We start from the raw sequence: 72,089 nt of genomic DNA, 5'->3' as shown, positions 1-72,089 counted from the left end.
CCCCCAGAAAACCAACCAGGAAGGGAAAAAAAAAAAAAAAAAAAAGACTACAAGAGAACAACCACCACTACTTCATAGGACAACTTTTATTTTTAACTCGTTCCCACTATTCTCGTTCTTTTTTTTTTTTATATATAGATAATTTTTTAACTTATTTACCATCACAGTGAGATTTCCAGTACATCAAATTCCATAATAACCTTCTAACCTGAACTTTTTGATACATACACCTGTGTTTTTCTTTTGCATTTCTATTTTTTAAATTTCTTTTTTTTTTTAAGATTTTATTTTTTTATTTATTTGACAGAGAGATCACAAGCAGGCAGAGAGGCAGGCAGAGAGAGAGGAGGAAGCAGGCTCCCTGCTGAGCAGAGAGCCCGATGCGGGGCTCGATCCCAGGACTCTGAGATCATGACCTGAGCCGAAGGCAGCGGCTTAACCCACTGAGCCACCCAGGCGCCCCTAAATTTCTTTTTTTAAAATTTTAGTTTAGTTTAGTCTAGTTTATTCCTTTTTTATTTTTATTTTCTAATATTCATTTAGAGTTAAACTTCAAGGTAACCCCCTTTCCCCAATCAATGCTACCACTATAGGTAAGCCAATTTTTTTTTAAAGATTTTATTTATTTGACAGAGAGAGAGAGATCACAAATAGGCAGAGAGGCAGGCAGAGAGAGAGAGGGAAGCAAGCTCCCCGCTGAGCAGAGAGCCCGATGTGGGGCTTGATCCCAGGACCCTGAGATCACGACCTGAGCCGAAGGCAGAGGGTTTAACCCATTGAGCCACCCAGGCACCCTGGTAAACCAATTTTTAACCCCCCTTTATCTTAGGAAAGTTAAGTCCTTTAACAAAGATATCAAGATACATCCAAGAAGAATCAAAACAACCTTCCTCGCCCACACTGAGAATTTATTACCACCCTCCCATCTTTTTCTTCCACCAGTGTTTCTGTGTTTGTCCTGATAGTATATAAATCTTATACATGGGGTTCTTTTTGACGAGGTTCTTCCTTTATTTGCTTATATATATATTTTTTTCTCTTTTCATATACTTTTATCAGTCTTTTGTTTGTCTGTTTTTGTTTGTATACTTCATAAATCTTACCTTGGGGCCCATTTGGGCTGAACCTTCTCTTTTATCGTCCCTTTTTTTCCTGTCTGTCTCTCTCTTTCTTTTTTTTCTTTTTTCTCTCATTTGGGTGGGGAATCCTGATTGCTCAGAAGCGTTCCAGGATGCACCTTGACTGCACCACAGTCGATACATCCAGCTACATCCGTTCAGTCATCTCTCACCAAAATGACTAGGATGAGGAATGCCCAACAGAAGAAAAATACAGAGGATGGGCCTTCTGCAACAGAGCTAACAGCTATCAACATAGACAATATGTTGGAAAGAGAATTCAGGCTAACAATTATCCAGGCAATAGCTAGGTTGGAGAAAGCCATGGATGACTAAACAGAATTGATTAGGGCAGAACTGAAAGCGACCAGGGATGATGTTCACAATGTTAGGGCAGAGCTGAAAGCTACCAGGGATGAGGTTCAAAATGCTCTCAATGGGTTCCAATCTAATCTAAATTCTCTCAAAGCTAGGGTAACTGAGACAGAAGATAGAATTAGTGATCTGGAGGACAAACAGATAGAGAGAAAGGATCAGGAGGAAGCCTGGAACAAACAGCTTAGCAGCCACAAAAACAGAATCAGGGAAATAAATAATGCCATGAAATGTTCCAACATCAGAATTATTGGAATCCCTGAAGGGGAGGAGAAAGAAAGAAGTCTAGAAGATATAGTGGAACAAGTTCTTCAGGAAAATTTTCCTAATCTTGCAAATGGAACCAGCGTTCATGTACTAGAGGCTGAACAGTCTCCACCCAAGATTATAGATTCCAAAAAAAATCAAGGCACCTGATGGTCAAATTGAGGAATCATAATTGTAGATATAATCTCTTGAAAGCCACTAGGACAAAGAGGCTCCTTACTTACAGAGGAAAGCCCATTGGAATAATGTCAGACCTATCCACAGAGACCTGGCAAGCCAGAAAGGGCTGGCAAGATATATTCAGGGCACTAAATGAGAAGAACATGCAGCCAAGAATACTTTATCCAGCAAGACTGACATTCAAAATGGATGGAGAGATAAAGAGTTTCCAAGACCGGCAAGGCTTAAAAGACTATGCAACCACCAAGCCAACACTGCAGAAAATATTAAGGGGGGTTCTATAAAGGAGAAAAAATCCTAAGAATAGCATTGAACAGAAATATAGAGATAATCTACAGGAAGAAAGACTTCAAAGGTAACATGATGTCAATAAAAACGTATCTATCAATAATCACTCTCAATGTGAATGGCCTAAATGCACCCATAAAATGACACACGGTTGCAGATTGGATAAAACAACAGGACCCATCCATATGTTGTCTTCAAGAGACCCATTTTGAACCTAAAGATACACCCAGACTGAAAGTGAAGGGATGGAGAAGCATCTTTCATGCCAATAGGCCACAAAAGAAGGCCAGGGTAGTGATTCTCATATCAGATAAATTAGATTTTAACTAAAGACTCTAGTCAGAGATACAGAAGGACACTACATAATTCTTAAAGGGACTATCCACCAAGATGATCTAACAATTGTAAATATCTATGCCCCCAATATGGGAGCAGCCAATTACATAAGAAAACTGTTAATCAAGATAAAGAGTCATATTGATATGAATACATTAATAGTAGGAGATCTTAACATGCCTCTCTCAGAAATAGATCATCGAAGCAGAAAATCAATAAAGAAACAAGAGCATTGAATGACACATTGGACCAGATGGACCTCATAGATATATACAGAACATTCCACCCTAAAACAACAGGATACTCATTCTTCTCAAGTGCACATGGAACCTTCTCAAGAATAGACCACATAATGGGTCACAAATCAGGACTCAACTGATACCAAAAGACTGAGATTATTCCCTGAACATTCTCAGATCACAATGCATTGAAACTGGAGCTCAAACATAAGGAAAAGTTCGGAAGGAACTCAAACACCTGGAAGCTAAAGACCACCTTGCTTAAGAATGCTTGGATCAACCAGGAGATCAAAGAAGAACTGAAACAATTCATGGAAACCAATGAGAATGAAGACACTTCTGTCCAAAACCTATGGGATACAGCATAGGCGGTCCTAGGGGAAAATACATAGCCATCCAAGCCTCCCTCAAAAAAATTGAAAAATCCAGAACACACCAGCTGTCTCTACACCTTAAAGAACTAGAGAATCAACAACAAATCAAATCAACTCCACACATAAGAAGGGAAATAATCAAGATTAGAGCAGAGATCAATGAGGTAGAAACCAGAGATACAGTAGAAAGTATCAATGAAACTAGAAGCTGGTTTTTTGAAAGAATCAATAAGATCAATAAACCATTGGCCACACTAATCCAAAAGAAAAGGGAGAAAGCCCAAATTAATAAAATTATGAATGAAAAGGGAGTGATCACAACTAACACCAAGGAAGTAGAAACAATCATCAGAAGTTATTATCAACAGTTATATGCCAATAAGCTAAGCAACCTAGATGAAATGGATGCACTCCTGGAAAACTATAGACTCCCAAAATTGAACCAGGAAGAAATTGACAACCTGAATAGACTGATACCTAGTAACAAGATTGAAGCAGTGATCAAAAACCTCCCAAAAAACAAAAGCCCAGGACCTGACAGATTCCTTGGAGAATTCTACCAAACTTTCAAAGAAGAAATAACACCTATACTCCTGAAGCTGTTTCAAAAAATTGAAGCAGAAGGAAAACTTCCAGACTCTTTCTATGAAGCCAGCATTACCCTGATCCCCAAACCAGGCAAAGACCTACCAAAAAGAATTTCAGACCAATATCGCTGATGAATATGGATGCTAAGATTCTCAACAAGATCCTAGCAAACAGGATCCAACAGCACATTAAAAAGATTATCCACCATGACCAGGTGGGATTCATCCCTGGGCTACAAGGATGGTTCAACATTCGCAAATCAATCAATGTGATAGAACAAATCAGTAAGAGAAGAGAGAAGAACCACATGCTCCTCTCAATTGATGCAGAAAAAACATTGACAAAATCCAGCATCCGTTCCTGATTAAAACACTTCAAAGTATAGGGATAGAGGGAACATTCCTGAACTTCATCAAATCTATCTATGAAAGACCCACAGCAAATATCATCTTCAATGGGAAAAAAGTCTCAGCCTTCCCGTTGAGATCAGGAACACGACAAGGATGCCCACTCTCACCACTCTTGTTCAACATAGTAGTACAACTCCTAGCAACAGCAATCAGACAACAAAGAGAAATAAAAGGTATCCAAATTGGCAATGAAGAAGTCAAACTCTCTCTCTTCACAGATGACATGATTCTTTATATAGAAAACCCAAAAGACTCCACCCCCAAAATACTAGAACTCATACAGCAATTCAGCAATGTGGCAGGATACAAAGTCAATGTACAGAAATCAGTGGCTTTCTTATACACTAACAATGAAAATACAGAAAGGGAAATGAGAGAATCGAATCCATTTACTCTAGCACCAAGAACCATAAGATACCTGGGAATAAACCTAACCAAAGAGGTAAAGGAACCGTACTCGAGGAACTACAGAACACTCATGAAAGACAATGAAGAAGACACAAAAAGATGGAAGACCATTCCCTGCTCTTGGATCAGAAGAATAAACATTGTTAAAATGTCTATACTGCCTAGAGCAATCTATACTTTTAATGCCATTGTGATCAAAATTCCACCGGTATTTTTCAAAGAGCTGGAGCAAATAATCCTAAAATTTGTATGGAATCAGAAGAGACCCCGAATCACTAAGGAAATGTTGAAAAACAAAAATAAAACTGAGGGCATCATGTTACCTGATTTCAAGCTTTACAACAAAGCTGTGATCACCAAGACAGCATAGTACTGGCATAAAAACAGACACATAGACCAGTGGAACAGAGTAGATAGCCCAGAGATGGACCCTCAACTCTATGGTCAAATAATCTTTGACAAAACAGGAAAAAATATACAGTGGAAAAAAAGACAGTCTCTTCAATAAACGGTGCTGGGAAAACTGGACAGCTATATGTAAGAATGAAACTCAACCATTCTCTTACACTGTACACAAAGATAAACTCAAAATGGGTAAAAGACCTGAACGTGAGATAGGAATCCATCAGAATCCTAGAGAAGAACATAGGCAGTAACCTCTTCAATGTCAGCCACAGCAACTTCTTTCAAGATATGTCTCCAAAGGCAAAGGAAACAAAAGTGAAGATGAACTTTTGGGACTTCATCAAGATCAAAAGCTTCTGCACAGCAAAGGAAACAGTCAAGAAAACAAAGAGGCAACCCACGGAATGAGAGAAGATATTTGCAAATGACAGTATAGACAAAAGATTGATATCCAGGATCTATAAAGAACTCCTCAAACTCAACACACACAAACAGATAATCATGTCAAAAAATGGGCAGAAGATATGAACAGACACTTCTCCAATGAAGACATACAAATCGCTATCAGACACATGAAAAAATGTTCATCATCACTAGCCATCAGGGAGATTCAAATTAAAACCACATTGAGATACCACCTTACACCAGTTAGAATGGCCAAAATTAGCAAGACAGGAAACAACATGTGTTGGAGGGGATGTGGAGAAAGGGGAACCCTCTTACACTGTTGGTGGGAATGCAAGTTGGTGCAGCCACTTTGGAGAACAGTGTGGAGATCCCTCAAGAAATTAAAAATAGAGCTTCCCTATGACCCTGCCATTGCACTACTGGGTTATTTACCCCAAAGATACAGATGTAGTGAAAAGAAGGGCCTCTGTACCCCAATGTTTATAGCAGCAATGGCCACGGTCGCCAAACTGTGGAAAGAACCGAGATGCCCTTCAACGGACGAATGGATAAGGAAGATGTGGTCCATATACACTATGGAGTATTATGCCTCCATCAGAAAGGATTAATACCCAAGTTTTGTAGCAACATGGACAGGACTGGAAGAGATTATGCTGAGTGAAATAAGTCAAGCAGAGAGAGTCAATTATCATATGGTTTCACTTATTTGTGGAGCATAACAAATAGCATGGTGGACAAGGGGAGATGGAGAGGAGAAGGGAGTTGAGGGAAATTGGAAGGGGAGGTGAACCATGAAAGACTATGGACTCTGAAAAACAATCTGAGGGTTTTGAAGGGGTGGGGGTGGGTGGTTGGGGGAACCAGGTGGTGGGTATTAGAGAGGTCACGGATTGCATGGAGCACTGGGTGCGGTGCAAAAACAATGAATACTGTTACTCTGAGAAGAAATAAAAGATTAAATAATTTAAGAAAAAGATTAGAGTGGAGGTAAATAAAATATAGAATAGAAAAATAATAGAGAAAATCAATAGAAAAGAATGACAAGAAGGTCATTCTTTTAAAACACCAACAAAATTGTCAAGCTTTTAGCTAGACTGACAAAGAAAAGAGAGATCCAAATAATTGAAGTCAGAAATGTTTATTTTCATTGTTTTGACTCATCTTTCATTTAAATATAGGGGTAATATGGCCAACTGTTCAAGGTTCTTTTAAATTCTTTACACTAGAAAAAACCGAACAAAATAATTCTTATTAGCCAGAATAGGGAGAGTTCAATGAAGACCCAGGACACTCAGTGGGGACCCCAAAAGTTATGCCTTATTTTAGTAGGGTTAAATAAATCATAAACCAAAGTCATCTAGATCTTACCTAACAAAGCTTAAAAGCAAGTCATGAAAGGATTATGATGATAACTTAATTGCTTGCCAAAATAAAATTTGACAATATGTAGGATAATAACAAAATGCAGAAAAGTAGACATTGTAATACTTACAATATTCCACATCCAATCAACAAATTTGAGATATGCAAAAGAAATAAGAAAACATGACTCATGATCAGGAAAAAATCTGATCAATGGAAGCAAACCCAGGAATGACTGCAATAATGGAACTAGCTGGTAAGGATTTTAAAGCAGATGTTATAAATACATAAAAAGAGAGGATAACTAGAATGGAATAAATATTTTTGCCTCTTGTATGCATTGTCTTTACACCTTCTTGGTAATATCCTTTGGTGGAAAAAAGTTTTTCATTTTGATGAAATAAAATTTATCTATTTTTTTTTCTTTTGTTATTCCTGTTTTGCTGTCATAGCTAGGAATCCCTTGCCAAACCCCAGTTTGGGAAGACTTATTTCAATGTTTTCTTCTAAGAATGTTATGGTTTAGCTCTTATATTTAAGTCATTGATTATTTTGAGTTCATTTTCGTGTTTGATGTGAGGTGGAGACCAAACTGTTGGAAGGGGAAATCTAGTTGTCCCAGAAATATCCATTGAAGAGACCATTCTTTCCCTACTGAATGGACTTGGCATGCTGGTCAAAATCAATTACCCATATACTTAGGGGTTTATTTCTAGATCTTTCATTCTATTCTATCTTAAGTGGTATCCTTTGGTCTGTATGTCTACTTTTATGCCATTTGCACAAGGTTTCGATTACTCTAGTTTTGACGAAACATGTGAAATCAGAACTTGTGAGTCCTCCAGCTTTGTTCTTCTTTGTCAAGATTGTTTTGATTATTCAGGGCCCTTTCCAATACCATATGAATTTAAGATTGGCTTTTCTATTTCTGAAAAAAAAAAAAAAGCCATTGGAATTTTGATAGAGAGTGCATGGAATCTGTCATTCTCTGGGAGTTGTTTAGTTTACTGCTCTGTCCCCAGAGTTGTGAAGCTTTAGTTTGGGTGCAGCTTGGTATTTAGACAAAGATTCAAGATAAACCCTCTGGGATTTTGATCCCTTTTGGAATTCTTATCCTGTATACATATATCTATCTTCAAGTATTTTGCCTCACAATCATCAGGTGGAGCCACATCCCTGAACTCTGATATTTTTTCAATTCAGTTTGACTGCCAGTGAGCCTTTGTTCTGCATCTTTGGGCCTCAGTGTAGAAAGTGCCTCCTGGCAGAAAACTGGAGCCATCATAGAGCTCACCTCCTTTGTTTCCTTTGTCTCAGGGACCATAGCCCTGTATGATCTGTTGTCTGATATTTAAAAAAAAAAAAGTATATTTCATACATTCTGTCCAGTTTCCTGGGTTTTTTTGTTGTGTTGTTTTTGTGTGTGTGTGTGTGTTGTTTGTCTTTGTTGTTGTTATTTTGTTTTTGTTTTCTTTTTGTTTGTTTGCTTTTTTAATGACCAGAGGGTAAATCTGGTACTGGTTCCTTTATTAAGGCTACAAGTATAAGTGTTCAATTTTTTTGAAATGTAGCTAGGAAATTTCTGTCATGTTTTCTGATTTTTGGTTTATTCTTATACTTTTATAATGGTAACAGCCTATAATTGACAATAGGGGTACCTGGGTGGCTCAGTCAGTTAGGTGTCTGCCTTCAGCTCAGGTCATGATCCCAGGGTCCTGGGATTGAGCCCCATGCCAGACTCTCGGCTTGGCAGGGAATCTGCTTCTTCCTCTTCCACTCCCTCTGCTCCCCTTGCTTGCTCTCTCTCTCTCTCTCTCTCTCTGTCAACTAAATAAATTTTAAAAATTTTTAAAAAGATTTCTGACAGTAAAGATGACGTCTTATACATCATTTTATTCCCATTGCCTAGTAGAGGGCCTGGCATATATTATGTTCCCAATGAATGTTTGCTAAATCATTAAATCAGATACTTTATCCACCACATATATGCAATATTTTATTCTCCTTAATAGTATTATTATGTGCTTGTCTCCTTGACCCCACGTTTGGTAGCATACGGTTTTAATCTGATGTGTAAGAAAGATTTCTGCTTTTGGTAGGGCCTTGTATTTTAATGCTGATTTTTCCACAGATTTGCAGTGATTTGGCAAAGTCAATAATCATCTGGGTCGGATGTGTGTGTGTGTGTGTGTGTGTGTGTTTTAAATATCTATGAAAAGAGAGTATCCCTGCACTGCTTACCACCTGAGGTTGCTGGAAGGACCAAAAGTGATGATAGATATGACTTCCCTTTGTGGAATAATATGTAGAAAATTATAACCTCACTAAAACTTGAACCCTATCCATTAATTTTGTTATCTTCCATATCCATTCTATTCCAGAATATTGATGAATTCCTTACACATATTAAATGCTCAATGAATGTTGAATGAATTTGAATGCATGCACGGACACTGATGAAATTCAAACAAGTTTACTGTCTTTCATGTTATTAGTGAGGATAATGCAGAAACTAATACTTCCCTCAATTTCCAGGGCTATCTCGAGGAACTGTAGAAATGGAGGTACCTACTCAGATTCAGTTCCTGAAACAATCTCCACAGCAGTGTATACCTAATGAACTTGGCACATGTCGTGATTGTTTTATTTGTTTTATTTTGGTGGGAAGTATTGTTAATTAGAGCATTGCACAATTGGCCATACTATCTCTATCCCTAAATGAAAGATGAGTCAAACAATAAAAATCAACACTGTGAAAGTAGACAAGACTTTACAATCAAGATTTTTCAGCCAAGTCAGAGGAGGTAAGAGTATCCAAAGGGAAGAGTAATTAGATCCAACGTGGGAGGCATGTACTTGAGAGACAAAGCTGAAATGGCAAAGACTGTCAAGGTGAACTGCTCAGAAATGTCTGGTGGAGTATAATTGTTTCTTATTTTACCCAAAAGGGTATTTCCAAATTGCTGACTTGACACCTTTCTCTTCTTCATTGGAACATTTCAATGACTCTTACTTTTCAAACTATGCACAGTTCCCTGGAAACTTTGTACCCTATTGACTTTTATCAACCTTCCAGCTGGTACTATGGGGACATTTATCAAATGCCTGCTGTTGCAGAAACTGCTTTCAAATTGTAGCAGGTCAACAGTAGGAGGGGTCTCAGAGAAGAAATAGTCCTGCCTGCATATTTTCCATTAAGGAAACAAATACCTAGGAAAGGGTTATGACCTCCACAGTGTCTTTGAGGTAGTTACTGGCACAAAGAAGACTTTGTTTTTCCACCATAGTACCCTACCGTTTTTGTGATATAGGATGACACGGGGTCAGCTCTGCAAACACAGACATTACTTTCTTCACTGTCTCTTTTCCTCTTTCCTTCCTTCCCTCTCTTTTCTCTTTCTTTCCAGTATTTATTTATGTCCATATCACTTACCAGTTTTCAAGCCTATGAGAATATTTTACTGGTGTGTGTGTTAAACCCATTACTGAATTTTTGTGATTTTTTTTTATAGAACAGTGTTTTTAAAATGGAAAGGTAAAAACTGGCATCCAATTTAGTGTCTACTTTTTTCTTTTCTCTCTCTCTCTCCCCGTTTTTTTTTTTTTTTTTTTTTTTTTTTTTTTTTTTTTTTTTTGGACGGAGCAAGGTTGTGAATTGAAATCTCATAATAGATGTCTAAAGGACCAGTTCACTCGAAAACTGAAGTGCCCTTTTCTATTTTCAAATTCATTTCACTTTGATATCAAATGAAGCCCATTTGGTATAGAAAATTAAAGTAGCTGCATTTTTCCTCAGCACAGAGAAATCTTTCATTTGCCTCTAACCCTTTCCATTTTTCATGACAGCCACAGCATTTTCTTCTCTAAAACACAAACAAGTCAATGTAAGCATGACTGCCAGGCTAAAATGATTATGGGATAATTTGTGTTTGCCAGACCAAACAAAATCAATCACAATTGTTTAGAGACCCACAGCATTACATGGCTAGGAGAGGGTATTTTGGACTTTCACAAAATAGGTTTTTCAAACACAGATAAGGGAGGAGACCATTGAACGCTCTCAGGTGTAGTTTGTAATTTTCAAATTTGCACCAAAAGTATCAACTATGCATATGGTGGCTCAATTCCACTAGGTTAATGCAAACTAAAGACAGCCCGGCACTGTGATGTCTCAGTGATAGGTTCCCAATGGGCAAGAGTATATAACGAATGTTTATCTAAAGTTTGAAATGAGCACTCCAGTGACATAACTTGCAGGCCTGCAAGGATGGATGAAGATGACTTCATAATGAAATGGAAATCAGAATTGATGGAAACAAGTATGTGCTGTATCTCTAGCCATTTGTATCCAAGTATACTCAATACATATTGTTTCAAGGGTGAGGGTCTGTGTTGGTTTCCCTTTTTGGGACTGTTTTCCACATCTGTCCCAGTTGTGTGCTCTCTTACAGATCCTAGAAGCCCTAGCTCTTCTCTCTCTGAGAGGTTCTAGGGATTTACTTTCCCCCAGAGCTGGTGTTATCCTGCCAGTTTGGTCATAGTCTTGAGCAAGGAGAGATTAACTGATTTGGGGATGTAAGGATTAAGATAGATTATTCAGCTCGAAGAATAAGCTGAGTTGTTTTTGAAACTCTTCTGGAAAAGCAGACAAAATTTTCTAGGCCAGCTGTCCACAACTCAAACCATTTTCCTGTCTTTCTCAATTACTTTTCATCTTCCTGTGAAATGTGGTTTTATATATTTTGTGGCTTGGAAGATCTTAAAAGCAAAAAAGGAAAAAAAAAAGTGCCTCTTAATTCAGGTTACCTCAAGGCAGATCTCAAGATGGGGAAAAAGAAAAGTGCCTCTTAATTCAGGTTACCTCAAGGCAGATCTCAAGATGGATATTTTTGTTTTAGTGAGTTATTGAGTGTGTGCTTTCAGGTGGGAAACCTGTAAGAGAAGGAAGGCGGAGGGCAGGAGAAGATGAGTAGCAATGTAGATTCCCCTGAAGTCAGGTGTTTCCACATGAACTTCTGAATAGTAATTATACTACATATTGTTGTGCTCAAAGAAAGGGGGCTGACTGTTATTCCCCAGTACGAGACAGATGTTGACTACAGACAGCCATCCTTAGACCACTGGAGGATTTATAGTCTCCCTCGCATCTCTCCTTGAGGTGGACGCTCTCATTGGCTGAAGGTTAATTCTGTGGGACGGGTGCAGCTGTGATTGGTTGGCAGCTAGCATTCACTGTAGCTGGAAAGTAGGTTCACCAGCCCAGCAGGAAGGCTCTGGGAAGGACCTCAGTACTGTCCACTAAAAAGAAAACAACTGATTGCTACATATAACACTCCTACATTTCTTTTTATAACCACATGATGCTTTTTATTATGGTATTTCTTTGGATGGATGTATTTTTTTTTAAAGGTTGTATTTATTTACTTTAGAGAGAAAGAGAGAAAGTGCAAGTGGTGGAAAGGGCAGAGGAGAGGGAGAGGGTGGATCCCAAACAGACTCCATGTTGAGTGGGGAGCCTCATCTGGGGTTCCATCTCAGGATCGTGAGATCATAACCTGAGCTAAAACCGAGTCAGTTGCTCAAGGGACTGAGCCACTCAGGTGCTCTGTAACCGAGTGCATTTTTCATTGAAACACACTGTGTCTTCCTGCCTTAAACAGTTAACATATAATCCAGGATCATGTTATGCTGTATAAATTGTCAGGTAAACAAAGTCCTGCACAGACAGGTGTTGGAAGTAATGGCTGGTATAACTTCATTCGCTTTCTAGCATGTGAAGCATCAGGCTGGGTCCAGGTACTTAGGAATTTATTTCAATTTACTGTCCACAGTGTATGAGTTTTGTTGTTCCTTGATCTTCCCCATCATACAAGTCTTCAAATTTTCATTGTTAGCCCTTATTAGGATGTTGGATCAGTTCTGGGAGATTCACCCTTATGGGTCCCAGCCCCCTGTGGACATTGTACCCTGACCTGGAGTGCCTGGGAGCTGTATCCTTGAGGTTCATGGTCTGTTATAGATGGCATCAAGTATGGCTGAATAGCCTTCCTTCCTCATTTCTCACTTTTTTTTTTTTAAGGTTTCATTTATTCATTTGAGAGAGACAGAGAGACAGAGACAACACAAGCAGGGGGAGGGACAGAGGGAGAAGCAGACTTCCTGCGGAGCAGGGAGCCTGACTTGAGGCTCTATGGCAGGACCCCAGGATCATGACCTGAGCTGAATGCAGATGCTCAACAGACTGAGCCACCTAGGTGCCCCCATTTCTCACTTTCTTTTATCCTCTCCTTTATCTCCCCTTTCGTCCATGCTATTTCCTCTCATTGTAGTGTCCCACTTTGTATTGAGTGGTATAGAACCCCTATGTTCAAGGTCACTTTCTGGTTGCATCACTGCTAAAGTATCTTTGTACCATTTCATATGCTTTATTTCTTTCATAGCAATAATTACAATATTGATTTTATTGTTTGTGTGTTTTCTTGGTCTCTCTTACTCTTGAGTTTGGTGAGGTTGTCAACTTCACTGATGTATCTCTGGCACTTATCATGGGCCTGGCATAGAGTAGTACTGTATAAATATTGGCTGAATGAGTGAATTTTCAAATTTCATTAGTTCCTGCTCCTCTCTTTTGCCCATTGTTGGGGCTTATGCATCATTTCTGGTAATCGCTCCTCTCTAAACCTTCTTCTAATCAGTCAAATATTCTTATGGTACCCAGACTATAAAATTAGCTGCTTGTGTCTGATATTTCTGGGATCTTGGCATGGACTGCAGGTCGTGGGGAAAAATTAACTAATCTGCTTAACTGATTGTCAGTTATTTGTCTGTTAGAGCTCTTTGGTTGCTCTGCTAATTTTAGCAAAAAGGAAAGATGTTGTAAGTCTATTGAGTCATCCCTAGGATCTATGTATGGAAACACAGAGCTAAGATAGAGTAGATGTTCATGCAGGTGTTAGAATTGCTCCTGTTGTAGAGACTGACTGAAACTTCCTTGCTTTGGGTTCCTTAACCAAAGAGAGGGTTCTTAATACACAAACATGAAGTCAGAAAAAGAATGGATCAAGCCACACCAGGCCATGAGAAGTGATAGTTTCGGGTAGAGGTCAGGTAGCATCCTTTAAATCATGATATATTAACAGTCATTACCTCTGTCTACACATAGGATCGATCCAGGCAGCAGCTCTTAGTAACTCCATGTTCTAAATCATCCAAGTTACACAAAGTGACTTGCATACAGATGGTGCTCAATAAGCTTGTTGAATGCATGACGAAAAGCTGTAACACACAGTTCTGGGCCTCTTGCTCTGTAAGTAGACACATCTCCAGAAATAGGTTCACAAGAGGCTTGTTACACATCCGTCATGTGGCAGAGTCTTCCTTCCTTAGACACGCAGGAGATTTATGAGCCCCTGTCCTGCCCCGGTGCCCGGTGTGTGGACTACAGCACTTAGACTCTCTTTCTTTAAATAGAGTGCAGTTGGCTTTGTACCTCCATGCCTAGAAGTTCTTAAATTACTCTTTGTAAAAAGATTTAGCCAGTATGAGAAGTACTAAAAGGGGGACAGAATGAAGGAGAACAGCTTTGCATTAACATGGCTTCCCTTCTGCTCTTTTTGTGGCTCTTCCAAGAGTTCTATGAAAATATTCTTGAGCCTATGATATGCCAGCCAATTAGAAATACTGGTAAATCCTACTTAGTAGTTGCAATTACTGAAATATTATGTGCCTAGGCAAGTCCTTATTGTACTGTACACAAGCTATGAAAATGTTATATGGCTTTGCTGAAGATTTCGCTTTTTCTGAGGTTGTTTAAATGATTTAAGAGCACGTGATTACAAAGTTTAAAGTAGACATTTCACAGGCTGGGCGGGGTCCGAGGTCTTCATACTGTTTTGGAGGGAGGGACAAGGTTTTTTTTTTTTTTTTTTTTTATAAACACATAATGTATTTTTATCCCCAGGGGTACAGGTCTGTGAATCGCCAGGTTTACACACTTCACAGTGCTCACCACAGCACACCCCCTCCAATGTCCATAACCCCACTACCCTTTCCCAACCCCCCTCCCCACCAGCAACCCTCAGTTTGCTCTGCGAGATTAAGAGACTCTTATGGTTTGTCTCCCTCCCAGTCCCATCTTGTTTCATTTATTCTTTTCCTACTCCCAACACCCCCACGTTGCATCTCCACTTCCTCATATCAGGCAAGTTTTGGTTTGGGTCATGGTTCTGGTCATAAAATTGGTCCAGTTTGTGAGTGGTCATGGGCTGATTGACAAAAACCTCTCTGACTGCCTGGTTTCTTAGTGAGAAATTCTGGTTATTAGTTGTAGCAGAGGAACCACTATATCAAGGCAGAAGGGAGAAAATGGCTTAGAAGAATATCAAATTTAAGTGCTACCACAAAGATATAATTAGTCCACATGATTTTCCCATTTGGTAGAAAGTGTTTTTTTTTGGGTTAATCAGTTAGGAGTAATTACTCAGAAAATATCAAACTCCCCTGGTGCTAACAGCAATAGTTCTTCTATAGAAGGGTTCTAGGCAACAGGAGATCCCCAGAAATCATGCACAAACAACTATATATACATAGCTGCAGATTTCATTAGATTCTGAAATATCTCTTGTCCAATAAGTTTAATATAAACCGGCCTACAAGAAAGCTAGGTTATCAAGGATGGCAATGACTGTCTTACCCAGGCCTGAATTCAGTCCTTTGACAAACATTTACTGAACCCCAATGATGGTGGAAAGATACTAGTCAACAAGCAACAGGTGAACGCTGTACTTGAAAAAGGAATAGACTAGTAATAACAAATTGCATATTGATTCATGTCATTATTTGTACATATCACATACACACCCACACACACACACACCCGTCGAACTAGGCAATTAGTACCTAAAATGAACTTCAGGTTTTTTCTATTGTTCTTCCTATATGTTTTGAATTTTTTTTCCCACTCTGTATTGGAACTCATTCTCCAAATATATTGGTTCCCAGAACTGTCAGTATCTTGATTCCACTAGTAGAACTCATCTGAGCACTTTGGATCTGATGGTCAATGCTGCTTCTACCTAGTGCTCTTGATACGCAGCAGTTTCAGCTAGGATTTTATTTTATTCACTCCTGTGACAATAACTATTTCTGTCCTTTTGAGGAAAGTGAACCAACCCAATACCTTGAGAACTAAAGTTTTGGATCCTACCTTGTCCTCACCCTTGCACCTGGTTTTTGTGTTAGAAGAGCTCTGGCCAGTGCAATTGGGAAGTGGGCAGGGATCTTGCTGGGAAGCCCTTTTTTCTTCGGCATTAAGTTTTCCCAGTCCTATTCTCCTTTCAGTTCCCAGATCTACAAGGTCTTTCATGGGACCCTTACTCTTTTCAATCTACCCTGATGTTTCCCAACTTTTTTCCCTTAGGCTCTCATAAGGAGATTTTTTTGGACATTAACTCACCCCTTCCCCATGAAATTAAATACTAAGGAATACGATTTTGTTATGGAGGGCAAAGCTCTGGCATAAGCACTATAATGCCTAAGGTTTGTCAACACCCAAGAAACAATTTTCACATCCTCCTTGGCAGTGTTGTCCTGCTGAGAATGAATGACATAGCCTAGCATGTGACAGAATCACCCAGAGGGTTTGTTAAATTCAGATTGTTGTGGCTCACCTCCAGCCACTAGCAAGTAGATGTTTATATATTTTTAAAGTCTGTATTTAGATGTAATGTGAAAAAAGTGAAAGAGGAATTTTAGTCAGGACTTTAAAAATTGTGGATAATTTCTAATTTCTTACTTACATAATATCTTGTCTACATACCAGGTTTCCTTCAAGAAAGCTCCTAGGAAGGTTGAGACTTACTTTCTTTTCAAATTACTAGTATTGGATTAAAATATTAAGAAAGAGAGAATCATATGGATTAATATATCATAAATCTAAATGCAACATTTTGGTCCAAAAAAAAAAATAGATGCCTCGTTTTCCCACAACCACAAGCAAGTTTTATGTATTTAATCAGTTTATCATCGTAAATATGTTTGTTCTCCCTAAAGCCCTGATTCAAGTGATTTGTATCATATGGCTTAAATATGGTGAGTGCTATCTTAGGATTTATTTAGATACAATTTAGTTATTCTTTTATTTTCTAAACCTTTAACAATATAACATTTAAATAAGGAGTTGGCTTAAAATAAACAATGATGTCTTAAATTTAATATGAGTAATTAGTAAATGATAGTTAAGCAAAAGGTAGATTGTTAAAGAGACAGAAAGAAATTTAAATAAAACATGCCAGAGTAAATGGAGAAACCAAATAGAAAGAACAGATAATGAGCTTTGAAAATATTTGACCATAGAAGTTTGACTAAGAAAAATGTGGTGATTAGAATGCAGAACAGAATAAAAGTGTAATTTGATCTGACAATGAAGAAATGATATAATAATACAAATTGGGAGAAGAAGGGCAAAAGAAATATCTTGGAGCTATTTCAGGCAAAAATCCAATAAAATAAGAAACTATAGTGTACAAAGACATAGAGGGCTATGTGTTGCTTTCATCTTTGATATGTCATTTTCTGTGGTGAAGAGGGTAGGTTTCATCAATCAGTTATGGGGAGAAGTGTAGATTTGCCAGTTTTTTTCTGGTAAACCCATTCAGCTTTGCTTTATATATTTGAAATGATAATTTATATATTTAAATGATACTTCTTTATACATTTGATCTAATTAAAGACATTTGTTTTATACTTTGTAATTGCAAACACTTTAACAAAACTTTCCCTTTTCTGCTTAAAATGGCTTGTTTATTTTATAGTGCTGGTAGTTGCTTGGAAACACTTAGACTGAGGGGAAAAAAAAACTTACTGGGGCACACAAATCTGTAGTTGAGCTAAAAATCCACAAAATATGAATATTATTTAAATTCATGTATAACAAAACTATTTTGAATAAACATTGAAGCCGTAAATGAAAAGCCTGTTTAGTAAGTATCTTTGTTATGTTCAATTATTATTTTTATAAAATGTTTTTAATTCTTAAAAGCAAACAATAATAGTGCTCCTTGGTATTTGCTCAAATGAATTGAAAACATACATCCACACAAATACCTGTACACAGATGCTGATAGCACTTTTATTCATAACTGCCCAGACTGGGAAACAACCAATATGTCCCTAGTAGCTGAATGGATAAATGAATATGATACATCCAGAATATAGAATATTATACAGCACTAAAGAGCAATGGGTTATCAAGCCATGAAAGGACATGAAGGAATCTTAAATGCATGTTACTTAGTGAAAGAAACCAATCTGAAAAAGCTACATGCTGTATGATTCCAATGACATGACATTCTGCAAAAGGCAAAACTATGTCAACACTATAAAGATCGTTGGTTTTCTGGGGTTAGGGAGCGGGGAGGGATGAACAGGCAGAGCACAGAAAATTTTTATCAAACTATTCTGTATGATACTATGATGGTGGATACATGTTATTATACACTTATCAAAACCCATAGACCTGAGCCAAAACCACAAGTCAGATGCTTAACTTACTGTGCCACCCAGGTACCCATATTCTCTTTTAGAACTCCAAATAGGTAAATATTTGACCTCCTCTTTTCGTTTTCTATGTCTCTCAACACATCTTGGAGATTTTTTTCATCCACCTGCCTGAGCTGCAGTCTGGGTCATTTTATTTATTCAGCAAATATTTATTGACCAACTATCATATGCCAGGAAGTGCTTATGGTGTGGGAATAGAAAAGTGAATGTGATAGACGTAGATAATGACTTTATGTATCTATGTTCTAGTTGTCTATTTTCCCATAGAAAGAAATACACAAATTGTGATTGATTGCATAGCATTTGAGTTTGTGTGAAGTGCCATGCAAAACAATAAAGCATAGTAAAGGGACATGGAGTTTTAGAAGCTGGCAACTTTATCTAGGGTAGACATGGAAAGCCCATTAAAGCAACATTTGGATAGAGCCCTGAATGATTAAAGAATGGGAGGAGAATGGTTGGAACAGACAGAGAGGCAAGTCCTTGTCCATGCAGGAATATGCACATCATGTCTGAGGACCTAATAGGAGAGTAGATTGGAGTGGGCAGAAAGAGAGTGTAAGAACTTGCATTAGGGAGGTGATCAGGAATAAGTCTTAACTTAGAAAGGATATTGACTTTATTAGGATCTGGACTAAGGTTTGGCATGATCTCAATTACAATTTAAATTTGATCTCATATACAATTCATTTGCTGCATGGAGAAAAGCAAGAAGAGCCTCTAGGAGACCACAGAATGCAATGCCAACCAGAGCAACTAAATCCAACTTTCTTTTTATTGGAAAAACAAGGAAAAATTTGAATTGCTGCTTACTAAGATAAGGAACACTGCGGGACAGGCAGGTGAAGGGGAGATGAATAAGTTCATTTAAATGTTGTAAATCTATTAGACATCGAAGTGGAAATGTTGAGGAAAACAGGAGGATATATAAATTGGGAGTTCACTGAGGAGGTCTAGCCTGGGGGTATAAGATTATGAGTTTTAGTATAAGCTTCTGTTTGGCTAGTGGACCCACTCAGGGAATAAAGTGTAGATAGCAAAATAGCTCAAGGACTGAGCCTCAATTCACTTTAATATTTAAAGTTTAGAAGATGAGGGAACACAAGAGAAATTGAAGGTCATGGCCACTAAAATTAGGGGGAAAAATCAAGCGAGTATGTTCTAGAATCCAAGTTAAGAAAATATTTCAGAAAGAGAAGGCACTCATCTGTGGCAAAGGCTTCTGATAGCTCAAGTAAGATGAACAATAGAAATACTTGGTTGTCTTGGGCACCTGGGTCACTCAGTCAGTTGGGCATCTGACTCTTTCTTGGTTTTGACTCAGGTCATGATCCTAGGGTCCTGAGATTGGCCCTTTATGCGGCTCCATGCTGGGCATTGTCTCTCTCCCTCTGCCCTTACCACTCCCCCCTCTTGGGGTTCATGCATGTGCACTCTCTCTCAAGTGAGGAAAGAAAAAAAAAAAAAAGAAATGATCCTTGGTTGTCTTTCTTTGTCTGTTTCTTTTGTTTTGTTTTGTCTTTTTAATGTGTGGTCACAATAACCTGGGCAGGAGCTCTGTGGGCGGAGGGGTGGGGATTAAGTCTTGTTGGCACCTGATCTCTCAGTTCCCCAGTTCACACTTCACTGATTCTCAGTGGGTGTTCTCTGGATCTGGGCAACTATGTGATACAGATCACCAGGGAGCTCATTAGAAATGCACATTTCTGGGCCCCAGCCCAGAGCTGGTGAGTTAGAAACTGGTGGTGGAAAACTCACAGCCAAGTATGTTTTCACAAGTTCTCCAGGTGGTTCTCATACACAATGGTGTTTTAGAACCACTATTCTCGATGATAGATATCAGCAAATTCTCTCAGAAAAGCTTGACATCAGTGACCTTCATGCTTACTGTTCTGGCTTTCAGCTTTTTCTTTTAGAATAGGCTATTATATCTTACCTAGATTTTCCACATGATTTGTAGCAGAAGTGTTTTCAGGATGCAGTGTGTGTGTGAGTGAGAGGGAGAGAGAAAAAGAGAGGGAGAGAGAATAAATATATATTATATCATATTACCTATTTTTAAGTTTTTTATTTTGGATTAATTTTAGACTTCTAGAAAAGATGCAAATTAATCCAGAAAATTCTTGTATACCTGTTACCCAGCTTCTCCCAATGTTAACCCTTATACGGCAATAGTCCAATGATCAAAATCAGGAAACTAACTTTTGTGCAACACTGCTCACTCAACTACATTCTGAACTCAGATTTTACCACTTTTCCACAAACGACCCTCTCAGTTCTCAGATCCAATCCAGGATCCCACACTGCGTTTATTTGTGGGTCTCTTTGACCACCTCAAATCCAAGAGACTTCCTCAGTCTTTCCTTACCTTTCATAACCTTGGCACTTCTGAAAAATGCTGCTGAGTTACTCTGTAGAATGTCCCTCAATTTGGGTTGATCTGATATTTTCCCATGATTAGAATGAAGTTATGCATTTTTTGGCAAAAACACACAGAAGTAACATTGTGTGCCATTCTCTGTGCATTTGAATTATAGTACCTTCCAGAGTTGTATTTTGGGTGTGACTTATTTCCTGATATCTGTCTCTGGAGTTTTATTTTTTACTACATAAACCCTCTCTAAGATGAATCCTTATCACCTTCTATCCAACATCTATTTTAATATTGTTAACATAAAGTAGTTTCTAGAAGATCAGAAGAAAACACAAAACAAAGTCTAGAGACTTTGACATTTAGGCATAAAAGAGTTCCAATAAATTAAGAATGGTCCTTCAGGAATCTCCTCCATGCAAGTGGTGGGAGAGTTCAGTGCTAATTCTGCTAGAAAAAATGTTTCACCCTATTTTGAGCATTAAAGGCAGATATTGATTTCTCTTACACTATCTTAGCATGGTCTTTGTGGAGTAGACATTTCCCATCATCAGACTCAAAGGCAGAAGCATGTTCTCGAGACAAGGCAAAGGAAGTTCATGCATGCTTTAACAGGATTTATGAAGTCTACGTGAGGCTTAAGCAAATAGAATTTCTCCACAAAATTCAGGCTACCTCACCAATTGATGACTCTGGTTTTGTAAGAAACACATCAAATTAATATTTTTAACTTTCTTGGCCTCTCTTTTGTGCAATTTTCTTTTAGGAACCCCCCATGGGGAATTGAGATGGGCGGGGCTAAATAGACTTTGAAGACTTGGACTTAGGTTCCATGCCAGATATTACCCAGTCCTTGACAGAACAGAATTTTTTTTTAAGATTTATTTATTAATTTTTTTGACAGAGAGAGAGAGAGAGATCACAAGCAGACAAAGAGGCAGGGGGAAACAGGCTCTCTGCTCAGCAGGGAGCCTGACTTGGGGCTCGATCCCAGCACCCTGAGACCAGGGCCTGAGGTGAAGGCAGAGGTCCAACCCACTGAGCCACCCAGGCACCCCCACAGAGCAGAGTTTGAAGAGAGAAACCATATCCCTATTATTGCAAGGCCATGACTTGCCTTGAAATCAACCAGCCTTTCAATATCACTGTTCAGTGCTGCCAGGGAGAGCTGGATGGAAACATGGCACTCTGCTTCATAGCCATCAGTACTCACCCGACTCTGGTTTACAGGGGAATTGTAGGATAAATATGCACGTGTTCTAGGGAGAAGACTATTAATCCAATTTTAAATTTGCTCAGTTGGAGATGCTTATGAGACAGAGGAGCTTTTATATATAAAACTAAGCCTAATGTTTGAGGAAGGACATAGATTTTTGTGGAAAAATTTTGTTAAACAAGCAGAATTTGGTAGGATATAAACTTGATTTTTTTTTTAAATTATTGCCTATAATCATGCTTTGTCAAATCTGAAATAATATATGGTAGATACTATAGATTTTTGGTAATTTATAGGTATTAAAAAGTTTAGGTTAGAAAATGTTATATATCCACTTCATGAAATATTATACAAACAAAAAAGAATGAGAATATGCTTTATATTAGGAAATGAAAGGACTTGCATAATTAATCACAAGAATTTGGTAAAATTTGTTACCCACAGGAGATGGAAAAGATGAGATGGGATAGTATGTTGTCATTGTTCAGATCATTGCAACACATAAAGAGATTATTGTTTTAAATTAAAAAATAAATAAAATTTTAAAAATGACTTAGTACTTAACCATAAAAAAGAATGAGATCTTGCCATTTGTGACAACATGGATGGACCCAGAGGGTATTATGTGAAATGGAGTATCTGAGGCAGAGAAAGACAACATATGACTTCACTCACCTGTGGAACCTAAAAGACAAAAGAAATGAAAACAAGAAAAGTGGAAACAGACCCATAAATAAACAGTTGCCAGGGGGAAGGGTTAGAGAGGGGGCAAGATGGGTGAAGGAGAGTGGGAGACAGAGGTATCCAGTTAGAAAATGAACAAGTCATGGGGATACAACATACAGCATAGGGAGTATAGTCAATGGTATTGTAATAGCATTGTATGGTGACAGATAGTAGTTCCCCTTGAGGTGAGTATAACATATAGATTTGTCAAATCACTATGTTGTATACCTGAAACTAAGGTAACATTGTGTGTCAACTACATTCAAATAAAAAATAATAATAAAATAAAAAAATAGGGCTTCGCATTATAAAATCAAAGTCCAGTCCAGTGTAACTTTAATTCCAGTCTCTTCTCCTTTCCCCCTGCAGTGGCATTCCAGATGCCTTGTAGGCTGGGAGATCTCACTGGGAATGGGGACATGAACTGTTCACCCATGATTCTTCCCACTCTACCCTTTGGAATGAGGGAATTATGGTCTGTTTTCACCTTCGCTTCGTTTTCACTTCTCATCTCTCTTCTTTGAAGTTCAGAATCTGGAAGAGGAAAGAAGAAATGGAAGAATGTGACTTTCAAAATCAGCTGTCAGGTCCTTTACCTTAGAGGTTACTATGTCTCTGGCTAAACCTAACTGGCCAGAGATGCCGGTTTTGTATCCAAATTCTAGCTCTCTGGAGGGGCATATGTATCCTCTCTCCATTGTCTGACATGGGAGATTCTGGTTTGACATTCATAACCCTGCTCTACTCCTGAAGAATGCCTCACCTCCTCTTGATGATGAAGTCCTCCTGCCTTTCTTCTCGGGTAGGATCCTTGCAATCCAGCTCAGGCTGTACTCTTTCATGCACACTTTCCTTGGCATACTGCACACTCACACGTCTCTGCTAGACTTAAGTGTCACATCTCATCTCTGTCCTGACAGCATTTTTTCTGTTTCTGCTTCTGCTTATATAGCTTTAAAAGGCAAGTCAGCAAGTCTGCTGCATAGACAAACACCAAATCATGGAATAGATGTCAGTCACCCACCCTGAAGACAGCTCCAATCTCTACAAATGAAATTTCCTGGAGCTTCTCCATCTACCTTGTTTTCAAGGAAGAATCTTTCCTTTCTTTCCCAGAGAGGGCAGAGCAAAGCTCCAGGAGCTACACAGAGCCAGTAACTCAGAACTGCTGTCCTCCTATTCTTTTTCTGGTCCTCCTAGTCTTCAAATACAGAATGGGATGGAAGATGGGCTGTGACTGAGATGGAATAGCAAATTTTGTTGTTGTTGTTGTTGTTTGTTTTTGTCGTTTGTTTTGTTTTGTTTTTAAGAGATGGGGAGGGGAGGAGTAAAGGGAGAGGGAGAGAATCTTAAGCAGGCTCCATGCCCAGCACAGAGCCCAAGGCAGGGCTCTATATCACAACCCTGACATCATGACCTCAGCTGAAATCAAGAGTTGGACACTTAACCAACTGAACCACACAAGTGCCCTCAGAAATTGTTTAGTGACCTTTCCAAATATCCTAAAGATGGTGTCTCCCACTGGTTAGTTGGGTTTCTTTCTGGAATAATGACTGTTCATGCCTCTGTGTTCTCCATTGGTTTCTAGTCACCTATTGTGGAGCAATAGGAAATATTTCAATTAATACCTCAGTAAGATTGAGCCAAAAAGTGTATATGTGTTTACCTTGCCTTTCAGGACAAATACTAGTGCTGTTGTGCACAAGAGGAGATGCTATAAGTGCCCACTGAATAAGGATGAGAGGTAAGAAAGAGGGACAAGTAAATAAAAGCATGAAATAGCAGGTCTGTGTATAGCTAGCCCATTTAAAAAAAAATAAAGCAAAAACATTTTCTTCAAAAGGGTCACTTGACATTAAATAGGTAGAAGTACAAAATACATCTTATGGTCAATTACAAGTTAAGTAACAGAGGATATGATGGAGAGAAGGAAAGGAGACCTAAGTTAATGTTGACTTGCTCTAGTGCTCTATTGCTTGTCTACCAACTACGCCAAAATCTAGTTACTGCAATCACATTGCACAAGGAAGTCTCCCAAATTCTGAGTGTTTTTCCTATTATGTTGGAAATACAGAGTAAAATATAAAATAGCGTGCTAGGGAAAAGGATTCAAGTGCTGAGTTTGAAGCCAGTTTAAGTGTTTCTAATATCAAAATCTAATGCCTGCAAAATGTGCTAAATTTGCATAAATAGTTCACCTGGTTTCATAGGCTTTTTTGTTTTGTTTTGTTATAAAACAAAGTAATCTACCATTTCATCATTCCTAATTCATCTCCTACCAGGTCACTGTGAAGTCTCACCTGATGGGATCCATGTCACAATGACATTTGCAGCTGTTGGGCTGCCAGCCTGTCATCCAGTGTGAATTCATCCATCCGAGGACAGTAGAACCACCAGAGTAAAGAGGAGGCAGTGACCACTCAGGCAGATCCCTCTTACATAGGCATTTCTTTAGAAAATGGTAACTTTTCACCCAGCAATTACACTGCTGGGTATTTACCCTAAAGATACAAACGTAGTGATCCAAAGGGGCACGTGCACCCGAATGTTTATAGCAGCAATGTCTACAATAGCCAAACTATGGAAAGAACCTAGATGTCCATCAACAGACGAATGGATAAAGAAGATGTGGTATATATACACAATGGAATACTATGCAGCCATCAAAAGAAATGAAATCTTGCCATTTGTGACAACGTGGATGGAACTAGAGGGTATCATGCTTAGCGAAATAAGTCAATCAGAGAAAGACAACTATCATATGATCTCCCTGATGTGAGGGAGAGGAGATGCAACATGTGGGGTAAAGGGGGTAGGAGAAGAGTAAATGAAACAAGATGGAATTGGGAGGGAGACAAACCATAAGTGACTCTTAATCTCACAAAACAAACTGAGGGTTGATGGGGGGAGGGGGATTGGGAGGGGGTGGGATTATGGACACTGGGGAGGGTATGTGCTATGGTGAGTGCTGTGAAGTGTGTAAACCTGGCGATTCACAGACCTGTACCCCTGGGGATAAAAATATATTATATGTTTATAAAAAATAAAATTAAAAAAAAAAAAAAAGAAAATGGTAACTTTTCAAAAGCCAATGCTAATGAGTTGCCAACCCGTGAATTCACTAGCTGAAGATGGAATTAATTAACCATGTTAGATAATGGCTTCTGCCTTTGACATTGCAAGGAAGTTGACAAGTTGAAGTGAATTATTTTTTTTTCTTTTTTTTTTTAGATTTTTTTATTTATTTATTTGACAGAGAGAGATCACAAGCAGGCAGAGAGGCAGGTAGAGAGAGAGGAGGAAGCAGGCTCCCTGCTGAGCAGAGAGCCCGATGCGGGGCTCGATCCCAGGACCCTGAGATCATGATCTGAGCTGAAGGCAGCGGCTTAACCCACTGAGCCACCCAGGCGCCCCTTTTTCATTTTTTATTTCTTTTCAGCGTAACAGTATTCATTGTTTTTGCACCGCACCCAGTGCTCCATGCAATCCGTGACTTCTCTAATACCCACCACCTGGTTCCCCCAACCTCCCACCCCCGTCCCTTCAAAACCCTCAGGTTGTTTTTCAGAGTCCATAGTCTCTCATGGTTCACCTCCCCTTCCAATTTCCCTCAACTCCCTTCTCCTCTCCATCTCCCTTTGTCCTCCATGCTATTTGTTATGCTCCACAAATAAGTGAAACCATATGATAATTGACTCTCTCTGCTTGACTTATTTCACTCAGCATAATCTCTTCCAGTCCTGTCCATGTTGCTACAAAACTTGGGTATTTATCCTTTCTGATGGAGGCATAATACTCCATAGTGTATATGGACCACATCTTCCTTATCCATTCGTCTGTTGAAGGGCATCCTGTTTCTTTCCATGGTTTGGTGACCGTGGCCATTGCTGCTATGAACATTGGGGTACAGATGGCCCTTCTTTTCACTACATCTGTATCTTTGGGGTAAATACCCAGTAGTGCAATGGCAGGGTCATAGGGAAGCTCTATTTTTAATTTCTTGAGGGATCTCCACACTGTTCTCCAAAGTGGCTGCACCAACTTGCATTCCCTCCAACAGTGTAAGAGGGTTCCCCTTTCTCCACATCCTCTCCAACACATGCTGTTTCCTGTCTTGCTAATTTTGGCTATTCTAACTGGTATAAGGTGGCATCTCAATGTGGTTTTAATTTGAATCTCCCTGATGGCTAGTGATGATGAACATTTTTTCATGTGTCTGACAGTCATTTGTGTGTCTTCATTGCAGAAGTGTCTGTTCATATCTTCTGCCCATTTTTTTTAATTTTTTTTAATTTTTTATTTTTTCAGCATAACAGTATTCATTATTTTTGCACCACACCCAGTGCTCCATGCAATCCGTGCCCTCTACAATACCCACCACCTGGTGCCCCCAACCTCCCACCCCCCACCCCTTCAAAATTCTCAGATCGTTTTTCAGAGTCCATAGTCTCTCATGGTTCACCTCCCCTTCCAATTTCCCTCAACTCCCTTCTCCTCTCCATCTCCCCTTGTCCTCCATGCTATTTGTTATGCTCCACAAATAAGTGAAACCATATGATAATTGACTCTCTCTGCTTGACTTATTTCACTCAGCATAGTCTCTTCCAGTCCCGTCCATGTTGCTACAAAACTTGGGGATTCATCCTTTCTTTTTTTTTTTTTTTTTTTTTTTTTTTACAGCTTTATAAACATATATTTTTATCCCCAGGGGTACAGGTCTGCGAATCAGCAGGTTTACTTCTGCCCATTTTTTTTATATGATTGTCTGTTTTGTGTGTGTTGAGTTTGAGGAGATCTTTATAGATCCTGGATATCAACCTTTTGTCTGTACTGTCATTTGCAAATATCTTCGTCCATTCCATGGGTTGCCTCTTTGTTTTGTTAACTGCTTCCTTTGTTGTGCAGAAGCTTTTGATCTTGATGAAGTCCCAAAGGTTCATTTTTGCTTTTGTTTCCTTTGCCTTTGGAGACATATCTTGAAAGAAGTTGCTGTGGCTGACGTTGAAGAGGTTACTGCCTATGTTCTCCTCTAGGATTCTGATGGATTCCTGTCTCACGTTGAGGTCTTTTACCCATTTTGAGTTTATCTTTGTGTACGGTGTAAGAGAATGGTCGAGTTTCAATCTTCTACATATAGCTGTCCAGTTTTTCCAGCACCATTTATTGAAGAGACTGTCTTTTTTCCACTGTATATTTTTTCCTGTTTTGTCGAAGATTATTTGCCCATAGAGTTGAGGGTCCATATGTGGGCTCTCTACTCTGTTCCACTGGTCTATGTGTCTGTTTTTATGCCAGTACCATGCTGTCTTGGTGATCACAGCTTTGTGGTAAAGCTTGAAATCAGGTAACGTGATGCCCTCAGTTTTATTTTTGTTTTTCAACATTTCCTTAGTGATTCGGGGTCTCTTCTGATTCCATACAAATTTTAGGATTATTTGCTCCAGCTCTTTGAAAAATACTTGTGGAATTTTGATCGGAATTAAATCCAATCTGCATTAAAGTATAGATTGCTCTAGGCAGTATAGACATTTTAACAATGTTTATTCTTCCAATCCAAGAAAGAGCATGGAATGGTCTTCCATCTTTTTGTGTCTTCTTCAATTTCTTTTATGAGTGTTCTGTAGTTTCTCTAGTATAGTTCCTTTATCTCTTTGGTTAGGTTTATTCCCAGGTATCTTATGGTTCTTGGTGCTATAGTAAATGGAATCGATTCTCTCATTTCCCTTTCTGTATTTTCATTGTTAGTGTATAAGAAAGCCACTGATTTCTGTACATTGACTTTGTATCCTGCCACGTTGCTGAATTGCTGTATGAGTTCTAGTATTTTGGGGGTGGAGTCTTTTGGGTTTTTCATATAAAGAATCATGTCATCTGCGAAGAGAGAGAGTTTGACTTCTTCATTGCCAATTTGGATACCTTTTATTTCTCTTTGTTGTCTGATTGCTGTTGCTAGGATTTCTAATGCTATGTTGAACAAGAGTGGTGAGAGTGGGCATCCTTGTCGTGTTCCTGATCTCAACAGGAAAGCTGTGAGCTTTTTCCCATTGAGGATGATATTTGCTGTGGGTCTTTCATAGATAGATTTTATGAAGTCAGGAATGTTCCCTCTATCCCTATACTTTGAAGCGTTTTAATCAGGAACAGATGTTGGATTTTGTCAAATGCTTTTTCTGCATCAATTGAGAGGACCATGTGGTTCTTCTCTCTTCTCTTACTGATTTGTTCTATCACATTGATTGATTTGCGAATGTTGAACCATCCTTGTAGCCCAGGGATGAATCCCACCTGGTCATGGTGGATAATCTTTTTAATGTGCTGTTGGATCCTGTTTGCTAGGATCTTGTTGAGAATCTTAGCATCCATATTCATCAGCGATATTGGTCTGAAATTCTTTTTGGTAGGTCTTTGCCTGGTTTGGGGATCAGGGTAATGCTGGCTTCATAGAAAGAGTCTGGAAGTTTTCCTTCTGCTTCAATTTTTTGAAACAGCTTCAGGAGTATAGGTGTTATTTCTTCTTTGAAAGTTTGGTAGAATTCTCCAAGGAATCTGTCAGGTCCTGGGCTTTTGTTTTTTGGGAGGTTTTTGATCACTGCTTCAATCTTGTTACTAGGTATCAGTCTATTCAGGTTGTCAATTTCTTCCTGGTTCAATTTTGGGAGTCTATAGTTTTCCAGGAGTGCATCCATTTCATCTAGGTTGCTTAGCTTATTGGCATATAACTGTTGATAATAACTTCTGATGACTGTTTCTACTTCCTTAGTGTTAGTTGTGATCTCTCCTTTTTCATTCATAATTTTATTAATTTGGGCTTTCTCTCTTTTCTTTTGGATTAGTGTGGCCAATGGTTTATCGATCTTATTGATTCTTTCAAAAAACCAGCTTCTTGTTTCATTGATATGTTCTAGAGTAGTAGTAATGGTTCCTTGCGAGAAAGGGCCAATGCCTTTGTTTGGTTAAAGATTCCCATTACTTTTATCTTGAAGCCTTCATGGTTTCTCTGATTTACATTATTGTCTCTTGCAATAATTTTCAGTGTATGTGCCCACTATTTACATTTTGTTTAATTAAAGAAAATAAAAACAAAATTTAATTGTGATTTTTAAAATCTTTATTTACCTAACTAACCTCGGTTGAGTGCTGAATACACAGTATTGAGAGGGGTCTAAGATAATCCTTCTATTCGATAGCTTCAAAGGAAGAAGAGGGTAGGAAAGGGAACCAGCACTGTGATTCTGAGTGGAATGTACCATGAGAGTGTCATGGGTACACTCCTATGTGAGTGAGGAGGAAGGATGCCAACCTCAGACTGGGCTGTTAGGAAGTATGTTCTACATGGAGATCTTAGAGCCTTACTTCTCAGAGATTTACTTCTACCTCTCATTTGGTCCCAAATTTTGGCCCCCAAATTTGATACAATATCCTTGTTTGTGTGTGTGTGTGTGTGTGTGTGTGTGTGTGTGTTTTAAGAGAAAGAGAGAGACAGAGAATGTGCATGTGGGGAGGGGACAGACAGAGGGAGAGAGAGAATCTCAAGTGGACTCCACGCTCAGTGTGAAGTCCCCAACTGAGGCTTGATCTCATGACCCTGAGATCATGACCAGAGCCGAAATCAAGAGTTGGTAGCTTAACTGACTGAGCTACCCAGGTTCCCCTCCTTGAGCATTTAGAACAATGTCTGACACTCCCTGAAAACTTCCTGTATTAATATATAAATAAATGAGGGTTTTTTTTCCCCCTAGATACATAGTTTCCTAAGCATCAGAAACTTAAATGAAATTATTCATTATAAATCTGAAACTAAAACTTAGTTTAACCTCTTATTAGGAATAATATAAACTGTTCTGGCAATTCCTTGAATGTAACCTTTCAGTGCCTGATCTGACTTGTAAACAAAAAGTCCACATAGGTTGTGATTGACCAGCAAACTTCTTTAACAACCATCTGTCATGTAACGTATTTCCTATTCCATCTGCTATGAAATGAGCATGATATATACACAGAACATTCCTACAGTTTTCCTGGATAACCAGCTTAGAAAGAAAGTCTGTAAGCACAGCAGACATGATGAATTAATGTCAGAAAGCAGCAGGATACAACTCCAGAATAAAAAAAAAATACTAATAATCACATTACACACGGAAGTGCTGTCAGAAATAAGACAAAGAGATCAAACCCCTAGTTCCCTGTTTGAATAAAAATACCAGGAAAGTTACATTTAATTTTAATGCCTGCAGTTTAGTTGCATTTAGGTTGTGCTATTAAATAATTGTCCTCTTTCTCGTCTAGACAGGGAGCTAGTGATAGCACTTAAATCAATTCCGAAGGAGGATTGGGAGAGGAAAGAGAACTCATTTTTATTGAAGATCTACTAGGAGCCAGGCAGTTTATGTTAATATTTTTCATTTTTCTTTTGCCCTTCTGCCTTCCTTCACTCCACTCTCTCCTTTCCAAACCTTCTCATTCTTCCTGTAGTTGGGGCTGCCCATTGGTTCCTCATATCTTCTCCCCCTTTTTACTTCAGTAATAGAATAGTTATGTTAGCTGGACAGAGAGCTGCCCCAAATGAAGACTGCTAGGTTCTGGCCCATGGTAGGACGTAGAAACGGGTGGGAACTGGGATACATGGTAGGACGTAGAAACGGGTGGGAACTTGGATGCCAGGAACACTTCCTGATTCCTTTTCTTCTTCCTAGGGACCAATGTGAGGATGATGGCCAGAGTTGAAACAACTAAGGACTTGGAAGCAGAAGCTGCACTTTTAGGTTAGTAAAACAAGGAGGTGGAAGAAGGCGGGATCTTATAATAAATCAATTCTGCCTCCCATGCTTGGATTTCTATGAGAAAAGAAAAATCTAGCTTGAAACACTTCTGTTTTGGGTTTTGGTCTCCAACGGCAAGCCCAACATTAATACACTTCATCATTTCATTCATATAGTGTTGTGTGATTAGTTAATTTGTTAAACACAGTGGCTCACAGGTGACACAAGGCATGGACACACAAGGAGCATAGTTGAAGATCGTTATGCATGGATTTCTATTCCTTCTACAAGTCTATTAGCCATGTGATCTTGAGAAATCATTTCATCCTCGGATTCTAAATTTATATGCTTAAAACATGAGAAGTGTAGAGTACTTCTCAACCGGGGCGATTTTCCCCCTCAGAGGACTTTTAGCAATTTTTGACAAAATTTGTGATTGCTACCATTGAGAGGTGGGGTGCTACTGGCATTTAGAGGGTAGAAGCCAGGGAATCTGGGGAGCAGCCTAAATGACACAGTACCACCACACTACAAATGATTAGTTCATTCAAAAAGCCAATGGTGTTAGAAGTTGAGAAATCCTGATTTAGACAAAATTTCTTGATTCCTTTCTTAACCTCAGTAATTTCTATAAGATTGGAAGTATTCATTCCTCAAGAGAATTATTGTTATGTTCCTTGTGGTGACTTTGGCAGTAAGAAAAACCCTTAGATAATGGAACAAAAACAGGGAAATTCATTTCCCTTGATGAGGATCATTGTCACAGTTGGTTGAATCCACAGGGTTTATTCTCTCTTTCTGCTCTTCTCTGCTCTCCTCAACATGGTGGCCATGTGTCCACACTGGATCTTTTCAGGATTATAAAATGGCAGCCATCGTTCTGGATGTCACATTTGAAGAAGAAAATATATAGCAGAGGAGACTGACTTTTTTCTTTCTGTGTCTATTTTTATTGGCAAGAAAAAAAATCTTTCAAGATAATGCCAAGAGACATTTCCTAAGAACTCATTAGCTAAAATAAGGTCTGTGTTATCTTGTTTGTGAGTGACCCACAACCTTTCACACAGAAGGAGATCCGGTCTGAGGATGAAGCCAACCTGCTGAGGATGATAGAGGGAAAAGATGGAAAAAATCTGGGTCTTGGATGACATAATTTCATTGCTGAGCTACCTAACCTTAGAAATATTATGCCCCACCTCTGCCTTCAGCTCGGGTCATGATCCCATGGTCCTGGGATTGAGCCCCACATTGGACTCTCTGCTCAGTATAGAGCCTGCTTCCCCCTCTCTCTCTGCCTGCCTCTCTGCCTACTTGTGATCTCTATCTGTCAAATAAATAAATAAAATCTTGAAAAAAAAAAGAAATATCATGTCCCAGATCTTTTTGTTGTGTGAAATAAACTTCCCTTCCCAAGTACTACTGGACCTCAATCACTGGCAAAAGGAATGAGACCACTGTTCTCTTGAGAATGTGACTTACTGATAGGACTGGCGTGAGGGTTCCCCTCTGTTCCAGGACACAGCTACGTGGAAAAGTACTTGAATGGAATCCAGGTTCTGTTAAAAATTACAAAAGGGGAAGGATGGTTGTTAAATAGGAATCCAACAGCGGCTATTATTAATATTTACCATATGATAAACACAGTACAGGAGCTGTTTTTTAAAATAATTTAATTTAATTTAATTTTTTTTCAGTGTTCCAAAATTCATTGTTTATGCACCACACCCAGTGCTCCATGCTAGGGTTTAAAGGTAAATATGGCAGAATCCTTGTGCTCACAGAGGTCCCAGCATCCTGGGAAGGAACATGGATAAGCAATGAATTGTACCAGGTGATTCGGTGAGCTGTGGCCTCTAAGAGTGCCAGACAAAGCTTACTTTGGTAGCAAGCATAAGGAACAGTTGCATAAAAGCAAGTCAGAAGTACAAATGGACTTAGGACTTGAAAATAGACAATGATTGTATTTTTGTTGTGATTCATGTGAAGTAACACGAAAATTAATGGGGACATTTTTGAAAAGAAATAAATTAAAAAGGTAGTGAGTGCATCCTCAGATTCTAGGGTATAAATCACAATGGCCTAAAAAACATGGAAGAAGAAAAGTTATAAGAAGTGCCTCTTCTTACACTGAAAAGACTCATTTGCCTCTTTGCTGTCCACCCTGTACTTTTGTAATCTTTCACACTATATAAGGGTCCAATTTTATGTAAATATAATACACATAGTTTGTTTTACAATATACAAAAAATGTATGAAATTCCCAAGCATGCCATAATAAGCCACAGTTATTTTTCATTTCCTAGACTAGCCAGGTATTGTGATGCAGGTGTGTAATTCCACACATTTTGTCTACTATATTCTAATTTGTTTGTCTACTTCTAACATATGTTTAGATTCTGCTTCACCAGCTAGGCTGAAAGATTTTGAGGGCAAGCACTGGAAGATAATGGTGATCTGTGTTCCACCTATAATAGCAGGAAATATGGCAGGAACTGAAGGCAATCAGAAGAAATGGAATCAAGTAGAAAAATCTCTTCCAGTGGCTGTGATAATGCTGCTAATGAATCAGATTTTTGTCACTGAACTCTTGTCTATCTTCGGTATAGCACATTTTAGTAGAATTAAAACTAGTGCTCTAGTTTTGGGCTCTTAATTTTATTAATAATGAATATGGTAACTAAAGGAACAAAGTGAGATGCTCCATATCCCTTAGCTAATTGGATTGGGAGTGGAGACAAGATCCCACAATGCAAATATCTAGCTCTAGATCAACTAAGATGCCTGACATGAGGACAAGCAAAGCTGAAGGTAGGATTTAGAACTGTTAATAGGACTGTTTCTGTCTTTCTACTTATTTCCTTGTGAGTGGTGAGAGATTACCTTTTTGGTCAGGTCTTGTGACTTGGAAGTCTGTCATATACCGTTTTGTTCAGTATTTATATTAAGCATTACTGATCTAGAAATGGAATATCTCCAACAGAGCTGAAAGGACTCTTCTGCTAAATATCTCTCCAGTGTCTCAGCTAGCAGTAAAATTTCAGAACATTCAATTTGGCCAAGTTAGAAGTTCTTAGCTGTTGTCTTTTCTTTCCTTTCTTTTTTTCCTCTCAGTTTTGTAGAGGGAGGCTTGAGATCTATTTTAACATAATTATTTTTGACAGGCCAACTGTACCAAACAGGATGAAATTATAACCTTTTCAGTTAATTGTTGTGATTATCTACTTAGCATAATGTGCTTGCCTGTCACATTAAGGTGATGCCTGCTGTGGGGGCTGCAGCTGGTAGTTAGGTATGAGGGGTAAGTCTTAAGGCTTCATTAAAACACACACACACACACACACACACACACACACACACACACACCCCAAACCAAAGCAAAGCAGGTATGCCTTTGGGGATACACTAGAAGAGGATCAACACCTGGGTAACTGGTCAACAAATCAAAGTTTTCTGCAGATGAATGAATGATTGGACAGTCTCCCAGTCTGACTTTTTTCTATCTTAAAAACTAGAAGGACAAGAGTGAATTAGGGATTTGGTGGCCCATGAAGGGCCATTTTCCAACACCATAGGGAGGCAGCTGCCTAGGTAGGTCAGGGTTGGGGGTGAGGAGAGATGGAGCAGTTCCTGAGGAAATGCGATGGAGCCTAATAGAAAAAGGAAGTAACCTCAGTAACATCTTCCTGATGGTGGGAGAGAAGTGGTCTTGAGGTTCATGGGGGTAAGAGCGTAAAGGAAAAAAGGAGCTGTGGAAAAGAAGAGGATAAGCAGAGAAAGCAAATTTGGAGAAAAAATCCTTTGGGATATTGTTCCCATCACATCAATTTCATCTGAGCACTCCTTTGTCTTTTATTTTGGTCCAGATACATTACTGGGATGAAGGACAATTAGGACATTCATTATTAATTTTTTTTCATGAAGGGATAATAATGTCCACATTACAATTTCAATTTCTATTAGCTAAGGACAAGGAGAATCAGGACTCATGATTATATATAGGTCCAGGACCAGGAAATCTCATGTCTAAGGACTCTCTTGGTGTTTGCTGTGAGAACCAGAACCTTCTTTTTATGGGTCCACCCTTGAAACTATAACCTTATTCTAATTGGCTTCAATATTATTCATAACTCGAAGATAATTAAAGTGTGTTCAAGACTTTAGAGAGGGCACCAAAAGTCAAATCCTTACTTAGGGATCCCTCATATATTGCTTCTATGGTGTCTGACCTCAGAAAATATCAGTATAATATATTTTGGGCTTTGTAATCCAATAACCTGGTCTAGTTTCCTTGAAAAAGTTGGTAAATTTTGCCTTTCTCTCTTCTAAAATACAGATGTGGGACTCAGGTAGCTCTCCTTCATTTGGTACAGAGCAGAAGGGCAAGTTAAATAATTTACAAATGTCTAATATTTCCCATTTGAAGAAATTTCCTAAACTCCATATTGGAAAAAGTGGGTTTATTTTATATGAAACATGGTGGGTACCTTTTGTACCTTTGCAGAGAAATGTGATTAATCCATTCATTAATACGTATTTGTTATTTTCTTGTATATGCCAGGAATTATGCCCTGATTGTATCCATTTGTTAGGCTCCTGTTCACATAAAATGAAATTGGGCTGAGGGTGTGGACTTTATGTATCTAGTACATATGTTCATTTAACTCAAGAATTCATTTGGGAGAATTAATGGTAAAAAAGCTCAATGGGACAATGATCTGAAGTTAGTCCTGGCAAACTGCTTAAAAAAAAAAAAAAGTCTACTTGGTTATAAGAGGCACTAGAAGGGAAAGGGAGATGTGGTTGGAGGCGGAGCAGTCCTGGTGTTTGAGAATGTGAGCTATGGAGCTTGATAGGCTGGGTTTCTATCCATGCCCTGCCATATGCTACCTGGGTGACCTTGAACAAATTGTTTAACTCTTCATACCTCAGGTTCCTCGTTGTTGTGATTAGGGCCACCATAATGTTTATCCAAGGGATTGCTTAACTTCAGTGATACAACATAAGTAAATTGCCTAGCAAAGCATGTGGTCTGTATTAAGGGCTCAGTAATTTTTAAATTACTAATCACAGTAGTCTCATTTTGTATTTTCCAAGACTATTTTGCCCTTGAAAAAAAAAATTAGACATTTCCTTCTCTTTGGTGAGGGCCAGGGCTCAAGATCAGGAAAGAATTGGATTAAATAGTTAATAGTAATTTTGACATCAGGAGAAGTGAATAATATCATGACTCCCTGACTTTGTCATCCTAATGTTTTTTGAGGACTGCTCTTGTGTTGGATGGTGTTCATTTTTCCTCAGCTCCATACTTGTCTTGCTATAGACTGTTCTCTAGCAATGGAGCTAGAAGGCTGCTTAGTACATTTATGTCATATTTCTGCCAGCAGGAAGTACCAACAGGAGATTGGCCGGTAGGACAAGGAGAAAAGAAGGTGCCTCTGGTCAGTGACGGCAATAGGAACAGTGGCAGCATTGGCATTTTAGCATCAAACATCAGCACTCTAGATGAAGCAGGGCTTGATCAGATTTTCAATACTGAAATGAATTGCATGAGAAGGTAAGACACATTCCCTGGAAATCCTGCTGTGTGGAAGTCACTGGTTATAACATCTACCATATCTTTCTGAAGCAGTTGGTTATAAAGAATAATATGCTGCTTTTGACACCCCTTAGAAGACAACACCTTGGGAGGTTGGGCTGTTTCCTCACTGGGTATGATAGATGCCTTTTTTTTTTTTTTTTTTAAAGATCTATGTATTCATTTGAGAGAGAGAGAGAGCATGAGGGCAGGGGTTGTAGAGAGAGGGAGACAAGCAGACTGCCCACTGAGCAGGGAGCCGGACATGAGGCTAGATCCCAGGTCCCTGAGATCATGACCTGAGCTGAACATTTAACCCACTGAGTCACCCAGGTGACTCTGATTTTTGCTTTGGACCTATGATGAATATATCATGCTGTTTTCCTCACAGCAAGAATACTGAGGTCTAAAAATCAAGAGTGGGAACAAGAATGACTCATTCACTAATGCGCTTAATAAGACTCACAAATATTTGCTTCCCATCCCCACAGTTTTGGACTTTACTGATTTAGGGATTTTTGTCCCCAGGAGGGAAATTTCTAAGGATCACAATACTATTTTCGATAAAATCCAAGTTGAGACTGCTACCTGGTTATTTTGAGCTCGTCATGCTGTTGAGCCTAGAGGCAAATAATGGGATTACTGTACAGGCTGGGGTTTATTTATTCTGTTATCCAATGGAAATAAAATGTTGCTATTAGAGGCAGGGGAAACTAAGAAACCCAAGGAATTCTCTGGAGTGCTTCTTAGTACTTCCATGCACAGTAAGTAAGCATTAATGGAAGATTACAGAAATCCAATAAAAGCAGAGCCTATAAATAACCAGAATCTTCAAAAATAAATATTTAGGGGCGCCTGGGTGGCTCAGTGGGTTAAAGCCTCTGCCTTCGACTCAGTTCATGATCTCAGGGTCCTGGGATCGAGCCCCGCATCGGGCTCTCTGCTCAGCAGAGAGCCTGCTTCCCTCTCTCTCTCTCTCTCTCTCTGCCTGCCTCTCTGCCTACTTGTGACCTCTGTCTATCAAATAAATAAAAAAAAAATCTTTAAAAAAAAATAAATAAATATTTAGGTCAAACACCAGACAAAGAACACCAAACTACAAGTTGGAATATTGGCTGGGGCAAAGAGAATATGACATAAGTCTATTGATTAAAGGAAATTATAAATATCAACTATGTTCTCATAGATAGTTACAGAAATGAGGTCTGTAGTGACTACTCATATTTTCCTATATGCATATTTTATATATTTTTCATTTTTTCCTCTCCCCCTTTGCTACTGTATTATGCGGGAAGTGTTTCCATTTGTTCTTTAGGTAACAGTATATCTAGTGGGCTTATAACTAACTTAGAAATAGAATTAATAGTATCCACTTATTTGACCTCATGTGTGGTCTTTTTGGGGGGAGCAATTATACTGATGAGGGTTAACTGCTTTTTGCTGTGCAGAAAACTGATGTCATTAAGGTTGTTGTTAAGAAGTGCAATTACGGGAGGCATGGTGGGTATGGAAACGAATTGCCAGGAATGGACTGTGCCAAATGGTATCTGTATTCTCTCAGCTCTGTATGAACACTTTTATAATTTTCCCTTGCCTACCAGGGCTGGAAGACTATAAAATATGTCTCTCCAAACCCCCTTGCCAGCTGGATTCCTGTCATGTTCAGCCAATGGGACGTACTGGAGCAAGATTACAAGGCAAGAGAGTGGGAGAGCCATCTTTTCCTACTTCCTGGCAGTGCTTTCTAACATGGCAGTGGTACCACTGGCAGAAACCGTGGAGATGCTAGCATTGGTTACTGGCAGGTGTGTGCCTTGGTTCAGGATGAGGCAGCTCAGATCTGACCACGGCCTTTTCTAGGGGGCAGCAGTCATATGTTCTGGGTGGTGACATACCTTTGTTTCTTCAGCCCTGAGGGAGGTAGCAGCCACCTTCAGTTATGAATTTAGTGATAAATCTACCTTCCTTTGTTGCTCTTCTGACTCTTTCATCTCCATTAAGCCAAAGTCTTACATTAAACTCAATTTTTAAAAGTACCTAGAATTTTCCTTATTGTTGTGGACTTATATAGTCTCACCAAGATGGCGTTTTCTGTTGCCCACCATTCCTTTATCCTCTGTTTGAGTTGACTAAGACTATTGCAGAACAAGGTCAAAATGATAGAATGGAGGGCTGGCAGGGGAGAGAGGGCATAGATTCAGTACCTCCCACTTCAGTTTTTGGTGGCTTTCTAGTAGGTTCTAGGCCTTCTGCCACCGCTTACTACTTCTGCAACCTGCTAACCAGGACCAAGCACCATCCACTTGGGAGCTGGACCACTAATTCAAAGCACTCATCACCAGTCCTATGGTGTTTCTGAAGTCATCTTTAAAATTCTCTCTATATCTCTGGTTTAGGAGATGGAATTATTGGACTTCACTCTTCTAGAAGCTTTCCCATATTGGTTTTTCAGAGATAGGATTGGTAGATAAAATACAGAATTTCTAGTAAATTTGAATTTCAGAACCATATTGCACAGAACATGCTTATAAACCCAAAATATTATTGTTTATATTAAACTTAAATTTAATTGAGGCATACATGCATTTTTCTAAACATATATGCATATGCATGCATATATGTGTATCTTTATTTATATATAATTTTCTTTTCTTTTGGTAAATCTGAAAATCCTACTCTAAGAATTTCAGTAGAGTTTCTTTAAGAGCTCCTCACGATATAACAGAACTGTATGATATGAGGCTTTATACTGTATGGGCCTAAAACCACTTTGAATGTGTTTACTCTTCAGCAGAGAGCTAAAGTGTTTTCTCTAGGTTCCTACAGTCCAACAGTAAGGGGATGGTACCCAACATTCAAGCCAATAGTTCTCAAGGTCCTTAACTAGTAACATCAGCATCACCAGGGAATTTGTTAGAAATACAAATTCTCAAGCCACACTCAGACCACCTGAGTCAGAAACTCTGGGGTTGGGGCCCAGTAATCCATTTTGACACACCGTCCAGGAAATTCTAATGCAAGCTGGAGTCTGGGAATCATGGACCAGCCTAGTCAAACACAGAGTACCTGCAGTGCTATCTTCTAGTCCTCTCCCCATGATGGAAGTTTTCACCTATGACTATATTATTTCTCACTCTTTAAACATAGAATATTTCTCATATTTCTCATTCTTTAGGCAAGCACTACTAATTTATTTCTCAATGCATTATCGTCTCAGAGTATCCTTCCAACTTCTTATCCCCAAATTTGGAATCTCAACTAAAACTCTTTTTCTTTCCCAGAACAATGCTTTATATTCTGAAATAACTTTGCTTATAGCCCACAATTTCTTCAGCTACACATTTCCTTCAGAGATGGATTAAAAAGGCCTAGGCTCATAGTGAGTTAAAAAGAGCCTCATGTGTTAATGCTAGTTCTGAGTATCATAAATTCACACCTGAAAGCATTGAAATTCATTAGCCAGAGGGTCTCTATAATGGTAAAATTTAAGACACTGTGGAAGGTAAGTTAAATAAATTATCTTGGCTAGGAAAGATTTAACAGTGGCCTGCAAATCACATTGAAACAAGTAACAGTTTATTATGTCTATGCATAAATTATGCTTTTGGTCTGTTGCCTTGGGGAAATCTGGGACATAAAATTCTTGTGGTAAATCCATTTGGGTTGATTTGGAGATTCTAATAGAGACACTGTTTGAATTCGCAGAGAAGAAGTCTCATTTCCCAATAGGTAAACAATTCTTGAAATAAAATCATTATAAATTACAGTGTGGCTTATTTACCATCAATAGACACCCCCTTAATTAGATGTTGACTGGATCAATTGCAAGACAGCACTGGGTCAGGTCAACTTTTGAAAAAGAATGATGACAGGTTTCCTGGCAAGAGGCCAGTTCTAATGAATAAAATTGAAGTGATTTCTTTCTTACTGCAGAGGCAGGATTCACGCTTCTGGGAGAGAAGTTTATCTGAACCAGGAGTGCTGGGCGGAGCATATGCTGTAGAATTGGTCACAAAAGATGAAGACAACTAACCAACCTCATTACTAATAAAAATATTCTTATTGAAATGAGATAGCATTTTCAATCTATATTATTGACAATTTTTTTTAAGTGACTAAGGATTTGGGACTATCAGGGATTTGATGAGGTCTAAGTTCTCTGATTCCTCTTACAGGAATGTTGATTAACACAAATTTTATGAAGGTTAATTTGATTATATACAGCAGAAGTCTTTCAATAATTCCTTTGACCCAGTAATTCAACCTATTGTAATTTATCTTAAATAAATAACTAGAGATGGGTAAATATTTATGTCCAACAAGTTTTCTTGGAGATTTTTAAAATAGCAAAATCTGGAAATAGCTAGCTTGATGTCTAATGATAAGATAATGACTAAATAAATTATGTGCTTATGAGGCAGAATCATTATATGGCCATTACATCATTTTTATATAAAATTCTTATGATATAATGTGACAAGGAAATCAAGATAGAATATTTGACATATAAAAACCTCAGGTTAGTGTATATACACACAAATATTTTTCCAATAAAATGGAGGAGAACAAAACATGTCAAAATGCTTATAACTGTTTTATCTGAATGATAGGACATTGAGCATCTGCAGCTCATTTCCTAAACATGTGTCACATCTGTATTTTCTAAAATTTATAAAATAATAATTTATTATGTTTGAAATAAAAAAGAAAATTATAGTATTTTATTTTAAAATGTTATTGACATTTCACCAAGAATTCCATGATTAGGTCCAATAATTTATTTATTCATTATTTTACAAAACGAATGTTTACTGAGTGCTTAGTGTGTGTTAAGAACAATAATACCTATGGAAACATACTTATTCACACATAAATTATCTCAGGTACTGATAAGTATTATGAGAAGCAAATTTGGAGCTTAAGAAAGAAAAGAATAGGGATATGTGTGTGTGGTAAGGGAAGGCCTTTATTAGGACACTTGAAGGAAATGGGGAGGCTGGTCATATAGTTAGTGAGGGAAGAACATTCCAAGCAGAAAGAAGAGCAGGTATCAAAGTCCTTGGGTTGAGAGTGTGTTTGACATGTTCAAGGTAAACAGTGATATGTGACTGGGAAGAATTGAGCAAGGGAAATTGTAGGGGCAAAAAGCAGAAAATGAAGCTGAAGCCAGAGTATATAGGAGGTTTTAGGCCATGAAAAAATTGGATTCTCCTCTGAGTGAGGATGAGAACCAATCTAAAAATTCTGAGCAGAGAGGTAACATGATTTTACCTGTTTCAAAAGCATTACTCTACCGACAGTGTGAATGAATATGCCATAGAGGGGACCAAGGGAGAAGAGAGAAGTCCAATTGGGAGGCTTTCAATATAATTCACGTGAAGGATAGTGATGATTTTAACTAGGATAGGAGTGATGGAGGAAGTGAGAAATGGTCAGATTTTGGATGTTGTTGAAACACAGTCAATTGGAGTTTTTGGTGGAATAGATAGAAGGCACGTATGCACAGATACACAAAAAAAGAAGTCAGGATCACAAGATTTTGGTCTGAACAACTTGAAGAATGTAGTTACTTTATGGAGATAGAGAATATGGCAGGAGGAACCAGACGGATGGCTGGGGAGGGATGGACAGAGAGTCAAGAATTCTCTTTTATAGATGTTTAATTTTAGGTACCAGTTAGACATCTCAGTGGGGATATAGTAGAAGACAACTGAATGCAAACATCTGAAATGTATTGACAGAATGTGACTGAAGACATATATTTGGTCATTGCAGTTCTACAAAGATTTCAAAGGGATGATCTAAACTAAGATGTTGAGTGCAGATTGAGAACGCGTCTGAAGGCTGACACTTAAAGCTTCCTAATGTTAGAAGTTAGGCAGGTAAACAAGAATAGTCAAAGGACATTAAGCATCTGCAGCCCATTTGAAACAATTATCTGGGGTAGAGATTCCTGGATTTTAATGTATATGTACGAATCACCCGAGTTTCTTGTTAAAACATAAATTCTGATGTGAGTATTGGTACTTGACAGTTTGTGATTCTGCAAGAATAACAACAAGCTCCCAGGTGATGCTTATTCTGCTGGCTATTGGGCCACACTAGCAGAACCTGGGACAGAATGACAAAGTAAATTACACAGGGGAATATCCTTATATGTGTGAGAATTTCTAGAGATCCCCTTAAAATTTGTGATCATGAATTTAAAGTGAGGCTATCAAAGACTGTGTGTTTTTGAAGTCCTCTTCTCTGTTTGGGTCCAGGTGTGGAGTAGGTGAAGATCAGGATTTAACCTAGGCTGCCATTTTCCTAAATGTGTAGAAAGGAGGGGGGAGAAGGACAAATGAGAGGACATAGTATGAAAAGAAGTATAATAATGATGGATTATGAGGTATAAGAACAACAGGGAAAGACATGAAGATGTAGAGGGTGAGTGATTGGCAGTGAAAATTTGCAGTGGATGGGAGGTCCCAATGGGGTGGGTGAATGGTAGGGTTGGGAGATGCGAAGGGTTGTGATGGAAAGATTGGAGGTGTTAATAGGAGAATGGCATGCTTGAGATTATGGAGAGATTACAATCAGACTAATTTCAAGGTGTAGGTTATGACCATAAGGAAACTAACGGAGATAGAATGATGACAAAGTCAACTAACTGAGAGGCAAATATTTGAAAGATAATTTATGTGGAGATTAACATCATTGAGTATTGGATAAAACTATGGAAGAGAGGGAGATGAACCATCTTTTAACATTCCAAGGACTCAGGGACAATGGTCCTGAGATCTGCAGATGACTGTAATAAGGGACATCTGGGTGGTGGGGGAATGAGAATTGTTAAATGTTGTTCAGATATATTTTTCGTTCTCCTCTTTCAAGTTGTGTGGTAGAAATACCCTTGAGCTCCCTGGGTAGCTCAGTTGGTTGAGCTAACAACCCTTGGTTTTGGCTCAGGTCATGGGATTGACTCCAAAGGTGGGTTCTGCACTCAGCTGGGAGTCTGCTTGAGTTTCTCTCCCTCTGTCCCTTTCCCCTTCCCACTGACACACTCTCTCTCTCAAATAAATAAATAAATAAATGTAATCTTAAAAAAGAAAGAAAAGAAATGCCCTCAAGAAGTTATGCCTATTTGGCAAGCATCACCTTGATCCCCAAACTGGACAAGGATCCCATCAAAAAAGAGAACTACAGACCAATATCCTTGATGAACACAGATGCGAAAATTCTCGCCAAAATACTAGCCAATAGGATTCAACAGTACATTAAAAGGATTATTCACCACGACCAAGTGGGATTTATTCCAGGGCTGCAAGGCTGGTTCAACATCAGCAAATTAATCAATGTGATACAACACATTAATAAAAGAAAGAACAAGAACCATATGATACTCTCCATTGATGCTGAAAAAGCATTTGACAAAGTACAGCATCCCTTCCTGATCAAAACTCTTCAAAGTGTAGGGATAGACGGCACATACCTCAATATTATCAAAGCCATCTATGAAAAACCCACCGCAAATATCATTCCCAATGGAGAAAAACTGAAAGCTTTTCCGCTAAGGTCAGGAACACGGCAGCGATGTCCGTTATCACCACTGCTATTCAACATAGTACTAGAAGTCCTAGCCTCAGCAATCAGACAACAAAAGGAAATTAAAGGCATCCAAATCGGCAAAGAAGTCAAACTATCATTCTTTGCAGATGATATGATACTATACGTGGAAAACCCAAAAGATTCCACTCCAAAACTGCTAGAACTTGTACAGGAATTCAGTAAAGTGTCAGGATATAAAATCAATGCACAGAAATCAGTTGCATTTCTCTACACCAACAACAAGACAGAAGAAAGAGAAATTAAGGAGTCAATCCCATTTACAATTGCACCCAAAATGATAAGATACCTAAGAATAAACCTAACCAAAGAGGCAAAGAATCTATACTCAGAAAACTATAAAGTACTCATGAAAGAAATTGAGGAAGACACAAAGAAATGGAAAAATGTTCCATGCTCCTGGATTGGAAGAACAAATATTGTGAAGATGTCTATGCTACCTAAAGCAATCTACACATTTAATGCAATTCCTATCAAAATACCATCCATTTTTTTTTTCAAAGAAATGGAACAAATAATCCTAAAATTTATATGGAACCAGAAAAGACCTCGAATAGCCAAAGGAATATTGAAAAAGAAAGCCAAAGCTGGTGGCATCACAATTCCAGACTTCAAGCTCTATTACAAAGCTGTCATCATCAAGACAGCATGGTACTGGCACAAAAACAGACACATAGATCAATGGAATAGAATAGAGAGCCCAGAAATAGACCCTCAACTCTATGGTCAACTAATCTTCAACAAAGCAGGAAAGAATGTCCAATGGAAAAAAAAAAAAAAAACAACAGACTCTTCAATAAATGGTGTTGGGAAAATTGGACAGTCACATGCAGAAAAATGAAATTGGACCATTTCCTTACACCACACATGAAAATAGACTCAAAGTGGATGAAGGACCTCGATGTGAGAAAGGAATCCATCAAAATCCTTGAGGAGAACACAGGCAGCAACCTCTTCAACCTCAGCCACAGCAACATCTTCTTAGGAACATCACCAAAGGCAAGGGAAGCAAGGGCAAAAATGAACTATTGGGATTTTATCAAGATCAAAAGCTTTTGCACAGCAAAGGAAACAGTGAACAAAACCAAAAGACAACTGACAGAATGGGAGAAGATATTTGCAAACGACATATCAGATAAAGGGCTAGTGTCCAAAATCTATAAAGAACTTAGCAAACTCAATACCCAAAGAACAAATAATCCAATCAAGAAATGGGCAGAAGACATGAACAGACATTTCTGCAAAGAAGACATCCAGATGGCCAACAGACACATGAAAAAGTGCTCCACATCACTCGGCATCAGGGAAATAGAAATCAAAACCACCATGAGATATCACCTCACACCAGTCAGAATGGCTAAAATTAACAAGTCAGGAAATGACAGATGCTGGCGAGGATGTGGAGAAAGGGGAACCCTCCTACACTGTTGGTGGGAATGCAAGCTGGTGCAACCACTCTGGAAAACAGCATGGAGGTTCTTCAAAATGTTGAAAATAGAACTACCCTACGACCCAGCTATTGCACTACTGGGTATTTGCCCTAAAGATACAAACGTAGTGATCCAAAGGGTCATGTGCACCCGAATGTTTATAGCAGCAATGTCTACAATAGCCAAACTATGGAAAGAACCTAGATGTCCATCCACAGATGAATGGATAAAGAAGAAGTGGTATACATACACAATGGAATACTATGCAGCCAACAAAAGAAATCTTGCCATTTGTGACGACGTGGATGGAACTAGAGGGTATCATGCTTAGTGAAATAAGTCAATCGGAGAAAGACAACTATCATATGATCTCCCTGATTTGAGGAACTGGAGATGCAACATGGGGGGTTAAGGGGGTAGGAGAAGAATAAATGAAACAAGATTGGATTGGGAGGGAGACAAACCATAAGTGACTCTTAATCTCACAAAACAAATTGAGGGTTGCTGGGGGGAGGGGGTTGGGAGAGGCGGGTGGGGTTATGGACATTGGAGAGGGTATGTGCTAAGGTGAGTGCTGTGAAGTGTGTAAACCTGATGATTCACAGACCTGTACCCCTGGGGATAAAAATATATTATATGTTTATAAAAAATAAAAAATAAATGTGGGGAAAAAAAAGAAGTTATGCTATTTATATGAATCACTTTGGTCCTTTAATGTGAACATAAGATGCAACTTCTGGAGGGCCATCTTCAAGAGCCAGTACATGAGTCTCCATGTCACTTATCTCTGCCACGATGAGTGACCAGATGGAGATTCTATCCATCTGGCTGCTAGATGACAGTGACATAGAGTAAAGTTTTTCATTGACCCAAGATGGATGCATTAGGTGAATGAGATATACACTTTTCTTGATTTAATCCAATTAAATAATGGTTATTAATGAATCACAATTAAGACTATCATAATTAATATGCTTTATTTGATCCCATGGATTTCAAAAAATCCCTTGGATTTTTTCAGAGAGAGAGAGAATAACCTGGAAGTGTCAAGAAAAGCCGGGAGGATAATATTTCCCATTCTAGGTTTAAAGCTACCAGCTCTGTGGGCAAGAAAAGAGGAATCTGTATCTTCAGAAGGTAAGGAGAGAGAAGATTTTGAGAATTTAGGGGATTTTGCTAAGAGCGTGAGTATTTAAGGAGTTAAACTGGGTCAGATTCAGAACTATGAGTGCAAGGGATTTGGGCAAGGGATAAGGGAAGTCCTGGGAGTCTTGTAGTAATCAGCAATATAAGACAGAGGTCAGCAAACTTTTCCTCTAAAGAACCAGCTAGTAAATATTTTAGGCTTTGTGGGTCAAATGACAAAGGTAAGGATCTTCTGTAGGCATATGTATAACCATTTGAAATATAACCATTTATATATAATTTTTATATCTATATAAATTATATATTTAATATATTAATTATATCTATATGTTTTATATCTATATAAAGTATATATTTAATATATATTAATCATACATAATATTTATATAATCTATAAATTACATATTTATAAATTATAAATATATCTTTAATATGTTTAATATAAATGTTAAATATATTTAACACACAATATAAATATATAAATATATATAAAAATCATACACATTTATATAGAACCAAAATATTACCATTTATATATGATTTTTATATTTATATATAAGTTTTATATCTATAAAAACTATATATATTTAACATATAATTTTATATCTATAAAATTATATAGATTCAATATATATTAGTTATATATAATATTTATATAATTTATAAATTATATATTTTATAAATCATATATTAAACATATATTTATTCATAAGTACATATAAATTATAAAATTTATATATAAATGGCATATCTACATAATTTATATATCATCATATATAATATTTATATAAATATGTAATTTTTATATATGTTATAATATAATATGTATATAAAATTCCTGGCCCTCTGGACATAGAAAACTAAGAGGCAGGTTGTAGTTTGCTGAGCCTTGTTACAGAGCATAATGGGATTAGGTCCCTTCTTGGTTTTCAGGAATGTCTACCTAATCAGTATATAATTACTGATAAGAAACTCCCGTTAGGTCTCTTCCTGGTGCTGTGCCTTTAACCTCCACTTCTATGACCATGAACTATCAGTGCCATGACCACAGTAAACAATACTAGAATGACTACCATTCCTTTAATAACATCATGCCAATTACAGCTGGTGTTACCTACCAGTTCTGTGTTTGCTCTCTTCTATACTTTGCTAAGTGCCACAGACTCATTTGCTCATTTATGGTTTACCATAATCCTATGCAACTGGCAGTATTATTTCCATGGGAGAGTTGAAAAAACTGTGACCTAGACAAGTCCAAATCTTCCTTGACCAGCTGTTTCGGTGTTGTGAGCAGCCCCTCAAGCAGCATTCCCCTTTCCATATAATGTCAAACCTAAAAGTTATATGATGGCACTCTTTAATGCTTTTTCCCCTTTTTTAGACATTACTTGTGTTTTAATTTCCTTTGTTCAGAAATACTAGGGGCAAGAAAGGGAAACAGTATAATTAGCTTTAAATAACACGAATCCCTGTGACTATTGATATATAGAAGTGTTCTTTGGTCCTGCCTTTTTCTGACCTGAGTTATAATCTCTTCCAAATTAGTTGGCACCGGGCCTGAAAGGATGCCCTTGTTTTAGTTTGATCTTCTGAAGTAAAGTACTTGAGATTTTAAATATCAATGGGCAGTTTGAGAAAAAGAGGACTGATCAAGAGATAGGTATGTGACCTCAATTTCTTCAATCTCTGAAGTTGACTTTGTTTTCCTATAGGACTATAAAAAATACTGAAACTAAAACAGAAACCTGCACTTTTGTCATAGCCAGATAATGTGTATGAGCTGCTTGACCTGTCTTGGTGAAAAGAGAGACCAACTGAATAATATGATCAGATCTATGGGAGAGGAATATTCAAGCTGATAAGGCACAATAGGACAACACAAATAAGGTATGTTAACATCTTGCTGTTTGTTTATTTTACAAGCGGTTTGAAAAAAAAAACCAATGGAGTAGTACTGTTCATATTCTTTCAATTTGCTTATTGCCTTAAACATTCTTTTCTGGACACATTTATTGGTGCCCATCCTTACTAAAACTTTGAGACAATTTTTTTTACACAGCATTACATGGTATGAATGTCATTGAATCTCGTTTTACATCAGTCTGTTAATACTTACTGTTTAATATGTAGGCTACCTAAAAAATTCAAATTATACATAATAAGAAGTATATACCATTATATATTAGTATTTGCAGACATCTGTGATTATTTCCTTAGAAGAATTTCCTACAAAAAATAATTTTCTACAGACTGAATTTATGATTAGATCTTAAAAGTCAACTGGATATTTCTTCCTGTTTTGTAGAAGATTATTTGCCCATAGAGTTGAGGGTCCATATCTGGGCTCTCTACTCTGTTCCACTGGTCTATGTGTCTGTTTTTATGCCAGTACTATGCTGTCTTGGTGATCACAGCTTTGTAGTAAAGCTTGAAATCAAGTAACGTGATGCCCCCAGTTTTATTTTTGTTTTTCAACATTTCCTTAGTGATTCGGGGTCTCTTCTGATTCCATACAGATTTTTGGATTATTTGCTCCAGCTCTTTGAAAAATACCGGTGGAATTTTGATCGGAATGGCATTTAAAGTATAGATTGCTCTAGGCAGTATAGACATTTTGACAATGTTTATTCTTCCGATCTAAGAGCATGGAATGGTCTTCCATCTTTTTGTGTCTTCTTCAATGTCTTTCATGAGTGTTCTGTAGTTCCTCGAGTACAGATTCTTTACCTCTTTGGTTAGGTTTATTCCCAGGAATCTTATGGTTCTTGGTGCTATAGTAAATGGAATTGATTCTCTCATTTCCCTTTCTGTATTTTCATTGTTAGTGTAAAAGAAAGCCACTGATTTCTGTACATTGACTTTGTATCCTGCACGTTACTGAATTGCTGTATGAGTTCTAGTATTTTGGGGGTGGAGTCTTTTGGGTTTTTCATATAAAGAATCATGTCATCTGCGAAGAGAGAGAGTTTGACTTCTTCATTGCCAATTTGGATACCTTTTATTTCTCTTTGTTGTCTGATTGCTGTTGCTAGGATTTCTAATGCTATGTTGAACAAGAGTGGTGAGAGTGGGCATCCTTGTCGTGTTCCTGATCTCAACAGGAAAGCTGTGAGCTTTTTCCCATTGAGGATGATATTTGCTGTGGGTCTTTCATAGATAGATTTTATGAAGTCAGGAATGTTCTCTCTATCCCTATACTTTGAAGCGTTTTAATCAGGAACGGATGCTGGATTTTTTCAAATGCTTTTTCTGCATCAATTGAGAGGACCATGTGGTTCTTCTCTCTTCTCTTACTGATTTGTTCTATCACATTGATTGATTTGCGAATGTTGAACCATCCTTGTAGCCCAGGGATGAATCCCACCTGGTCATGGTGGATAATCTTTTTAATGTGCTGTTGGATCCTGTTTGCTAGGATCTTGTTGAGAATCTTAGCATACATATTCATCAGCGATATTGGTCTGAAATTCTTTTTGGTTTGTCTTTGCCTGGTTTGGGGATCAGGGTAACAGGGTAATGCTGGCTTCATAGAAAGAGTCTGGAAATTTTCCTTCTGCTTCAATTTTTTGAAACAGCTTCAGTAGAATAGGTGTTATTTCTTCTTTGAAAGTTTGGTAGAATTCCCCAGGGAATCCGTCAGGTCCTGGGCTCTTGTTTTTTGGGAGGTTTTTGATCACTGCTTCAATCTCGTTACTAGATATCGGTCTATTCAGGTTGTCAATTTCTTCCTGGTTCAATTTTGGGAGTTTATAGGTTTCCAGGAATGCATCCATTTCATCTAGGTTGCTTAGCTTATTGGCATATAACTGTTGATAATAACTTCTGATGATTGTTTAAAGTCAATAATTTCTTCAAAGCCATGTAGTCACCAAACCACAATGATGAAAATTAAGGAACTTTCCTTGAAATTTAAAGAAAGTAATGCAAAAATATCTTTTTTTCCTGTGTTAACTTGTGTGGAGTTGGCACTAAGTGTGGGGTTGGAATGGGGCATGGCTATATGTGAATTTCCTGGATAACAGAAACTGCATTTGCTAAATTCTGACATTTTCTAAAAACACTCACTGGGTTAGACTCATCAGTATAAACATTCAGTTTCTTTCACTTAGTCTAATTGTTCCAAGTATTTTGTATATAGTACATTGTATACACACACACACGCGCGCGCGCGCGATGCTTTAATAAATTGTAGGATGGGGGCACCTGGGTGGCTCAGTGGGTTAAAGCCTCTGCCTTCGGCTCAGGTCATGATCCCAGGGTCCTGGGATCGAGCCCCACATCGGGCTCTCTGCTCAGCGGGGAGCCTGCTTCCTCCTCTCTCTCTGCCTTCCTCTCTGCCTCCTTGTGATCTCTCTCTCTCTCTGTCAAATAAATTAAAAAAAAATCTTAAAAAAAAATAAATTGTAGGATGATGGTTAGTGTATGTGGCAAGAGGGGCATTAATACCTCTTGGATGTTTAGGTTTGCTATGATATTTTGCACTAGAATGATGTTATCAAATGATAACATCGCTAATTAATGACAAATCTATTTTTAGACCTTCTCCACTCTGATGCTGCATTTTCTTAAAAACATTAGAGTTTTAGTCTCATAAACAAATCATCATCCTTTAAAATTAAGTGGCTTCAAGAGACAGGTAATATAAGTAATTTTGGTGAAATGCATGTGTGGAAAGTGTTCATTTTTTTCAAAAATTACTGATGAAGTTATTTGGAAGCAGTTTTTTTTGTAAACAGATTTTTTAATTGAGTTTTAAAAATCTCAGTTTTATGCTGTAAAATGTAGCATGTTTTATTTTTAAAAATATTTATTTATTTATTTGAAAGAGAGAGAGGGGGCACATGTAAGCGGGGGACAGAGAGAAGGGAAGAGGGGCAGACCCCCTGCTCAACAGGGAGCCCAACTTGGGGCTTGATCCTAGGACCCCAGGATCAAGACCTGAGATTAAAGTAGATGCTTAACCGACAGAGCCACCCAGGTGTCCCCCAAATGTAACATATTTTAAAGAAAGTGAACCTTTAAAAAAAGGTTATTTGATAATTCCTTTGTGAAGTACTCATTATGTTTCCTTAAATCTATTCCAGCACCAACATACTCTGAAATAAATAAGTTCCAGACATAGCTGGCATTTCACAGCGCTCTCCAAGTGACCATTCTATGCATCCTGTGCTCCGATTCTAGAGACTCACAGGGAGAATCATTACATTTTCATTATGGGTATTTTCAGACTGATGGGATTTAATAAATCATGAGACTTAAAAGATGGACAAGTTAATAAAGTAATGAACATTTGTTTGAAAAGCTTTTAAAGACTGCTTTGCAGGAATAAAAGTGAAGAGCCATCAGAAAGGTTGATCAAAAAACCCAAAGTTGGTTAAATTATCCTACTATCATTTTGAGGTCAAATACTTAACATTTCATGGCAGACATTGTGTAAGTTATTAGACACTAGAGCCAGAAGCGGTCTTCCAAACTAGTTAGTTCCATTGTCCCATTTTAAAATTATGAAGCTGAGGCCTGAGGACTCCCTAAAGGACATTGATGAGTTGTGATAGATCTAGAATTAGATTCTAGGTCCCCTGATTCTCAAACCAGAGCTCTCCCACAAGTGGGCTTTCTTGTGAGGCCGGTGGCCAGTAACGCTCGTACCACGTGTCTACTTTCACTGAAGGGTATGTTGGATTGACTCTTCCTGATGACATTTGAGTGGATAAGCAATATTAATGGCTTCTTCTCACTAAACCCAAGTGAAGGGATAGATTATATTACTTGTCCCCTTCCGTCTGTAATTCCCATTTTCTTTTTATCTGCCTGCAGGCTGATTTTTGGTAGTGGCATTTAATTTTCAGGCAGTCTGTGATTGGATCTATAGGTCTTTCCTTCTACTACCTTTTCTTTTTACAGCCGCTACACCTTCTCTTTATCTTCATTGTCATGAGATATTTCATCTGCTGAACGCTTTGCTCATTTGTAACCTATCACTTGATTTTATTATTTTCTCTCAGTCTCAGGCTCGTTTTGAGTAATGTGTTTTTCTCACTGTCTTTTCTCACAGGGAAATAAAGAGGAAGAAATACAAGACAGCAGAAGAAAACATCCTTTTTGAAAAGAGTGAAAAGCCAATCTCAGTTCACTCAGTGCTGTGTCTTGTTTTTCTTCCCCTTCTTTATTTTTGGAACTCCTTTCAGGATAAGTAGAGAGTAATCTCCTGCATCCCAGATTATACCTGAGTTCTCAGACATTTCCCAGTTACTCAGAAGTTCACTGTGTTCCTAACCATTTCAAAAATACCATGCAAGAAATTAGTCAAAACAAATCAAGAAATGAAATTAAGAGGAAATTGTGCTAATTAATTTACCCCCTTTTCTTGTCAATCTCTTATTAAATGTGTGACTGCATTGTAAAACTTATTACATAACACATTAATTGCTATACTCATAATAGAGCTATTTTTTAAAGAAATCATTTGTAGACTGGCTGATTGTCTTGAAATTTTGTTGCTTATGTTTGGAAGTAATTTCTGACCCACGCAGGAGAGTAGTCCCACTATTTTATGATGGCATCTCATTTTCTGACTCTCAGTCCCCATCTGATCTGAATGACCTTGTCATGGAGGTGGCCTCTAGGACACCTCAGAATATTTACAAAAATCAAATATATGCCTACAGTGGCAAGCTAAGGTTTGTGATCAGTGATGCGCTATAATTTAATTTGTTGTAAATCACTGTTTATAAGCTCTAAAGACACACATTAACCTGCACACACGCCTTCACCATGGCACACATCTGTGCAATTGTGTCTTCAGGAAGAAAATGGCCACCATGCCCACCATCAGCTTAAGTGGCTTCTGAGAATGACAGAGATGACAGTCTTCGTGTATTCTTTATCCATTAATCTTTTAGATGAAATAATGTCATCTTATATATTTCTATCTCTAAGATTGTTTTTTGTAGGGATTCACAGAATTCCCAAAATAAACAGGATTTGTTCTGAATGTTTAAGGGGGCTGCCTCACAAAATACCTTATCTTCAGACTCAGTGTCAACATGAATCAGTGCTTTCAGAGTCTGTCTGTCCTTTTATCTCTCATCCCACCCTCCTGACCCCTTTATCTGTTTCTTCTGCACCTTGGGCTGTCTAGGTGCTTCCTTGTTAAGTCAATCTCTTAACACTACAGACATACTGTTCCAGATTTAACTTACTCAGTTCAGTTATTTACACCACGCCACACTGCTTAGCACAGTCCTCGGATCCTCCTTTTTTCTCACATCTCTTGTCCAATCCATCAGTAGCTTCTGTGGGTTCCACCTTCAGCTTCCTCCACTATAATCACAGTGCTCGCTCTGTACAAACCATCATTATTTCTCACTTGGACTACTGCAGTAGTCTCCTCATTAGTTTCTCTACACTTACTTCTTATTGTTAGGACAGTGGCCAGAGAGAACCTCCAGGAATGGGAGTCAGATGGTGCCAAGGTTTTTCTCTACACTTGCCTGTGACCTCCCATGTCACTCAGAGGCAAACTCCTTGCGTTGGCTTGTGGGTCCCTAATGATTTGCCTTCCCGCTGTTTCTCTCATCTTCTCTCTCACCACTGTTGCCCTCTTTGGACTGTCTGCTCTTTCTTGGACATGTCCAGTGTGGCCTTGTTCTAAATCCTTTCTACATGTTATTTTTCTCTGCCTAGGACAATCTTCTTCCAAATTTCCACATGGCTGGTGGGAACATTTTCCTCAGGATCTGCCCAGTTGTCACCTTGAAGACTTCACTGAGGTGACCACCTCCTTAAAACAACATCATCCCTCTGCTACACCCCTTGTTCTTTCTTGCTTTTCTTTATGCCCACCCATAGCATTTATTATCTGAATATATTTGCTTATATATTATCTGTTGAATAGTTGTTGAAAGAATAAATAAATGAATAAATGGAAAGATATTAATAAAATACTTAAGAACATAGTCTTTGATGTAAAATATATGTAGGATCAAGTGACTGTATAATCATGGGAAAGAACTCTTTTTTTTTTTTTTAAGATTTTACTTATTTGTTTGTCAAAGAGAGAGTGAGAGAACATAAGTATGGGGAGCAGCAGGCAGAGGGACTTGTGGGACTTGATCCCAGGACCCCAGGATCATGACCTGAGCCAAAGGCAGACACTTAGCTGACTGAGCCACCCAGGCATCCCAGGAAAGAACTCCTTTGCAAAAAAGGAACAATAATATTGATTTCATAGGCTGGTTGTATGACTAAGTCGTTTGTAGGGTGAACTGTTTATCAAAGTTCCTATAGGTAATGAACGCTTACATAGAGCTCCTCTATGGCTGCTTCTCTTGCTGCCCCTTGAATTTGTATCTTTACTTTGATAATAACAGAGCAGAAAGTTCAGTGGCCACTGCCAGTGATCCTCCTTCCCTTCTCCCAGGATGTCAAATTGGGGAGCCATCTGCTCCTCTGGGCCCGCAAGGTAGTATGGGTTATCACAAGACTGTTCAATGGGTACTGAGGAGGGCACATGCTGTGATGAGCACTGGGTGTTATAACGAATCATTGAACATGGCATCAAGGACTACTTATGTACATCCAGTGGCTATCCAATGAACATAATAATAATAAAAAAAGACTGCTGAATTTTATCTTTGTGATGCACCTCTTATTTTACTAACTATTGAGGAAAATCAACAAAGATATAACTGCTGCCCCTGTTGGCTTTTTACTGTTGAAATCAAATCAGGAAATCAACAAAATTGAAAGAAAATATATCTTTAAAATCCACTTGAAGCTGACGTCTTCCAGGGGAAACTTACGTTTCTGGATTGAGGATATTCACTATCATGGCCAGATGCGTAACTGCCTCTTCTAGTTTGCATTTTTCTTTCCAAAGGAAATAAATACCCATCTGCCAAATGGATTTCCCAGCTCAAATACACTTTACCACACCAGAGGACTTCTTTGTCAAAATAGGTCACTTGGATCATTTGGGAGTGATTGTAACAAACGATATTGATAGATACAACTACCCCAGGCAGAGCCGCCCCTGGCTAAGTAAGTGCTAGCTTTGGGCTGGGCTTTGTTCCAGATTTTGATAAAACGTTCCATCAATACACCCTCAGAGCAGCCCATTGAGTGGGATGTTATTTGTTGTATTTTGTAGACTCCCACAAGAGGCGTGGTAGGGTTAGTACAACTAGCAAGTGGCAGAGGCTGGATTTTACAGTGAACCTGCCTGGGCTCTTGCACTCCAACAGTGACCTGAACCATTTGTAATACATGTCTGATAATAGATGAATTTAAAATGTATTGGCTGCAGGCAGAAGGTCAGTGAATCAGGATTAGTGCTCCTCTTAGCCAGGTGCCAGAACCTTCTTGATCCCATCTGTCAGTCAAATCTGGCTTTGCTTTTGGATTAGTGTTACCTCCTCTAGATGATTTCTGTGGTGAATAGATGAGTCCTTCAGAATCAGTGTCCTTTTTAAAAAAGTCCCGTGATAAAAATAATATCAAAATCTTAGTGGGTTGCTGCAATAAACATCTATTTTATTCTCATGATGTGTATGTGGTTTGGCTGATTTAGGCAAGACTTGGTTGGGCTCAGTTAGACTCCATACTTCTGGGTGAGTTCCGGTTTATGCCTTCACTACCCGGGCCATGTTCCTTCCATGGTGGATTTCAGAAACGCAAGAGAGGAGCGGAGACACATGATACTTATACATCTTCAGTCTGGAATCAGCCCACTGTCACTCTGGTCAAAGCAAATCATCTTCAAAGGCATGGGACCATATTCTCCACTGTCATGGGGACACTGCAAAGCCACTCAAAGTCATGGATGTCTAATTCTACTGGATGGAGAGAGTGAAAAAGGAATAATAATGTGCCAACAGTTTCTGCAGTCCAGAGAGCGAGTCCACAGCCCACACTCTGGTGGCATGGATTTATCTATCCAAAATGTTGGTGAGAACATTTATGCATGGCAATTTAGTGACGATGACATGGATGTGTCAAAAACAAAGGGAACAATTTTTGTCATACTGAACGGTCAATGTTTAGTGGTTTAGTGTTGTTTTTCATTCTGCAGTTCTATTTTTTTTTACATTATTAGCTCTTTCATGCCCCTTTGATTCATAGGAATCAATGGATTCTGATCACTTGTTTTTTCCTTAATAAAAATTTTTAAGTAAGTATTTATTGAACTACTACTCTGTGTTGGCCTTGCCCATGAGTGATAAAATTGATCTGGTTTTCATTTGCTTGCTTGTTTAGTTTCTGTGCATAGTCAGATCTGGTCTCTGATGTCTCCTTTAACTTGCCACGATTAGCTTCCTTTCTGACTGCAGCTGTGCCTGAGTATATGCGAGTGGCCTTGGATGGCTGGTGATTAATTTTTGATCTCTACTAAATCTGTGAATTTTGATTCTCCATGACTTGCTGGCTTTTGTAATTTTTCATTCTTTATCATTTAAAAACTCTTTCAGTTGCAAGACAAAGAAAACGCAATGCCAACTGGCTGAAGCAAGGGGAGCTGACCTGAAGATTCCAGGGGTAAGGACAGCATATTGCAGAACTCAGTTCCCTCTCTTCCCCTTCCTGGCATCTACCTTGCTGACTCAGCTTTAGGCTCATTCTTATCATTCGGAGACAGTGCCCCCTTTTGGAAGCCAAGGGCCTCAGCAGCTCTATACTAAATAATCTTTGTTAAGTTATTCTTCTCAAGAAGCTTCTGTGTAAGTTTCACTGCATAATGTTGTTTCTATTGGGAAACAAGTCCATCTCTGAACTAATGGTTATGGATTGGAAAACTACTCTGACTGTCTTCAGCCTACGCAGCCTGCTCCACTCCAGGGGGTGAGGGCTGACTTAGTCTCATCTGTATTCATGGACTAAAAGTAGGGGAATTGTGGTTAACAAAAATCAACCCTGGGAGGCAGGGGTACCTGGGTGGCTCAGTTTATTAAGCGTCTGCCTTCAGCTCAAGTCGTCATCCTATAGTCCTAGGATTGAGCCCCGCATTGGGTTTCCTGCTCAAGGGGGAGTCTGTTTCTCCCTCTCCCTCTGCCTGCCTCCCCACTTGTGCTCTCTTTCTCTCCCAAATAAGTAAATAACATCTTTAAAAATATCAATATTTACTGTACTTTCTGTCTTTTCTCTATCATTTTTAAGGCATTTGGTTTTCTGTCTGTCTTTTCTCTATCGTTTTTGAGGCATTTGGTCTAAAACAGTGCTCACTGAAAGAAAAATTCAGCAAATTACAGTTTAGGTGTATCTGTACAGACTGAGGTTCTGGGTTCTGGTTGAGAACTTCCTCTCTCCTCTCCGCCTACCCCAGTCTCCAGCGATCTAGCCCATGAGATGACTGACATTGGTTACATGCATTTATTCCACTGAGTGGAGCATTTAGATCTTGTCTTTGGGACTCTAAGGATCCCAGTGTCAAATGAACAGTCTGATTTCTGCGAGCACTTAAATGCATTAATTTAGACTGTTCCAACAACAAAGATGAGGTTGCAGAACACTTATTATTCCAGGTCCATTTTGCAGACAGTTCACAGACCTAGGGCTTTCAGTATCTTTTGGAAAATATTATCTTCCTTTTTCCTCCAATCCCTCTCACTCTAATGAACTATTAATATACTATGATCAACGTTTTAGTATCTATTGCTGATTATGATGATACTAATGTGTATAATATTTCACACCACTGAGCATTGTCTCACCTATTCTTTTATTTAAATCTTATAAAAATTCTGGGAGGCAAGCATTATTAATTGAAATTGAGGCCATTTGAAACCTATAAAAAGTCAAATGAGGACTGTGAGGTTTATGTTCTCAGATCTCACATTCAATACTCTTTCCCACTAGTGCTACCCAATAGTTTAAAAAAAAAAAAAAAATCAACTCAGCCAGGAGCCTTGAGAAGAAGAAATAGAGGCTTATAGACACCTGGCAAAATAATGATAAGTGAAATGATAAGTGAAATAAAAAAAATAAGTTTTGTCTTTGAAGTGGATTTTACTTGATCCAGTTCTATCTTCAGAGGAGAGATAATTAATAAAACTACCTATTCACAAAAGGCACAGATGTACTTATATTTCAGAAGTTTGAAGGGGTTATGTGGGGGTCTAAATCAATTATTTCACCTTCTCTGATTTTTAGATTCACCATCAATGTACTGTTAGAACAGATTGTATCTTAGACATTTTACCATGTATTAGAGATCATGGGCTCTGTAATTACATAATTTGTCTTGAAAAATTACAATGCTAGATAATATATTGTTACAACCATACATTATCTAGTCTTGCCTGACTAGACCAGATCAAGTAAATGATTTTCAGCACCACTTCTGTGGTTGTGAACAGAAATATTTCATTTGCTTTGTTCTTTACTGATCTATAGAATCGAGAAACGTAAGTGGTATTGCACAGGTAAGACTGTAGAATCTTCTTTGTCCCAAGGATTATTTATTCTTCCTGGTAAATTGTTGTCAATAACCACTAATTCCTGACTTAATTATAGCACTATTCATTGGAAAATTACTTTGCATATCACTAAATTATACTAAACTTACAACGAAATTGTTCTTGGTCTTCTTATAAATAAATGAACCTACAGAGTACTTCCTCCAAAACAGTGCTTTCTTCTTTTCCAAGCAGTACTGATAATGGGTGGTTCAGGGTCCTGAATATGGATATATGGTGGCAAATGTGAATAGAAGAGAGAGAGTGTTTTCTTAGTTTCACTGAATAGAGAAGGACTAAGATGAAATAGAAAACATATTTTTTGTGTTTTATTGCTTGTGAAAAACAAATTCAAAGTGATACATGTCATTCCAGATATGCTTGAGTCTCATCTAGGCCAGTAAGCCAGTAGCTGCTGCTGTGCTGTAGAGGATCAGTGGATAGAAGGCTCCACCCACCACTTTTCTGTCCTACACACATGGTTGGGAAAGCAAGCGACACAAAAGAGAACCAGGGCTCTCATCAGTAGTAAAGTGTAGAGTCAGGAACTTTTTTTTCTTAACCACTTTTTTCTTTTTCTTTTTCTTTCTCTTCTTTCTTTCTTTCTTTCTTTCTTCTTTTTTTTTTAACAGAGAGACACAGCGAGAGAGGGAACACAAGCAGTGGGAGTGGGAGAAGGAGAAGCAGGCTTCCTGCCAAGCAGGGAGCCCAATGTGGGTTGACACCAGGACCCTGGGATCATGAACTGAGCCAAAGGCAGACATGTAATGATTGAGCCATCCAGGTGCCCTGATTTTGTTTGTTTTTTAGGGAGAGAGGGAGAGTGTGTGTGCGTGTGCACATGAGCAGGGGATGAGCAGAGGGAGAGAGAGAGAAGCAGACTCTCTGCTGGGCAGCTCAGGTCTTGATCTCAGGACCCCGAGATCATGATCTGAGTCAAAGGCAGGTGCTTCATTGACTGAACTACCCAGGCACCCCTGCAATCAGGAATATTAATGTCATGTGTATATCTTTTTTTTCTTTTTTTAAAAATTTAAATTCAGTTTATAGTACACGATTAGTTTCAGATGTAGTGTTCATTCATTGCAAATAACACCCAGTGCTCCTCACATCACGTGCCCTCCTTAATGCCCATTATATCTTTTTATTCTGTTGTGATCCAGATAACCCCTAACCCAAGTGCCATTGTGGGCCTCTTTGATTTCTGTTACCTGATAATTAAGGTCAATTAAAAGAATGCCTTTAACCCTGGAGAACTGGGGGACCTAAGGAAAAGGAACTTCCCCTTTCTGAACATATTTATATAGGCAATAACGTCAAAAAGAACTTGACATGCAGACATAACTGAAAAGAGAAATGCATTGGTAAGGACGGACAACAGAGCCGCATGGGGCCTGGTGAAGTTACGTTCAAGAGAGGGAAGCTGGCTTCTCTAGGTAGCCAGGGCCACCTCGTGGATGTCAATGTTTGGGAACTGGACTTAGTTTATAAAAATTCAAAGTTTCAGGGCCAGATTTGTCCCATTCATTTACTTTTCCAATTTGTTTGCTTGTTTGTTTTTTCAAAATTATTGGTCTTCAGCACTACATGGTGCCAATCCTTGGAAAGCCTTCATTCTTCCCTTAACTTTGTAGTCAACAATTTGAAGGTATCATAGTAACTTCTCATTTGTCCTTAAAATTTAGATTTGGAACTCAGAAAACTTAATTAATCATTTCAAATATTCGCTAGTTATATTACTACGAAAAGAATAGCTGAATCAACAAACATTTCTCTGTCTCTAAAGAGAGGGTATCTTTCCTCCCTGTGTTCTTTCTTTTTCATTACTCCCTCCTTTCTTGTCAAAAATGAGAAAGGAAAACTTAGCCTTATGTTGTGGTTTTGGGAATCCCAGGAAAGCTCTAATAACCTCTTTCTTGGCCCTAAATCCACTTCAGACTTCTAATGGCTTGACTTCAAAACTTCATCACACAAGACCTCCAATGTCTGAGGGATGGATCCCAAATCTAGACTAGACAAATCACTTCTCTATTAGACTTCCAATGGCTTCTGGTAGCCTACAGGACCGGTGTCAAATTCCCAGCATGGAAGACAAGGGTCTTTTCATTCGGTCTCTGTGGATACTGAGGGAAATAAGCCGGAGTCTGTACCTCTGAATCTCATGGAGAAAGACAGATGGGCAAACGTGGAGTTTCAACATAAATTGAAGGTATAGTGACAGAGTGAGTAGAAGCCCACATAGAAACACACCAAAGAGGCATTTTATCTAACCCAGTGATTCTTAAATATTGATGCGTATCAGAATCGCTCAGAGAACTGACTAGCCCCTTGGTAGGGCCACCTCCAGAATGCCGGATTCAGTAGGTCTGGGCTTGGATCCAAGAATTTGCTTTTCTAACAAGTAAGAGTCCAGCTACTGGTACAGAATCCACTGGCCTTAGGGATCCTGAGGAAGGTTTTCTGGAGGTGATGCATGATCAATTCTAAAAGGATAAATGAAACACCAAAGGAAGGAATTTCAAGAAAGGGAAGAGCAGGCACAGAGACAGTAGAACGCCTAGGGTATGGCTGTGTTTCTGGAGAATGCAACGAGCAGGAGATTAGGCAGGGTCTTCCAGACGTAAGAGAAATAAGGCATATCAATAAACCATGGAGGATTTCCACCTCCCCTCCTCCCCCTGCATTCAGTCCTGGAGTGGTTACTGTAACAGTCAGTCCTGGAGTGGTTACTGTAACATTTCAATCTGAACAATCCGAAAAGGAATCACACAATTGCCGAAAATTGTGGGTGATTCTTCCATCCTGGGCCACATTCAGAGATGGGCCTTATTTAATTGTGTCTCTGAAAGGTGAGGGTTGTAAGAATATTTTAAGCAGGCTGGAAAAATTTAGACACACAATGATTACAGCCTACATGAAAATGATGTAGAAACCCAGCAATATTCTGTATGGTACCTGTCAGAAACAGAAGGTTAAAAATGTTTGTTGGGTAGAATTCAAGAAATATGCTTTATTGAATGCCAACAGGAACCTCAAGCATACATCTGTGACTATTGTTTGCCATTTCCACTTATATTGTCCAACACATGGAAGTTAAAGTACAATAAAATAAAATCCAGTCTAGAAAATCCTTTACATTTTTTTGGTTTTAATTTGTGTAACTAATTTCTACTTATTAATAAAGTTGGAGTCTCCATTTATATAAAGAGAGAAATCCTCGTGCTAGCAGTGGAATAATTGTTTTTGTTCCATACACTTTGAGCCTTTATTTGCATTAATGTTATTGGTAATAAAATACATCATACCAAAAAAAGCATATACGGAGAGCAGGCATAATTTAAAAGCTATTAATAATATGAATCTTATTTCGTACATTAGAACATTACCAGTGTCTCTGAGGCATCCAGATTACCGTTCCCCAATCTCATGCCCCACCATCCACCCAGAGGTAACTGACCACTAGCCTTACTTTTGTTTTAATAATTTCCTTCATTTCATATAGTCTTGCCACTTAGGTACTTATAAACTATCTATTTTTTAGTTCTGCTCCTTTTCTGAAATGTGCATAAATGGAACATCACTGTGTATGTGTCTAGCTTCCTTGCAAGTTTTACTTAACATGATGTTGCTGAGAATCGGATCTGTAGACATAGATAGCTCTAGGCCATTCATTTCCACTGCTGTACAATTTTCCCTTATACTAACAGTCACAGCTTATTTGTCCAGAAGGTGGTTTCCATTCATGTGTGTGTTTCATTACAATCAATGCTCTTAATGTGCCCTGCTAAGTTAAAAATCATGTGTATGTCTAGCTGTATTAGGTAATATTAAATTATTTTTGAAATAATTTGTTACAAATTTTTCATTGTTTCTAGAAGTGGATGAGAGTTCTCTGTCTTTTGGCAGACTTTTAATTTATTTTTTGTCAAATTGGAAAAGTGTTAAATCATTGTTTTTTAATCAGCATTTCCCTGATAATTTACATCTTTATTTATGTGTTCTCTAAAAATCCTTGTTCACATCCTGTGTTCGCTTTTATTTAGGTTGATTGTTTATGGATGCATAGAGTTTTTAAAAAGCCTAAAAAACAGTTATGTTTTCCAAATATTTCCTTATAGTTGTGGCATCTATCTATCTACCTATATATTTATCTTCTGATAAACGGAATTTCTCATATTTCATATGGTTGATGATATCAAACTCTTCTTTATAATTTGTACTTAAAATTTTTTTTTTTTGAGAGAGAGAGAGGTGGGGAGAGGGGCAGAGGAAGAGGGAGAAAGAGACTCTTAAGCAGTCTCCAGGCCCAACAAGGAGCTGATCTGGAGCCTAATCTCACAACCCTAAGATCATGATCTGAGCTCAAATCGAGAGTCAGACTCTTATCTGGCTGAGCCACCCAGGGACCCGTATAATTTGTGCTTTTTAAGCACAAACTCCAAATCTTAGATTTCTTCCTAAAGGTTTTTAAACTTCATGTTTTTCTTTTTACTTTTAAGTCTTTATTACATTTGGAGTGTGTGTGTGTGTGCATGCACGGGTAGGTGCAGTGTTATGTGTGATATAAAACAATCATTAACATATTTTTAATATTTGTAGTCAGTTGTTTCTATGCTATACACAGTGATCTGCAATTTTGGCCCTAGTTACACAAACATGATTTTTTGTTTCTAGAATTTTTTTAGTTTTATTGATCAGTCTATCTATATGCAACCACCACATTTTACCATTACTATACTTTTAAAGTGAAGTGATACTATTCAAGGCAATTCCCCATGCCAGGTTCTTTTATCCCAGAAACACATCAGCTATTTTAAACCCTTTTATCTTCTATATACAGTTTGGACTTTGGCTTTTCAAATTCCATTAAAACCAGGTTGAAATTTCATTGAGAAATTCTTTGAGTCCAGATAAATGGGGAAAAATCAGCATTTCGCAATACCGATTTTCCACAATTAGGAACAGAATATATATATATATATATATATATATATATATATATATATATAAAAAATTTAAGATTCTTTAGATACCTTTAAATTGGGTTTTATAACTTCTATATATGGATATTATTTTTTCACATTTATTTTTAGGTTTATATTTTGTTGCAACAATATCTGGAATCTTTTTCAATTCAATTTTGAGGAAATTATTGTTGGTCTATACAAATGCAATGAATACAATCGATGTTTCTTTTTATTTGAGAGAGAGAGAGAGAGAGAGAGAGCATGTACCCATGGAGGAGGGACAGAGGGAGAGGAAGAGAGAGAATCTTAAGCAGGTTCCATGCCCAGCACAGAACCCAAGGCAGGGATCGATATCACAACCGTGAGATCATGAGCTGAAATCAAGAGTTGGATGCTTAGCTGACTGAGCCACCCAGGTGCCCCTGCAATAAACTTTTCTATATTCATCTTATATCTGGAAAATCTTCTAAACTATTCTTATTTATTTTTGTTATTTGTTGATGAAATTGATTGAATTTACAATATAGAGAATCATTCAATCTGTGATTAAAAACAATACTGTTCCTTCCTTTCTAATTTCTATACCTCCTTGTTTCTTTTTCTTATGTTATTACACTGATTATGACCTCTAACATTTACATACAGTAGGATACTATTTTTTATCAAATGTATCAGTCAGGATAACCTTGGCTGTTTAAACAAATAACTTCAAAAGTTAATCAGTTTAAATGTTAAACTGTATTTGTTGCTCTGCTCACAGTCAGTTCTGTTACCCGGTGGCGGTGGGCACTTTGCTACATTCAGTAACTTCCATCATATGGGTCTTAACCCTCAGAGTCCAGTCAACTTAGTAGGCAGATAAAGAAAGTACACAAATTACGAGTGAGAGTTTATGGGCCAAGTCTGGAAATTGTGCACATCTCTTCCTCTCCCAATCTAATGGCCAGAAATCTATCACATGATCACATCCAGTCAGAAGGGAGGTTATAGAGGTAAATCTTCTGTGCAGGGCTAAGAGGAGACCAAGGATGCTGAAAAGTCCTGATAATACCTGTCGTGGCATTTTGAGAAATTTATTTTCCATTCTTTGTTTGCTTCTTGCATCTATTTAGGTGATCATGTGGTTTTCTTTTTTAATATGCTAATTTGAAAAATTACGCTAATGCACTTTCTAATATGGAAAGCAATTTTATATCCAGGCAATAATCTGCTTAGATTTATTGTATTTAAAAAAATTTTTTTAATGCACCTCTCCTTTTTATTTGCTATTTTTGTTCGTGAAAGTATAGTTGACACCCAATGTTACATGCTTTGTTCGGCGTTTTTGTGTCTATATTTGGGAGTGAGCTTTGCCAATAGTATTTCTTTCTCATTAACATCTTTGTTTGATTTTGTTACTGAGGATGAATTAGACTCACAAAATTATCTGAGGATTTTTTCATCTCTTACTGTTTTTCCAATGGAGCTTATCCACTTACTGAATCATTTGTTCTTTGATTACGAGGCAGAATTCAAGAGATATTTGAATGTGTGCTAGAACTTACAAAGAAACTTCTCTGCGCCTATTTTTCATGGTCACAGTTGGTAATTCATAGTTTTCCAAGAATTAATTCATTTATCTAAATCTTTGCATATGTAGGCAAAATATTGCTTATAATAAATTCTTATATATATTTTTAACCTCTGCTGTGTCTGTACTCATAGCTTTCTTCCATTTCTAATCTTTTGAGGATGCTTTTCTTTCTTTTTCTCTATATCACTTGTTTGACTTGTTTTCATAATTCTTGCCAGAGTTTTATTGTATTGGTTTTTAAAAGAATCAACTTTTATACTAGTTGTTTTTCTCTGTTGCTTATTTTTTTAATAACTAATTTTGGCTCTTATGTATTTTCTTCCTTTTGCTATCTTTGGGTTTATTCTTCAGTTTGTTCTTGCTTTGTAATTTGAATTCTTTGGCTATTATTTTCATTGTGTCTTCTTTTCTAACAGAGAAATCTTTGCCAAACATGGGGTTATGAAGATATCATTTTATGTTATCTTTTGAAAGTTTTGTCACTTTACCTTTCACATGTAATTCTACAATCCGGCAGGAATGTATTTTTGTTTATGATATGTGAACTAGGATTTAAGATTCATTCTTTTTCCTACAAATATGCAGTTAAACAAAAATCCTATTTATGTTTGAGCCTGTCTTTACATTTGTTCAGTGCCACTTTCTCATCCACCAAGTATACATGCATGTGTGGGTCTCCCCCTGAACTCTTTATTCCATTCCACTTCTGTTTGCATTTCTTTGCACCAAACCATGTCATTTTAATTGCTGTACATTTGTAATAAAACTTTCTATCTAATAAAGTTCCCCAATTCAATTTTTCCCCAAGATTCTTTGTGCTCTAATGATCTCTTGTATTTCCATAAAAATTGTTAAAAGCAGCCTATCGAATTTTCACAAAAACACTCAACAGAATTTTTAAAAATCCTGCATAATTACATATAGTAAAATCCACAGACCTTAAGTATACGTGTCAATGAGTTTTAACAAATTTATTCACCGTGGTTATTGTTATAACGGATGCCCCAAATCTCCTTTCAGCCTGGAAACTTCCCTCATGGCCATTTCTACTCCTGCTGCCTGGAGGCTGTTGTCTCAGTTATAGGGTCATTATTGAATCTCTCCAGAAATGTCAGTTTTCTGTATTTTAAGATAGAAAGGAGACAGATTGCTTGTGTTCTTTGGTATATTCAGGATTTGATTTTCAATAGCTCTCATAGTCCCCATTTGCTGGAGGCATTTAGAGGATTTATGACTTACTGGGAGAATGACTGGGAAGGCATTTTGTGCTTAGACCATACCTTTCTTACCAAAACTCGAAGGGCTGCTTCCCCATAGTACTTTCTGTCTTCAAAGCTGCCATAACTTGTTATCCTTCCCTTTCCCACCTGGGGCTGGATCTGATGCCTTTCCTTCAAGGAAAGTCTTTACGTAGAATGCTAGTGGGCCCTAAATAACTCATGTCTAAAATCCCTGCCATTTCCACCCTCATTGTCCTGCTCCTTCTAGACTGAAACAGTCTGTCAGTAAAATCCATGGTCATCTTCTTGTTTTTATTATATATTTTTATCTTTGCTGGAAGCTACTTTAATTTTTCTTTTCTGAAAGATCTCCAGATGTAGGGAGATGAATGTGTCTCAACTTCTAGAGTAATTATTTGGGTTTTCAGTAGAGCAGAAATAGATCTATAGATCCACTTATATTTCTCTGTTTATGATCTTATAAAATTGTGTTCTATCGAGCAGTATGACCTATAAGTACCTAAGATCTTGTCGATTTCATTTTATATAATTTTTTTTTTTTTAGTTTTCTTTCAACTTTATTAAAGGCTTGGAGGATATGATACCTTTAAAGGAAAGCTCAAATATGTATAAATTGAACATGGGATCAATGATGTGAACTCTAACCTTCACCTCCAGAATGTCTCTCTGCCTGACACACAGGTGAACATTTCAGCACATGTGCTGGGATCACACACGACTTTTCCCAAAATGCACCTACTTTTCCTCACAACAAATAACTTATGCAGAATATTCTAGTCCAGAAAAGGGGGTTTATTAGCCTGGAGGTAGAAACCAACTGTTCTGTAATATTGAAGACAGAAAAAGTAATGGAATTAAAACAATTCGGAGCAAAAACAAATGAAAGGAAACAGATGTGGCATTTAAATTCTTGAACAACGGGGCGCCTGGGTGGCTCAGTGGGTTAAGCCACTGCCTTCGGCTCAGGTCATGATCTCAGAGTCCTGGGATCGAGTCCCACATCGGGCTCTCTGCTCAGCAGGGAGCCTGCTTCCTCCTCTCTCTCTGCCTGCCTCTCTGCCTGCTTGTGATCTATCTGTCAAATAAAAAAAAAAAGAAATCTTAAAAAAAAATAAATAAATTCTTGAACAAGCTACAACATATGGAAGTGGGATTCTTTCAATATTTTGATCAAGTGCAAGAAATGTGTAAATCCCAGGAATTGGAAAAGGTTGGCATTAATTTGAAACCAGAGGATCTCAATCGAAGAGAAGAAGAGACTCAGATACAGTGTGGATAGCACAATTCTGGAATCTGCATTTTAACAAAATTACAAAGTCAGTCTGACAGAGGTAACCATGAGCCACATCTTGATAAATTGACCTTCTGATGATCTCTGTGTGTGTGTATGTATGTGAGGTGTACCTGTATTCAGATGCTAAATAAGCTAAAGATAGGTTTCTTTCTTTTAGGGATTATAAGCAACACACACACACACACACACACATGCAGGAAGTCTGCCTCCCATCCCAGAACATATCATTTTCCAGGCTGATCTTCCTAATGCCCCATTTAGGTATGGGGCCAATTGCGGAAGATGAGAGAAATAGCAATTCCTCATCCTATAAGCCATTCAGATGGTCTATCTTGTTCTGCTAATGTACTCTTGATACTGCCGCAAAGAAAAATCAGATCCATAATGTATATAAAACCTATGAAAGATATCCCCAATGAGTTTAAACCATAACAGCTGTAGACTTCTTTTACCTCCATCTCAAATATATTTCAAGTGTGGAAGCTGAAAGGGAGAATATACTGCATGTGACAACAATTTTTGGTAGTTTGTAGATATCCTTTTTTGTTTTTTCTTATCTTGTAGTCATCACTCATAAAATGATCTATCTTAAAGGTGTCTTTGGCTTTAAGCATCAAGCAACTTGTGGAAGAAATTATAAACTTTATTTATGCCACTGTTTAATATGCTATTCTGGAGTGTCGCTTTCCTTTAATATATCAAAATGAGAATCACATCTGTTAATGCAGATGGCTAAAGATAGAACAGACCGAAAGCAGAACTCACGCATTCTCCTGCACTCACCCAGTTATGCCCCTTGGTGTAAAAACAAGACAACTTACTTGAGTAATGCACTGATGCAAAGATATGCATAAGTTCTGAATGGTCATATTCATAGAAGTTAATGAAATTCAGTCTCCCATTTTAATATGGGAGAGACAGGGAGAAAGAGAAGTTAGTAAGAATCTGAACAAACACACTGGCCACTAATGTGTGTTCCCACCACTTGATAACACATCTAAAAATGAGGGAGCCCAGGACACTCAGAAAGTGATAATGACCATGTGGTCTAAACTATGTTAAAACCTCCAGCTTCAAGGGATACACTAACAGACAGATAAAATGGAAAATAAATGTAACATGTTTAGTCCACCCAAAACTCTCCTCCTTTGTAGAGATCTCTGAGATGCAGAGGGACGAACATTTTAAAAGCTCAAAGCAAAGCATCTGAAACTTACTCATCACCCACTCAACCCAGAGTGAATGTAAAATCAGAAAGCTACAGGAGTTAGGGAGGACTGAGCAAAATATATCCAGTTGGTTATAAAGTTTTGGCTGTAAAATGAGGTTTTTAGAGGAAATTGAAAATGTAAATGCGATTCAACAAGAGCGAACATATGATACACACAGTATGCTTGTCTATGGGGAACCAAGAACAAATTGAGTAAAATGAACATACGCTTGTTAAATAGAAGTACGGTTGTCCACCATGGAGAAAAACGCTCCTGGGGTGTTTCTATTTATATTTTTGGTAGAATGAGCTGTAATTGTGTCAGCATCTATCTTCACGTTTTGAGATTATTGGCTGAACAACAGAGAGAAGCCTTGCAAATTGGGGCTTCCAAACACCGAGAAGCTTATATCATGTTCAACTGAAGCTTCTTTGTAAAAATTTGTACCACAACCTCCCTTCTCCTGCCCCATTGGCTCTGGTCCTCTCAGAGTCATGGAAAGAGATGGAAATAAAACTAAAGTCACATGAAATCAACCTTGGAAGTTGATATCATACAGAATAATTCTGCTCCTAAAGGTAAGTAAATGAATAGAATTATTCCTATAACAGTTATTAGTATTCAAGCAAATTATTTCCTGTATGTTTTAATCATAAAGTACTGTAAACAATTGAACTCCCTTTGTGTTAAGGACTATAGGGATTAAAAAAATAAGATACATTTTGTGACTTCATAGATCTTCAAATATAGTGAGAAAAATGCAGGTGTGAATTTTAAAGCATAATGTACTTTAAGGTGGGTGTGAAGAACATGATAATGGAAATAGTTACAAAGTGCCAATGATGAAAAAATACTTAGGAACCGAGGTTTAGGGTAGGTTTCATGAAAGGGTAAAGTAACGTTTTCAAAAGGCTATAAATAATATTGGTGTTTGGATATGAACTGAAGAACAGAAAATGTTTTTGGAAGAGAGAATGAAAAAAACAAAACAAAACAGTGCATACGTTGGTTTTAGGGAGAAAGGCCATGGGTTGAGGTGGCCAGCATCTTGGAAGAGCACATGCAGCAGAAATATGGGCTGGAAATAGAGGTTAGTGTCAGTCTGTGAAATGGCTAAAGTACCATGTTAGTGACCCTTGATTTGCAGATGGTGTGAGCAGCTCTGTGTTATAGAGACAGAGTGATGTGCACATTATAAGGGGTAGAATCTGGGAACAGAGTGAGTAAGGATAGAAGTGTTTAGAAAGAGATTCTCTAAAGGACATCAGTAGGAAAATGTGGTGATAATGTAAATATGAAAACATTATGGAGAAGGAATAAGAAGGACTCCGTTGCCAAGTAGTTGTACCAAAATGGGAAAATATGTCATTTCCTAGGAGTCCAGAAATCCAGGGGAAGATATGCTGGCCTGGTGGGGCTACTCACTAAGAAGAAGCAGGACAGGTGCCTGTGGGGAGTGGAAGCTGAATGTGGGGGAGAGGTTGCCACTCTCAGCATATGGGTTAATCCTGGTTGGAAGAAATAGTGCCCAGAAGGTATGGAAGCTGACAGATGCTAGATATGGTCTCTCCTATGTGGCACTCCCAAATCCTCAGGAAACTTACCATATTCACAAAATTGTTGACTTGAACATTGGGGGGGGGGGTTGGAATTGGATAAACAAAGCATATCGAGTACCTCACTCATTGTAAAAACTCCATCCAAATTAGTCTTTCTTTTTTATGGCTTCCTCTCACTCTCATGACTGAGGAGCCCAAAAGAGAATGAGCCAGTGCAAGATAAAACGAAGATGACACATGCCGAAGAAGCAGCAGAGTTGGGAAGGCCTGAAGAAATAGAACAAAGAGTTAGGAGATGTTTGGCTACTTGAGCTGGTGGAAAAGAGCTCAGGTGATGTTCACTTCAGTTTGCTACAGATAGGAAGGTCCCATTGGATTCTTGAGATATTGAGATGTGAAGAGTAAGGAGCGAAAGGCTGTGAGGATAACTCATGTTTTAAAATTAAATTCCTGGGGAAAAGGTGATCCTCTTTCAACAAATGAGGAAAAATTAGATAAAGATGTTGGGGAAAGATAGGATATCTGTGAAGCTCGAAGTGCTGGCGAGACATTAAAGGATGTCCAGGAATAGCAATCTGGAACTCCAGTGAGGGGCTTGGGGAACGGTGTGTACTTACACATCATTAGCACGGAAGTGCTCAATA

At 38.2% G+C, this 72,089-nt stretch overlaps 1 long non-coding RNA gene across 1 annotated transcript; it reads left to right on the top strand.

Annotated features, from left to right (window-relative positions):
* The first annotated feature begins 12,370 nt into the window (after positions 1 to 12,370).
* On the top strand, positions 12,371 to 53,464 carry LOC125096088 (uncharacterized). Its single transcript, XR_007126053.1, has 5 exons — positions 12,371 to 12,554; positions 31,324 to 31,392; positions 48,861 to 49,035; positions 52,233 to 52,427; positions 53,204 to 53,464. It is a non-coding gene; the product is annotated as an uncharacterized LOC125096088 (long non-coding RNA).
* Positions 53,465 to 72,089: the final 18,625 nt, after the last annotated feature.

This window comes from Lutra lutra, chromosome 3 (assembly GCF_902655055.1).
Source record: "Lutra lutra chromosome 3, mLutLut1.2, whole genome shotgun sequence".
NCBI lineage: Eukaryota > Metazoa > Chordata > Mammalia > Carnivora > Mustelidae > Lutra > Lutra lutra.
Note: the sequence above shows the minus strand (reverse complement) of the source record. Positions and strands in the feature narration are given on the sequence as shown.